Raw genomic sequence first — 72,089 nt, 5'->3', positions numbered from 1 at the left:
TAATACGTGATTACAGTTATCCATCCAGGGAAATTTTCACAGTTATATACATATACGTAGATTTATAGAAACAGAAACTATGAATTACAGCTAGAAGTACGTTCAAATAAAAAACGTGTATTTTAAATAGTATAGGTGCGAGTTATGATACAAATTTATATTTAACTTCTATCTTAGTTACAGTTTAAATTAACAGTTATGTTATTTGTGTAAAATTCATCTGCCACACACTGATGTTAACTTATTCCGTCTTACTGAGAGGTGTCTCGCCCCAAGAATCTTAAACATTTTAGGTAATCTAGGTAGCCAGGCGAAGCGAGCTCCGAGATAGTAGAGTTGTAGCTTCAGGATTACAGGGTATGTGTTTTTGTTGGGGGATTGGGGTTATGTTTGTTTAATGCTGGGGATTTCTGATGAATTTTTGGGAAGTATGTATATATATTTTGGAGACTTTAGCACTCTAGTATTGTATATGAAGTTTAAGTGTGTTATGTTTTCCGCTGTATAGATAGAATGTAAATATGAGCAAAAGTATCCCCGGTACTCCACCTTGGGTTCCGGTTAACTTTATTTTTATTATTATCATGGTATTAGAGACATAAAAAAAAATGGTAGAAATTTTCGGGTCGTTACACAGACTACCAACCTTATTCCTAGAATTGGAGAGACTGGTGTGGTGACTTGAACTTGTGACCTTGCTTGAGTCTAACAACCCTAGATTAGCTCTTAGATAATTATATCAATGACTAAATGTACAAACTAAAAGGGATAAAATTTAATTTTCATCTCATAATTTTTTAAAATTCCTTGGGAACATAATAATATGCATATTTAATATGTCCACAATTTTTTTTATTTAAGCATTTTTCAATATGTAAATTGGTGGTGGGATAAAGATTTCCAAAAATTCATAAAGACAAAAAGAAATTGGTATAAAACATGATAAAAATGTAGAAACATGGATAATTTTGAAAGGTATAAAGAGACGAGAATAGATGCAAAAAAATGACGTTAATGAAGTTAAACACGGATCATTTAATAGTTTGTATGATAGATTAGATAAAAAAAAAAGGAGGGAGGGGGGAAGAAATATATTTAAACTTGTTAAAGTTAGAGAAAGGAAGAGTAAAGATTTAGAAAATGTAAAATATGTAAAATGTCATTGTTAAAATGTTTATTATTGTTATTGTAATTTTTTAATATGTAAATAATTGATCTATTGTTGGTCAAGAGTCTATCCCTTCTCTCTTTATTTTTATTTTTTTAAAAGAGTCGGCATGCAAGTATTAAGGAGGGGAGGGTGGGTGAGAAAGTCCAAAAGCAAATAGAGTGAAAGAGATGTTGGGAGGGGGTTTTGGTTTGGACTTTGGGAATTTGGAATTTAGATTTTTCCAAACACGCCAAATCTTCACCAAAGCCACCACTGCTACAGCTGTCCCTCACTCGTGGAGGTGGAATGCACGAGTGCCTTGGCTTCCATAGTTGACCCTTTTTTCCTATTTCAATTTGGATATTCATATTATCCATGTTTCTTTCTTTTTTCCTATTTGGGGCCGTGGGGTGGCTTCGCATTTGACTGGTCAATCTATTACCACCACCCCAGCTGGTCGGTAGTCGTGCGCGGGGTGACCCAGTCGTGCCCAATTCGTTCTCCCCGCCCCGGCCTCTCCGGCGGCTCGTGCATACCACTCCCTACGCACGGCCGTGGAGGAAGTAAGCTTTTGTAGATCGGAAGAAATTAAAGTATATCATTCGAAGAATCGCCCAAAAAAAAAGTATTTAAGGGACAGGGAGAGAACAATTTGGATGCAAATAGTGAGAAAGCTAGAGAGATATGTACAGTGACAGAGCAGAGAGAATGTGAAAATGGATGGGAATGAAAATGGAAATGGAAGTTGCAATCAGATGGGAACAGCTGAGTTCAGAGCTGTTTATCGTAATCTCAAAAAGCAAATCTGGAAAATGCCATTTCAAGAACCCCCACTGTATCTTTACAAATGGCTGCTACCCATCAGTACTAGGCACCCAACCGAACGCATAATCCAAAAGAAATCCATGGACGAATTGAAGCCAAAAAAAATGTACCCATTCACCATCTCTCTCTCTCTCTCTCTCGCTCGCTCTCTCTCACACACACATAAGTCATAATGGGTAAGAGTGATGAAAACTCATCATCAAGTACTACCGGACATAGAGTGATTAACTCAGTTGAAAGCAAAACCCCCCCAACTCTAGCTTGGCATGCACCACCTTCCCAATCCCATAACATTTTTGGACCACAGAAGGGTGTGTGTGTGTGTGTGTATGAGGGAGAAAGAGAGAGAGGGACTGTTTCGTAAGGCGCGAGAGAAGACATGAAGATTGCTTGGGGCGCAGCCATCCAAGTGGGCAGGCATTTGCTTTGCTAATTGCTGTTAAGGCCCAAGTGTGGGTTTGGGTCAACTAGTCAACATTAATGTGCATTCCAGATAATATTGCTACCGACGACCTCTACCTCTACGAACCCCGGTTCTTAATTAATGCATTTTCAGTGTACGTACGTATTTGTAATACACACACACACACACACATTGTAAGAAAAGGAAAATCTGCTGAATGCTTCACTGAATTTCTCATTGATAATGTAAGTATATATACAAGAGAAAGGAATATAAAGAAGAACAAAATTGTTACAAGTTTGTTGTGTAAAAACTAGAATATGGAATAACATAAAACAAAAGAAATAACAGACTACAGAGCTCTAAATTCCTGCACACCAGGTGTTTGTGAAAATGTCTCTTTGTGTACCGATGGATTGTATAGCTTAACACGCCCCTTCGAGTCCGACGGTGTATCTACAACATTGAGACTCAACTTAAACCGAAGAAATTTGTTAGCAACTAGAGGTTTGGTTAAGATATCAACAATTTGATCTTTAGAGCTTATGAAAGAAACTTTAAGCGAGCTGGCAGCCACTCTATCTCAAACAAAATGAAAATCAATATCCATGTGTTTTGTTTGTGAGTGAAAAACAGAATTAGCTGAGAGGTACATCGCCCCTAGGTTATCACACCATAAATAGGAGCCTGAGAAAGTTTGAGGCCAAGTTCACACAACACTGTTTGTAACTAAATTAGTTCAGCTCCGGAAGAAGGTATGGACTTCTGCTCGGCTTCCTTTGAAGATCTAGCAACAGTCTATTGCTTTTTGGAGCTCCAAGCTAGAGATGAGGTGTTTGCCAAGATAAATGCAAAAGCTTCCCATGGAACGACGATCATCCGGACAACCCCCCCCCCCCCCCCGCCAATTGGCATCCGAGTAATCTTGGAGATTGAGACTTAATTTGGAGGCAAAAAATAGACCATAATTTATGGTGGCTTTCAAATATCTGAGTATGTGTTTCACAGCACTCCAGTGAGATGCTTTTGGGGAATGCATGAATTGACCAACCTTATTTACGGAAAAGGAGATGTCTGGTCATGTAACCGAGAGATATTGCAAGCCTCCCACAATGCTACGATATAGAGTAACATCCTCAAAAGTTAGGGTATCTAATTTGGATAATTTTAGGGAAACAGCCATTGATGAGGAAATTGGTTTGGCATGAAACATATTGCTATGAGAAGATGCTTGATATATTTTCTTTGAGATAAGACAAGACCATCAGTGGTGTAATCAACTTCAATACCCAAAAATAAAGATAGAAAACCAAGATCTTTTACTAGAAAGGCAAGTCCCAAATCATGAATGAAATCAGTAATGGCGGACTGTTTAGAGGACGTAATGACTATATCATCCACATATTTGAGCAATTACATATGCAAATCATTGCAATTGAAAATAAATAGAGACGAGTCAGCTAAATAGAGACGAGTCAGCTTTAGAAGCAATAAAACCGTAATCAAGGAGCCAGGAACTTAATTGAGCAAACCACGCCTGTGGTGCTTGCTTAAGCCCATAAATAGCTCTCTCAAGCTTTCAGACATGTGAAGGCCAAGAGGGATCCACAAAACCTTGAGTTTGCAACATATAAACATCATCAATGGGCATACCATGTAAGAATGCATTTTCAATGTCAATTTGATGCAAACACCAGCCACAAGAGACAACAATAGATAGAATAAGCCGAATGGTGGATGGTTTTACTACAGGGCCGAATGTGTCATGGAAATCAACACCTGGTTGTTGATGAAAACCTTTGGCAACAAGGCATGCCTTCCGCCTCTCAAAAGAACCATCAGCTAGGGTTTTGGTGCGAAAAACCCAACGACAACCTAGAATATTCATGTGAGGTACAGGCGGTACCAAAATCCATGCTTGATTCCGAATGAGGGCTTGATATTCTTTAGTCACAACCTCCTTCCATTTTGTGTGTTTGATAGCCTCGGAAAAACTTGAAGGATCATCCAGTACACCTGTAAAGACAGTGAGACAATTTCGAGTAAGGTATAGCATGGTTCCATCAATAAAATTCCGTGGACGATATGAATTGGTGTGAGATCAAGTAATGATAGGGGAATGAGGTGGAATAAGACACGGACTAGGATTAGGCAAACCAGGGGATGGAGAGGGTTCGGGAGAAGGGTCAGAGGAAGAGGATAATGTTGGTGAGGGGATTGGGTTGGAGATGGAGGGAGAGTGGGTTGGGTCGTGAATGATAGGAGATAGTGGTGCATGGGTGCTTGGATGTGGACCCAAGATAGAAGAGGGAAAAATTGGTAGAGAGGCCGACAAGGAGGTGGATGGATTAGAAAGTGGTTTGGGTGGAGTTTTGGATAGAGGCAATGAATGTTCATTGAATATGAAATCATGGGAAATGTACATGCGATTTGTTTTCAGATCAAGACACCTGTAGCCTTTATGTGCTAGACTGTAGCCTAAGAAAAGGCATGATGTGGACCGAAAATTCAACTTGTGAGAGGAATATGGTCTAAGATTAGGCCAACATTCACACCCAAAAATTTTAAGAAATTTGTAATCGGGTTCTTGATGATAGACTAGGAAGTAGGGAGACTTGTTCTTGAGGACTGGGGTGGGTAAGAGATTAATCAGGAAAATCGCAATTTCAAAAGCTTCAGGACAATATGAAAACGGAAGTGAAGAGTGAGCTAGGAGGGCAAGGCCCATTTCTACAATGTGGCAATGCTTTCTTTCTATGAGACCATTTTGCTGGTGAGTATGAGGACATGAAAATCTGTGAGAAATGCCAAGTTGTTTGCAAAAGGTGGTGAGAGGTTGAAATTCACGTCCCCCATTTGTTTGTAAGGTGATGAGCTTGGTATTAAAAAGTCGTTCAATGAATGGCAAAAAGGTAGTGAAAAATTTGGAAGACATCGAACTTTAACTTGATGGAAAAAACCAAGTGAAACGAGTAAAGGAGTCCACGAAAGAAAGATAATACTTATAGCCATTTCTTGAGACATGGTGGGTTGGACCCCATAAATCAACACATAACAGTTGTAAGGGCCTGGTATAATGGGTCTGTTTTAAGGAAAAAGGAAATTGGTGACATTTTTCTAGGTGACATGCATGCAAAACATTGGAAAACATAATCAATGGGAGATACTGGAAGACACTTGGACCGCAAGACATGAGAGACCAAGGTTAAAGAAGGGTGACCAAGCCTTCAATGCCATTGATCCATGGAGTTTCGTTTGCCAATATGTGTTGAAGGAGATAACGGAATGGTTGTAACCGATGGAAAAAGGTAAAGACCATTACGGGTTGGACCAGTGAGGAGGATTTTTCTGATTGCCTTGTCCTTCACATAGAAATGAGTGGAGTGAAATTCAAAATAACAGGAGTTATCAATACAAAATTGAAGAATAAACACTAAATTTTTGGTGATGGAAGGAACATGCAATATATTCTTGAGAAGGAAAGTAGAGGAGCTGCAGGAGAGGGAAGTATCACCAGAATTTTCTATTGGAAGTGCATTGCCATCACCTACCCGAATGGTCTCACCACTTGCATAAACCTCAAAAGATAAGTTCAATTTAGATAGATCATTCGTGAGATGATGAGTGGCGAAAGAATCAGGGTACCAAACTGATTCAAAAATTGGAGTTCGAGCAGTATAGTGTGCGGAGAAATTGATGGGAGCTTCAAAAAAATATGCGTGGTTGAAACGGTGTCGGCACTAAAGAGCAACATGGTCGGCCTTGTTGCAAACGTGACAGATGGGACGGTGAGCATTGTAATGCTGCGAGGAATGTGAGGGAGAGGAAGATCTGCCACCGCAAGTGTTATAGAAGAAGCGTCCCCTGCCACGACCTTGGCATCCTCCTCGAGTGGTTCCATGACCACACTGGTCGCGCGCAGAGGCGGTTAAATGGGCCGATGGTTCGAGAGAAGGGGGACTGGAACGGTTTGTAAGGGCAAGGAGAGACTTGTGAATAAGGAGCAGAGGATAGAGCTCATGGAATGAAGGAGGGGTGGGTTTGGTTGTGATGGAAGTGATGAATTGCTCGTACAAAGGGCCAAGCTTATTGAACAGATATGTGACAAGGTCTTTATCTGAGAATGGATTCCCAGTAGTAGCAATGGAATCAGCAAGGAGGCGAATTCGGCCAACATAGTCGGAGATGGACTGGTCACCTCGAGAGAAATTTGTGAGTTGAAGGCAGATTTTAAATTCTATGGCGTGAGCGTGAGATGAAAACATGGACGACAGAGATGTCCATAGCTAGTTTGCAGTGGTGGACAATAGTACATGGACTAAGATTGAGTCTGAAAGAGAGGAGAAGAGGATATTGAGAACAAGTTGATCAGTACTCTTCTAGAAGTGAAATTCTTGGTTGATTTTCGGGTTCGACTAGGAGGGATCAGGGAAAAATTTTGATAGAGGAGGGGACAAACTATCGACAAAGGAGAATAAATCTTGTCTTCTACAAGAGATAATTGTCAATGGAGAGTTTTGTTGTTACGATATGAGAGGAGGAAGCAGCAGACGAGTAAGGAGAAATAGAGGAGGACTGGTTTAATGCCATTGTTGTGGGATCGCAGGGACTGTTAGTCACGAGCTCTGATACCATGTAAGAAAAGGAAAATCTGCTGAATGCTTCTCTGAATTTCTCATTGATAATGTAAGTATATATATATACAAGAGAAAAGAATATAAAGAAGAATAAAAATGTTACAAGTTTGTTGTGTAAAACAGAAAATGGAATAACGGAAAACAAAAGAAATAACAGACTACAGAACTCTAAATTCCTGCACGCTAGGTGTTTGTGAAAATGTCTCTTTGTGCACTGATGGATTGTATATTTTAACATATATATATATATATATATATATATATATATATATATATTGAAAGATAAATTCTTATGTTTCATAGATAAAATTGATGCAAGATTTAAGTTTAAAAAAGTAGTGCATAAGTTAGACATATCCTCCATGCATAAAATTAAAAACAAATTAAAGGTGTCTGAGTATCTCGTGACCCCACCAGTAATCATATATCATGTAGTTTGATGAGCCAAGGACGTCAGGACACTCGACGTAACCAAAGAAAAAAAAAAACAAAAAAAAAAAAGAAAAATTAAAGGTGAGGTTGAGGGTGATCGAGTGGGTGAATGAAAGAGATAAACACTAGTAGCCGACCTTTGGGAAAAACAAAAATTTTTAATAGAGGACGAAAATGGAAACGTACTCTGAAAACACAAACCCTAGCTAACCGCGTAAGCTACAATTCACCAAAGCTAAGCAGCTGCCTTCTGGATCCATGTATGTAAGTATATGCATTGTGGTCCTTCCTTTCTCCATCACCACTTGCCATCCATTTCATCATATATATATTTATGTATATAAGAGAGAGAGTGTGTGTGTTTAAGTTTCTCTTATCTTGATTGGTTAATTTATTCATCCTGCATGCTTGGATGCATGCATGCCTTTTTCATATTTTATATGTATGGATGGATATATAAATTTATAAGAATATAATATAATACTTAAAGTAGGTAGACGTACCACTTGCATGTTTTTTAAAAAAAAAAGGTTAGAAATGTCGCTTTGCACTGACCAACTGTGTGCTTGCTGAAATCATATATTAATTTACAAAGTTCAACTTTTGTTTACTATATAATATAATATTATTATTACTGCAATAATATATATATATATATATATATATATATATATATAAAATTAATGCTACGAGCTAGAGCCCCATCCATCATTACATATATTTGCATGTAATCCCGTACGTCATCATCCAATCAAGAACCCGACTCAAGTTGGCCAGTTGATATCCCTCCATCTATAATCCCATATATAAAATTTTGGAAGAGCAAGCACTAGCTCGTAATGACTGCAACTCTCTCTCTCTCTCTCTCTCTCTCTCTCTCTCTCTCTCTCTCAATTACACAAACATTGACCCACATGTGAAATTACGATCTATCTATTATTTTTTTTTTATTATGAATTCTTACGTGCCATATATTCTTCCATCATGATCATGACTATTATTGTTACAACGTACCATACAGCTATCAATGTATAACTATAAATAACATTTTAGAAATCTGCCATAGTATGAATTCGGCTAGAATTTTATGATTGGTTGATTGTGTTAATTCAACGATTCTCGTTTTTTTCTTTTTCTTTTTTGAAGTTCTGTTTGAATTAAAGCTTTTGGTAGGTACGGTAAAGAATAGGAAAATGAGAAGGGAACTTATTTTTTATTGTACTTTTCATTTTATATCAAATACTACTAAAAATAAAAGTTTGTTCTAATGGGATTTAAAACTAAGAAAAATTAAACATGAACGGTGTATAAAACCAAATCATTGTTCATTGATTTAATATATTTTTTATTTTCTCTTTAAATTTTTTTGATGAACAAACATAAGAAATTGGGTATTTCTTTATATTTTTCTTTCCCTATTCTCATATTTCCAAGTTTCAAACGGGGCCTATATAAATTACAAAATGCTATTTTATTTTTTTCCTTTTTAAAAATTAACGCATGTGTCCAATTAGTGAGAAAATAATATTTTTCAACTTTAATATTGTACAAATGATGGAAAATTAGATATCCAAAAAAAAAAAAAAAACACTTTATGTATCATATTTTGAAAGACGATACATGGGGTTTTAGTTAGGTCGTAGAGGCTGCAAATTAATTATTTATAAGAAACTTAAAATTAGTTTGTTAACATATCTCCCTTATATATATCTCCCTAATTTACCCTTGTGTCTGCCTCCTTCCCCTATAAAAAGATAGCCTTGTACAGTTTTATATACACAAAAAGGAATAATAAAATTTTATTAATCTTAACATAGTATCAGAGCCTTCTAAACCTAATTTATTTTTCTTAACCCTCATTGCCGCCGCTCCCCGTTTCTAACTGCGCACAACATCCTCTGTTCGGCACACAACAGCCTCCGTTCCGTGTCATTTCACGCTCAGTCGTCCGGCGGTCTCTTTGTTTTCCAATCGTCTGGAGCTCCCTCAGTCACCATCTTCCTCCTCGCATGCTTGGTGTAAGTCATGACGTCGCGAATCACATTCTTGAGGACACCTCGAGCCCCCCCGTAAACCACCGGTCTCTTGCAGAGATCTTTAAGCTGCTTTTGGAAGAGACGACTTGCTTGAGTCGTCGTGCCATCACAGAGGGAAGGGGCAGGAGAGACTCTCTACTCTGACTTTGTAGGCGAGGAGAAGGCTGCATCGAGGACATGTGCTCAGTTGGCCGTCAGTTCTCGAGGACGGTCTTGAGGACGCCTCTCCCTCTGTAAATGACGTCGTGAAGCCACAACCGCTGCCGACGACGTCGAGCCCTGGCTTCCCCGTAAACTGCTCAATCGCAGGCTTCCACCCGCCTTCCCTTTATTCTCCGGAAGCAGACAGAGAGTAACCCATTCAGAAGTAGAGTTTTTGAATTCTGATACCAGATTGGATTGATACAGCCGTTCGGGAATTCATTATTAGCATTCGAGACTTGATTATTTTTTTATTGTGCTTCAATTTTTGACTATTGTCCATGCAACTTTTTTTTTTTTTTTTTTATACATGACCACCACTTGCAGGATATAGATAGCTCTCTTTGGCCGCGTTCTTTCTCTGGAGAAGCACTAGTTTTTTGGCATGGTATCTCCCAGATTCATCTCTCAAATTTCGTTAAGTTGCTCTTTGCTTTACATCGGCCAGTATTATCCTTTTTTTATTGCGTTTTTAACTGATGTTGCCCGCCCTATAGAGATTGTTTTGAATGGCTCCAACTACAATTCTTGGGCCCAACAAATGTCAGTTTTTTTTATTGGTCGGAGATTATGACATTTTGTCACTGGAACAAAACAAAAACCCACGAAAACTGACATGCAATCAACAAAAGAGTTTGATGAGGCTCTTGATGAATGGGAAAGTACTCACTGTAAGATCATTTCCTGGTTTATTAATACATCCGTTCCTACTATTCAGAGTCTACTTCCTAAATTTCGTAATGCCAAACTTGCTTGGGATTTTTTGGCCAAACGATACAACTATGGTAGTGATGTTGCTCTCGAGTTTCAGTTGGAAACTAGGCTTTCCCAAATGCGTTAGGAACCTGGACAATCTATTGGCGAGTTTCATGCTTAGGTTAGTGGCATTTGGGATCAGCTTTCTCAAGCTGACCCTGCTTTTTCTGATAAGCAGTCGATTAAGCTTTTTGCTGCATATCGGGATCGTCATTAGTTTATATACTTTATGATGCATATCTATGATGAATTTTAGAATACTCGAACTTCTTTGTTACATCGATCTCCTCTTCTTACACTTAAGGTTACTCTTGCGGAGCTCATTTTGAGGAGACACACCAACAAACTCATCGGGTTCATTCTACCGATATGGTCTTAGCTACTGCTTCGTCTAGTTCCTCTACTCCGGCTACTCCTGCTACAGCTGTTGCTTCTTCTAAACCACGTCGTTTCAATGACCAGTGCCATTATTGTAAAGGAGACGGTCGCCGTATTTCCGATTGTCCTAAGAAGAAAGCCAAGGATGCTCGGGATGCTCTCAAGGCTAAGGCCTCTTACTCTTCCAAGCCTGTTGCAACTATCTCCACCAGCTCCTCAATTTCTGCACCTCCTTTGTTGTCTCTTTCTGCAGCTCACCTTGAGACAATTATCACTCAGGTTCTATCCCGCACTTCTACTGCCTTATTAGTTTTCACAGGTACCTCTATACCTTGGTTTATTGATTCTGCAAGTTGTAATCATATGACCTCTGATTCCTCTTTAGTGACACATAAATAGTCTTTAAATCCTGTTCCCTTAATTTATACTATTGATGATTCACATATGTCTATTAATCATCTTGGTCATGTTTCTACTGCTACTTTTTCTGTACCTAACACATATGTTGTGCCTAACTTGTCTCTCAATCTCCTTTCTGTTGGTCGATTTGTTGAACGTGGTTTGATCTTAACCTTTTCTCACAAAGGTTGTGATGCGCAGGATCTGAAGACGGGCCAACTGGTTGGGACCGGGCGTAAAGTTGATCGCCTTTTTAAGCTCACATCTCTGCATTTGCCTTGTTCGTGTTCTCCTCAGTCTCTTTCTGCTGCAATGTCTTCTAGTGTCTAGCATTCTCGTCTCAGTCATACCTTGTTGCCTCATGTTCAGTATTTAGCTTCTAGTGGTTGCTTAGGAAATGTTAAATTTGAACATTTTGATTGTATGCCTTGACAACTTGGGAAACAGTAAACTTTACCTATTAATGAAAGTAATTCTTTGTCTTCTGCACCTTTTGATTTGGTTCATTCTGATATTTGGGGACCTGCTCTTGTCCTTACTAACGGTGGGTCTCATTACTTTGTTAATTTTATCGATGATTACTCTCGGTATACATGGAATTATCTTTTGCATGATCGCACTGGGTTACTTAATGCTTTTCATGACTTTAACTAGATGATTAAAACTTAGTCTAATCGCACCATTAAAGTTTTTCGGTCTGATAATGCCCTGGAATATACTTCTACCCCTTTCATTGAAGAACTTCGAGAGGCCGGCACCTTATCCCATCGATCCTATCCATCATAGTTAAAATTACAAATTAATAAGCTCGTTAATTAATTACATCTCACTAGCATGAAGAATTGTAAACGAGTGCCCGTGCTTTTCACATGGGATAGTTAAGATGAAGAGGATAGAAGAGTTGGGTACTGAGGAGGAAATTAAGTAAGGGAGAAAAGAAAGTGAAAAAAATAATCGTAAATTAAATTTTATAATGATTGCATTATTCTGAAACCTTTAATTTAGATATTTTTTTTTTAAAATTAAATTAAATTAAATTGTAACATGCTTGTATGGCTATCTTTCTAATTAAGTATTAACAATAATAATCATGCCCACTTTGGCTCCTTTTGGTTGGGGGAAATATTTTTAAAATAATAATAATTTTTTAATCATTGTTGTTGTGGTCAGTCGGATGATAATTTAATTTATCTCTAAAATGCTACGTTTAAAAGTATAGATTTCGAGTTTTATTAGCTAGATTTGAATTTGGATGGAATACAATTTAAAAAATTCAATACAATTTTATATTAATATACTTTTGTCCCCATATCCGTATAAATTCAGATCCAAAATCTTTTCAAAACATAGGATTAATGTTTAAGATTTTAAAGTACTCATTATTTTATACACTCCCACCATACAAATTTTCATTGGGAATCAAAATTTCAAATAAAATTTGCAATAAAAATATTTTCATTAAAATATTTGAAAAATAAATATACCCATCTCAAATATTTTTGCTGCAAAAAATTTGAAAAATAATTAGATATATTTTCAAATCGATATCATTGATATATTTTTATATTTTGAAATTTTATAGTAAATTAATATTATTATCTCAATGTATATCACAAGGCAATCATTCACCCAACCATCTTCATTTCATTATTTATCTATTTTTTTCACGATTATTATTGCAAAGGCATGCCGTTTTTTTCTTTTTTTCTTTTTTGTGGTTGGTGTGATTACAAATTAACAATAATCTCACAAGAGAAATAAACTAAAAATAAATAAGATATCTTCTTAAATTTCAATTTCTCACAAGTTCAAAATTTTACTTTCAGTATGATACCAACAATATATATCTAATATATCCTAAAAGAGACTTTGACATTAAATTCAACATCAACTTATGTAAGATCAAAAAATAAAAAGACAAAGGATTAATGGATGGAGGGGACTCACTCAATCACTGGTTGTGATTGAACTCAGTGAGGAATTGCACTTAATTGCAAACAACTCTTTCAAGTTCAATAAAATCTGAAAATTACATAGGAGAATTCAAAATACAAAATCTCTATACTCTCATTGGTTAATGTCTTTCTCTACATCACATATTATATTACACCCACACACATCTATATTTATAAAGCATCTGACGATAAGTGAAGAATATAATCAACAATAGTGGGCTGGTTGGTGAGGTTGTTGTCGACTCCAGTGCAAATTCAACAATAGTGGACCCGGATTGGTGGAGCTACCACCATCAAATTTTGTTGCCACTGTCCCATCGTCAAGTTTAATCTTCAACATCACCCCTTAAACTTGACTCTCCTTGTTTTGTCATTCTGAGTATTGTCTTCAATCTTGCAAAAATATCATGCCTGAGTGGCTTTATGAAAATGTCAACAATCTGATCATACGCTCTGCAGGATATCAGTTCCACTTCTTTTTTCTTGACATGCTCCCTGATAAAATGATACTGAGTATCAATATGTTGACTTCTTTCATGGTAAACTGGATTTTTCGCAAGTGCAATCGCTGATCGATTGTCGATGTAGATTTCTATGGGGTTATTTTGAAGAAATCCCAGATACTTCAGTACATTCCTGATCCATATACCATGACAAACAGTTGAGCTGGGAGTAACATACTTAGCCTCACATGATGACAACATTATGATATGTTGCTTCTTTGATGACCATGTAAACATTGTATCCCCCATGAAGAATGTGAATTCAGACATGTTTTTTTGTTTCATCAAGATCTCTTCCCCAATAGTTATCTGAATAGCTGATAAGTTTGCAATCACCTCTTGATGAATAGAACATACCATCGGTGATGATATCCTTGACATAACGGAGTATCCTCTTCACTGCATTCAGATGAGACTTGTAAAAACCCCAAAAAGAGATATAAAAGATTAATAGAATGATTCCAAAAAAAAATAAATAATTAAATAAATTAAAATTAAAAAAAATAATTAAAAAATATATATTAATTAATTAATTAATTAAACGAATTTAAAAAAGAAAAAGAAAAAAAATTAATTAATTAAAATTAATTTTTTTATAAAAAATATTATTATTATTATTAATTAAATATTATTATTATTATTATTATTATTATTATCCTCCTAAAGTTTCAACAAGCTTCAGGAGAAGATTCAAACTATTATTATTATTATTATTATTATTATTATTCTTCTTCTTCTTCTTCTTCTTTTCTTTTCTGTACAACTCTCTGAACTCTCTCTCTCTCCTCACGTTCTCTCTCCCTCTCTCCTCGATTTCGTGACGGATTTTCGCCTGAGCAAAAATCTGAAAATACCACTGGACTCCACTCACTGCTGCTGTCATTTCTACCGAAACAGATCGGTGGTAGGAGCGGCGTAAGCGTATTCCCTGGGGTAAGGAAATTTTCCATTTTTCTTTAATTTATTACAAAATATAAGTCCAATTGACGAATGAACACCACCACGAGAATCTAGGGATGATTCTCTATAAGTCTAGTGAGACAGAATTCTCGTGGGGGTGTCGGGCCAAAACCCCAAATTTGGGGTGCGGCGATTATTAAGGGACTTATTTTTAATTAATTAAAATTAATTTAGAAATGCTAAAATATTAAGCATCTGGGACTGAAGTAGGATTTATGAAATTTAGGGCCCAGGTGAGCGCCGCGGGTGTAGTTTTGGGACCCGCAGGTAAAATTTGGAAAATTAAGTAGGGATGTTAAATAATAGTTTAAATATTAATTTGAGGTATATAGAGCCTAGGGAAGGCTAGATGAGTATTATTTTGGAGAAATAGATTAATTAATCTGGGGAAAATGTAAATTTCAGGAGTTAAATTTCGGGCGCTAAGGGCGTAGGATTTGGGTCCTAAGGAATTTCTCAATAGCCAGGTAAGGGAATAAACTAAAGCAGTAATTTTTCATACAAATTATTATTGATTATGAGTAAATTTATTTTCAGAAAAGCATATGTTATATTGTGTATTACGAATGAAATGTACGATTGGGAAAATACTGCTATGATGATTAAAATGTATATGTATGTATGAGATGTAAGAAATTCACGATTTTAGAATATGAAGTATGGTTTTTTTTTTTTTTACAGCACATGTGTGGCATGAATATTGTTTTATGTGGAATGTATTATGATTTGAAAAATTTTACGAACGAAACATGTTTTCAGGTATTATGAAAAGATGAATTTTGTTGTGATGGTTTTGACGATTATATGATAAATGATGTATTTTCAGAATATATATACCTGAAACAATTTTGGCGTGATGCCATGTATTTATGTTATCGGCACGAGGCCGTATTTATGTTATTGGCGCGAGGCCATGTATTTATGTTATCGGCACGAGACCGTATTTATGTTATCGGCACGAGGCCGTATTTATGTTATTGGCGCGAGGCCATGTATTTATGTTTTCGGCACGAGGCCGTAATTACTATATTTTCGGCCTGAGGCCGTAATGATATTATATATATGATCATGTATTATATGTTATCACCACCAGGATGTTAGTTTAGTTCAATTCAGGGGCTCGGTACCGTAGCTATATGTGTAGATCAGATATCTAACTCAGATTAGTGCTAACCATCCCACGAGGGGATGGGAGATGGATAGTCGATGTGGCTTTCAGTAGAGTGTGGACGTCCACCTGGCAGTCCGAACCAGGGTGTGGCGGGCTCATCGTACTTACAGACATATTTGATTCGGCAGTGGTCGCCCAGCCATTGTCGGGTTCCGCCTTCGGACTGCACAACCCGTCATGGGGGGTAATACATGACACCAGTTAGCTATTCATCCTGGGTTTGTTTTAAGTACTACAGTTATAACATATGATTTTATGTATGTTATGATTTATTAATAGATGTGAAAGTATATGTTTACCCAGTACGATATGATGATGTTTATAGATTTATGAAATATACTATATACGTATAAATGTATTAAATATTCATATTGCCACACAGGTGTATTTAGTTTATTTTCTCTTACTGAGAAGTGTCTTACCCCCGAACATTAAATGATTTTCAGGAGCCTCTGAGAGACCGGCGGGTCAGGGCCGCCGTTAAGCTAGTGAAATTACCTTGTGAGAAGGGTAAGATTTTGTAATAGGGTCAGAGTTATTTTGTGTTTGACCCTAGAGATATTTTGATGTGTGTGAGGATGTATAGAAGTACAGTTTTATAATGTTATAGAAAGCTCTGATATTATGTTTTATGATTGGATGTTTAAGATTTTATGTTTACTACTGCTAGGTTTTCCACTGTGTTTGACAGGTGTCCCCGCTACCCACGGGTTCAGGTTGACCATTTTATTTATTATGTGATATTTTATATTAAGAAATTGAGGGACGTTACATTTGGTATCAGAGCCTAGGATACTAGGTTCTGTAGACTTTAGAGTGCAGCAGTAATAATACTAGAGTATAGGATAAGGGAATTTGAGGTCTAGTTTTGTGGTCTAGATGCACGACTTCCGTGGTGGTTTGTGTGATTTTCCTAGGGTGACGACTTCAGGAAATTCATTGTAAACTATCGTCGGGTTGGGTATCTAGGTTGCAGGATTAAACCTTGATTTAAGATCAAGAGTGACGAGTTAATTAGGAAAATATACCATATGAGTTGAGTGATATGTATAGAGATTGAGGTTTTGAGTTAAGTTACATGTTTTTTAGGATGGACCTTGGTGGCAATAGTGCCCATGCTAGTGGGAGTGAGGGTGCTGGACCCTCGGGCACTGCGGGTACTGATTCAGATGCTGTTTTACGCAGCGTAGCACAGCAAGTGATGGCAGAGATTGCTAGAAGTTCGAAGGGACAGGGTGGTCCGTCTAGAGGCCACAGTAGTTCGATAGAGAAGTTCATAAAGATGAATCCTCCAGCTTTCTCAGGGGGAACGGATCCTACAGTCGCTGAGAATTGGGTGCAGGAGATGGAGAAGATATTTGCAGTGCTGCAGTGTTCAGAGGAGCAGAGAGTGTTGTTTGCCACCTATAAATTGACTGGAGAGGCCGAGAGGTGGTGGTCAGCAGTGAGATTGTTAGAACAGAAGAGGATTATACCTGTAGAGATGACGTGGGAACGGTTTAAAGAAACATTCTTCGACAGGTATTTTCCAGCCTCTTATAGGGAGGCTAAGATTGCAGACTTCCTGAATCTGAAGCAGGGACAGCTATCGGTATAGCAGTATGCGGCGAGGTTTATTGAGCTATCCCGATTTGCCCCGTACATCATTCCGGATGAGGTGAAGAAGGTACGATAGTTTGAGAGAGGATTGAGGAGGGAAATTTACAAGCAGGTATCGATATTGAAGTCGCAGGACTTCACCAAATTGGTTAACTGAGCCATTATAGCAGAGATTGGTGAGCGATTAGAGGCTAAGGAGCAGAGGCAGAAGAAGAGATCCGTACCTTCTGGTTCCCAGCAGGGGGTTGGACGTGGTATGTGGAAGAGAGGTGGCTACTATAGAGACCAGAGACAAAAGACCGGGAATCGCGGTTTCCAGGGTGTGCAGCCATCTCCAGCTTGCCCATTTTGTGGGAAGAGACACCTGGGAGAGTGTCGTATTGGGCGAGGTGTCTGCTATAAGTGCAGGGAGCCAGGACATATGATGAGGGAGTGTCCAACACAGACTAGTACTGCTCCTAGACCTGCCCGAGGAGGTTATCAGGCGCCACTAGGAGGCCAGCAGAGGAATATGGCCCCAACCAGAGTTTTCGCTTTGACTCCAGGAGATGCTGAGGCGGCAGGAGATGTGGTGACAGGTACTATTTCAATACTGTCATTTAAAGCTACGATTTTGTTTGATTCTGGGGCGACGCATTCATTTATCGCCCGGGATTATGTTAAATTATGTGGGTTTAAACCTCAGCAATTAGAAATTAGTTTGTCTGTTGCTACGCCGACTGGGACCATGGGGGTATGTAAAGAGGTACTCAGGGACTGTCTAGTGGATATTCAGGGGAGGTCTTTGTTAGCTAATCTGGTGGTTTTAGACATGCATGGGTTTTGAGGTAATATTGGGCATGTATTGGCTAGCTACCTACTATGCTAGCATTGATTGCCATCAGAGAGTGGTAGTATTCAGACCTCTAGAGGGACAGGAGTACAGATTCGTGGGATCACGTGTGTGCACCCCACCTCAGTTATTATCTGCTATTTAGGCGTGTAGATTGCTATCAGAAGGCTGTCAGGGATATTTAGCCTATGTGAAGGCTGTATCAGAAGGGGAACTGAGGGTGAAGGATATCCCAATGGTGAGGGATTTTCCTGATGTATTTCTTGAGGATTTGCCGGGACTACCTCCTAATCGTGAGGTAGAGTTTGTTATTGATCTGGTTCTGAGGACAGCGCCGATTTCGAAGGCGCAGTATAGAATGGCACCGGCAAAGCTGAAAGAATTGAAAGAGAAGTTGCAGGAGTTGTTAGATAAGGGGTTCATTCGGCCCAGTGTCACCCTGGGGAGCACCGGTGTTGTTTGTGAGGAAGAAGGATGGCTTGATGAGATTGTGCGTCGATTATCGAGAAATAAAGAAAGTAACTATCAAAAATAAATACCCGCTCCCACGTATTGATGATTTGTTTGACCAGTTACAGGGGACATAGATCTTTTCGAAGATAGATTTACGCTTTGGGTACCATCAGGTGAAAGTCAGGGCGGAAGATGTTCCGAAGACGGCATTCAGAACACGGTATGATCACTATGAATTTCTAGTTATGCCGTTTCGGTTGACGAATGCTCTTGCAGTGTTTATGGATCTTATGAACAGGATTTTTCACCAGTACTTGGATCGGTTTGTGGTAGTATTTATTGATGATATACTGGTATATTCGAAGAGTCCAGAGGAGCATGAGGAGCATCTGAGTATAGTGTTGCAGGTATTGCGAGAGAAGAAGCTATATGCGAAGCTCAAGAAGTGTGAGTTCTGGCTGGAACAGGTTACCTTCCTTGGACACGTTATATCCAGGGGTGGTATTTCTATTGATCCGAGTAAAATTGAGGCTGTAATAGACTGGGTACAACCAAAGAATGTGCATGAGATCAGGAGTTTCCTAGGATTGGCTGGGTACTACCGTAGGTTTGTTGAGGGCTTCTCTCGATTGTCAGGCCCGTTGACCAAATTGACTAGGAAAGGAGCGAAATTTGAGTGGTCTGATGAATGTGAATAGAGCTTCCAGGAATTGAAGCAACGACTCATCACTGCGCTTGTATTGACAATTCCTTCAAGAGAAGAAGGGTTTGTGATTTACAGTGATGCGTCCCATAAAGGGCTTGGATGCGTGTTGATGCAGCGGGGGAGAGTGATAGCCTATGCCTCACGACAGTTGAAAGAATATGAGAAGAACTACCCTACCCATGATCTAGAGTTGGCGGCAGTTGTTTACGCGCTGAAGATTTGGAGGCACAATCTATATGGGGGTAGGTGTGAGATATTTACTGACCATAAGAGTTTAAAATATTTCTTCACGTAGAAGGAATTGAATATGAGGCAGAGGAGATGGCTAGAGCTAATAAAGGATTACGACTGCACTATTAGCTACCACCCGGGAAAGGCTAATGTGGTTGCTGATGCTTTAAGTCGGAAATCAGTGGAATCATCTGTATCTGCAATGGAGATTCAGCATCCGATTCAGATGGATCTGGAGAGGCTCGGTGTGGAGCTGGTAGAGGGTGATCACCAGGCGTTCATTGCTGACTTGGTTTTGCAGCCGACTATACAGGAGAGGATTAAAGCAGCTCATAGGAATGATGCAGAACTAGTAGAGCTTATGGGAAAGGTACAGGATGGTCAGGAAACAGAGTTCAGCATTTCAGATGATGGAGCCCTGAGGTTCCATACCAGGTTATGTGTTCCTGCCGATCCTGAGATCAAAAAAGTCATTCTGGAGGAAGCACATCGATCCCTATATACTGTACATCCGGGTAGCACTAAAATGTACAGGGATCTACGAGAGTCCTTCTGTGGAGCAACATGAAGAGGGAGATAGCTCAGTTTGTGGGTCAGTGTTTGACGTGCCAGCAAGTGAAGGTTGAGCATCAGAGACCGGCGGGATCGTTGCAGCCACTCCACATTCCTGAGTGGAAATAGGAGCATATAGCGATGGATTTCGTCTCAGGATTACCGCCAGCATTGCATGGACAGGATGCTATTTGGGTAGTGGTGGATCGATTGATGAAGACTGCCCACTTTTTGCCGATCAGAGTTAGCTACTCCATGGACAGATTGGCTGAGTTATACATCCAGGAGATAGTTAGACTCCACGGAGTCCCAATGTCCATAGTTTCAGATAAAGACCCACGGTTCGCATCTCGTTTTTGGAAGAGTCTGCAAGGGGCCATGGGTTCTCAGTTGTCATTCAGCACAGTTTTTCATCTTCAGACAGATGGACAGACAGAGAGAATGATACAGATTCTAGAGGATATGCTGCGAGCATGTGTGCTGGACTTTGGTGGTCGTTGGATACAGTATTTGCCACTAGTTGAGTTTGCGTATAATAACAGCTACCAGGCTAACATTGGGATGGCACCATATGAGGCACTGTATGACAGGAGGTGCCGATCCCCGTTGTACTGGGATGAGGTTGGAGAGAGACAGGTATTGGGGCTAGAGCTGATACAGCAAACTCAGGATAAAGTCAGACTCATTAGAGACAAGATCGGGACAGCGCAGAGCCGGCAGAAGAGTTATGCTGATACTCATCGGCGAGAATTGGAGTTTGACACAGGAGATCACGTGTTCCTGAAGGTGGCACCGCTGAAGGGTGTTATGAGGTTCGGGAGGAAGGGTATGCTGAGCCCTAGGTATATTAGACCATTCGAGATTCTTGAGAGAGTGGGTCCAGTTGCCTATCGTTTGGCATTACCACCGGTCCTATCTAGGAGCCATGACGTATTCCACGTTTCTATGCTGAGGAAATACGTCCCAGACCCCTCCCATGTGATTAGATATAAAGCATTGGAGTTGGGCGATACTTTAGTTTATTAGGAAGTGCCAGTGTAGATTCTTGACTGGAAGGAACAGGAGCTACACACGAAGAAGATTCCACTGGTAAAAGTTCTGTGGTGCAACCATGCCATTGAGGAGGCTTCTTGGGAACTAGAAGATCAGATGCGCCAAAAATATCCGCACTTATTCAGTGGAGTTTAGAGCTGAGCCAGTCATGTGAATGGAATAGTATTGTAGTTTTTATTTGTATAGTGTAACGTAAGATAGATAGAGTTTTTAGTTTTTAAATGTGAATGGTTTTAGGAGAATTTTGAATAGTTGTAATCTCCCAGAGCCCTTGTTGTAACCACGGTATTCCTCCGCCATAAGTGAGGGTAATCAATAAAAATAAGAAGTGTTTTCGCTAAGGAAGGGAAACAGAGGAAATGACAAATTTCGAGGACGAAATTTTTATAAGGATGGGAGAATGTAAAAACCCCAAAAAGAGATATAAAAGATTAATAGAATGATTCCAAAAAAAAATAAAAATAAAAATAAAAAAATAAATTAAAATTAAAAACATTAATTAAAAAATATATATTAATTAATTAATTAATTAAACGAATTTAAAAAGAAAAAGAAAAAAAATTAATTAATTAAAATTAATTTTTTTATAAAAAAATATTATTATTAATATTAATTAATTATTATTATTATTATTATTATTATTATTATTATTATTATTATTATTATTATTATTATTATTATTATATTTATCCTCCTGAAGTTTCAACAAGCTTCAGGAGAAGATTCAAACAATTATTATTATTATTATTATTCTTCTTCTTCTTCTTCTTCTTCTTTTCTTTTCTTTTCTCTACAACTCTCTGAACTCTCTCTCTCTCTCCCCACGATCTCTCTCCCTCTCTCCTCGATTTCGTGACGGATTTTCGCCCGATCAAAAATCCAAAAATACCACTGGACTCCACTCACTGCTGCTGTCATTTCTACCGAAGCGGATCGGTGGTAGGAGCGGCGTAAGCGTATTCCCTAGGGTAAGGTATTTTTCCCTTTTTCTTTAATTTCTTGCAAAATATAAATCCAATTGACGAATGAACACCACCACGAGAATCTAGGGATGATTCTCTATAAGTCTAGTGAGACAGAATTCTCGTGAGGGTGTCGGGCCAAAACCCTAAATTTGGGGTGCGGCGATTATTAAGGGACTTATTTTTAATTAATTAACATTAATTTAGAAATGTTAAAATATTAAGCATCTGGGACTGAAGTAGGATTTCTGAAATTTAGGGCCCGGGTGAGCGCCGCCGGTGTAGTTTTGGGACCCGCAGGCAAAATTTGAAAAATTAAGTAGGGATGTTAAATAATAGTTTAAATATTAATTTGAGGTATATAGAGCCTAGGGAAGGCTAGATGAGTATTATTTTGGAGAAATAGATTAATTAATCTGGGGAAAATGTAAATTTCAGGAGTTGAATTTCGGGCGCTAAGGGCGTAGGATTTGGGTCCTAATGAATTTCTCAATAGTCAGGTAAGGGAATAAACTAAAGCAGTAATTTTTCATACAAATTATTATTGATTATGAGTAAATTTATTTTCAGAAAAGCATATGTTATATTGTGTATTACGAATGAAATGTACGATTGGAAAAATACTGTTATGATGATTAAAATGTATATGTATGTATGAGATGTAAGAAATTCACGATTTTAGAATATGAAGTATGGGTTTTTTTTTTTTACAGCACATGTGTGGCATGAATATTGTTTTACGTGGAATGTATTATGATTTGAAAAATTTTACGAACGAAACATGTTTTCAGGTATTATGAAAAGATGAATTTTGTTGTGATGGTTTTGACGATTATATGATAAATGATGTATTTTCAGAATATATATACCTGAAACAATTTTGGCGTGAGGCCATATATTTATGTTATCGGCACGAGGCCGTATTTATGTTATCGGCGCGAGGCCATGTATTTATGTTATCGGCACGAGACCGTATTTATGTTATCGGCATGAGGCTGTATTTATGTTATTGGCGCGAGGCCATGTATTTATGTTTTCGGCATGAGGCCGTAATTACTATATTTTTGGCATGAGGCCGTAATGATGTTATATATATGATCATGTATTATATGTTATCACCACCAGGATGTTAGTTTAGTTCAATTCAGGGGCTCGGTATCGTAGCTATATGTGTAGATCAGATATCTACCTCAGATTAGTGCTAACCATCCCACGAGGGGATGGGAGATGGATAGTCGATGTGGCTTTCAGTAGAGTGTGGACGTCCACCTGGCAGTCCGAACCAGGGTGTGGCGGGCTCATCGTACTTACAGACATATTTGATTCGGCAGTGGTCGGCCAACCATTGTCGGGTTCCGCCTTCGTACTGCACAACCCGTCATGGGGGGTAATATATGAAACCAGTTAGCTATTCATCCTGGGTTTGTTTTAAGTACTACAGTTATAACATATGATTTTATGTATGTTATGATTTATTAATAGATGTGAAAGTATATTTTTACCCAGTACGATATGATGATGTTTATAGATTTATGAAATATACTATATACGTATAAATGCATTAAATATTCATGTTGTCACACAGCTATATTTAGTTTATTTTCCCTTACTGAAAAGTGTCTCACCCCCGAAGATTAAATGATTTTCAGGAGCCCCTGAGAGACCGGCGGGTCAGGGCCGCCATTGAGCTAGTGAGATTACCCTGTGAGAAGGGTAAGATTTTGTAATAGGGTCAGAGTTATTTTGTGTTTGACCCTAGAGATATTTTGATGTGTATGAGGATGTATAGAAGTACAGTTTTATAATGTTATAGAAAGCTCTGGTATTATGTTTTATGATTGGATGTTTGAGATTTTATGTTTACTGCTACTAGGTTTTCCGCTGTGTTTAACAGGTCTCCCCGCTACCCACAGGTTCGGGTTGACCATTTTATTTATTATGTGATATTTTATGTTAAGAAATTGAGGGACGTTACAAGACTGGTCAGGATTCTCTATGTACCTGCTGATAAGTTCAACTCCATACGGTATATTTGGTTTGGTGCACGTCAAATACCTCAAGCTTCTAACCAAACTCTTAAAATATGTGGAGTCAACATCTCCTTGCTCATTCTTTCTCAGCTCCAATCTCATTTCAACCGGAGTTGTCACATGATTGCATTTGTTCATCTCAAACTTCTTCAGTACTTCTTTTGCATAATGGCTCTAGGAGATGAAGATTCTATTCTCGCTTTGCACAACTTCTATGCCAAGAAAATGAGTCATCTGACCAATATCCGTCATTTCGAATTCTTTGACCATGCTCCTTTTGAAAGCGGCAAACATCGCCAAATTGTTGTCGGTGAAAATTAGATTATCAACATATAGGCAGGCAAATAGCATGCTTCCATCTGTCTCCATCTTCATGTATAGTGCATGCTCGTAGGGACACTTCTCAAATCCATTCTTCTGGAAATAGTCATCAATCCTCATGTTCCACGCACGAGGTGACTGCTTCAAACCATAGAGTGCTTTCTTCAATTTGTACACTCTATCTTATTTTCCCTTCTTCACATATCAAGGTGATTGATCAATATAAATCTCTTCTTCTAGAAAACCATTCAGAAATGCTAATTTTACGTCCAGCTGGTAAATCTTCCATCCATTTTGTGTTAATAGTGAAATTAGTAATCTGATGGTTTCAAGCCTGACAACCGGGGCAAATATTTCTCCATAATCAATCCCTTCTTTCTGCTTTTAGCCCTTGGCGACAAGTCTTACTTTGTATCTCTGGACTTCTCTTTGAGCGTTCTCCTAAATAAAGATCCTTTCTTGTTAAAACAAGGAAGGCAGTCTGCACATGTTTTGTCTGGTACCTTAGAACGTATTGATTTATTTGAAACTAACTTTTATGCAGGTAACAAGACTGATTCATTGTGGCGACTCAAATTTGGAGAGTCGCCAATTCAATTTATAAATTTGCACGCACCAGATGAAATTCCTCTAGAGCCTCCACCAAACAAATTGTGATGTTTTTCTTTCCTTTCTTTTCATTTTGTTTTACCTTATTTTATTTTTAGTTAATTTTTAGGTACATTTTTCCTTAATTTCAGTTTTTCTTTTCCCTTACTTCTCCACCTAGGTACGCTCTACTTCCCTCATTATCATCTCTTCCGTCTCCCCTATGCTTTCACATTAAGGACAATGTCTCATTTTAGTTGGGGAGAGAGAATTTACGTGTGCAATTGTGTGCTTCCATGTGATAGAATTTCAATGTGAAAATTGAATGTGATGTTTGCATGTTGGTTAGGTCCACCTTTTGGGAAATACTGGTATTGAGCTCAGAGCATGCTAAATTCCTTATTTGTGACCGTTACATGCCAATTTTTTTTTCCAACTTTTTTTCTTTTTCTTTTTGAGGATATGAAACATGTAGGATGTAGTGCAATCAAAGTTTGAATCAAAAGAGAATTTTATCTATTTCACTTAGTTTCAACCAAGGAAAGGATGTTGAAAGTCTTGCTTCATACACTACACAGATTAGAAGACTTAGAAAGACTACCTTAGATCATTTCTGATTGATATACACTTCATTTGTTTGGGACTTTAATGAACCATATCCTAATGGCTTAAAAAAAAGAGAAAAAAGGTTTGAAACAAATGAAATTAAGAAAAGAGTCGGGGATCAATTGCAAGAAGAAAAAGAGAGAGAGAAAAAAAAAACATCAAAAAGAGGGGAAAAAATTGTGTATTGGAAAGAGCTACCTATTATCAAGGTCCTAAGTAAACAAAAAAAGTAGGTACCTTTTAAAGTGTAGTAGCATGAAAGTCACTTTTGTACATTCATGCACTGGAAATGACTACCTACTACCGGGGTCCTAACTAATCAAGAAAGTGGGTGCCTTTAAAGTGTAATAATGTGAAAGCTGCCAATATAATGGTTTTGAATTAGAGTAAGATCATGCAGTTGTCTCAGATTAATTAGTGTGTTTGAAACCGTTAATGTCTATTGGTAGTCAACCTTGGAATTCTAGCATTATTCTCATGCACATGAGCTTTGTATAGTCTGTTACCTTGGTTGTTTTACTAAATGGTGTATAAATCTCTCAATTGATGCGTAACTTAGATTAATTTGTTTCCTGTGTTCCTAAACTCATTAAGCATATTTCATAGCATGTGATTTTCATAAGTATTTGGATTATGCTTGCTTTTCCCCTGGTTTGATTGCATTCACATTATTTGCTAGAGACTAGTAAAACGTTAGTTAGGGGGTGTGATTACGTGTCAAAGTTGTGTAGTTAAGTATTTAAATGCATTAACTAAGTGTTATTATTTTAATTAAATACTTAATTATGTATACTATTTTAATCATTGAGCTCGTTTGATAATTTCAAGATAATTATCCTAATTTTATCGCAAATTTACGAAGGTCTATGTTTATTATTGTTGTAGGCTAAATGAAGCTGGGAGTGGACCATGCACGCATGCAAAATGCACTTCGTGAGCCGTGTGCATGCGTGAATGAGCCGAGTGTCGTGTATTTAAAATTTACATGCATGAAGCCATGTATATGAAGTGCAAGCCGGGCGATTGAGCAAATTAAATAAAAGCTAGCCGTGTGTTTGCTGGAGACCGGCCGAAAGGAACCAAAGGAGATCCGTGTGAAGCATGCATGAAGATGGGCCTGGGGTTCCGTGCGTAACTGGGAAAGAAAGAAAAGGGAGATGGGCTTAAAGTTAGAAAAAGGAGTTGGGCTTTTTGGGGGCTTCCGTGCGTGAGTGGGCTGAGATGCTGTGTGTGTGCGTGAGGGCCATGGTCGTGTATATGCTAGATCAAAATTGAAATTGCAAAAGAAGAAGGGACCAGGCTTTTGAGATGCTGGCACGTGAAGAGGGCAGAAGGCGCTGGAGCCAAATTGAAAAAAAAAAAATGCAAGAAAAGTTTTTGTGTCTGCACGATTGGGGGGGGGGGGCAAAAGGAGATATAAAAAAAAAAATATAGAAGGTTACTTTTAAAAAGGGAGGTATTAGTTAAGTTTTTTTAAAACTTTTAAGGAGAGTAGGGTTACTTTTCTTTGGGGGGCAACTGCAAAAGACAAGGCAGCAGGGGGTTCTTGGAAGAGGCAGTGCCACACAGCAGCTCCACATTCGGCCTCCTCAGCTCCTCCTCCATTACATACGGCTACACTACTCTTCTCTCTCTCTCTCTCTCTCTCTCTCTCTCTCTCTCTCTCTCTCTCTCTCTCTCTCTCTCTCTCTATTCTCTTCTCTTCTCTCTCTCTCTTGCATTTAAACACTTTTTAAAATTATTATTAATTTCAGTTGTGTTTCATTTAAAGTATTGGAAGTTTTAATTTCTGTTGGATTATCGTATTAAATTTAGTTTTGTTCGTTTCTTTTTTTTTAATATCATTGTTTTAATCTCTCTCTCTCTCTCTCTCTCTCTCTCTCTCTCTCTCTCTCTCTCTAGCATTTAAATTCTTGTTTGAGCATTATTATTGTTAATTTCAGTTGCCTTTTCCTTATTTAAAGTTTCTGTTAGGATTTAAATATTTTCTTTGGGTATTTTTATTATTAAAGTTAGTGTTTTTTATTTAGTTAGAATTTATTCTTATTTGGGTTTATGCTTAAAGTTAGTATTTTTATTTAGTTGAATGATTGTAGGATGTGTTTCTTTCATTATTCTGGAATTGAATCTAGCATTCATTTAAGTTATTTTATGCATGTTAAATCTTTAGTGAAGTTTTAAGTTCCATTGCAAAATCTCAAACATCTCAGGAAACCGAATTTGAATCGTGTTTAGTAAAAAAAAATTTTCCTAATTTCTTTTGGGATTACACAAAATTTGGAATTAAATCGCATTCCCTAAGGAGACCATCTGGTCCTTGGGCTAATTATTACACGACTGAACTCATATACTTGGGATAGCTTCCAAGTTGCTCATTTTTAAAGTGAGTCAAAGACACAACAACAAAATGCCGAGATTCCTCAAGCGGAGGAACCTGTGGAGCAAATTATCGCATCACCGCCTCCTACTCCAGCTCTAAAGCTTAGGAGATCTTCTTGGCAGCGTGTACCAAATAAGAGGTATATAAATTATTTACTTCTTACAGATGGAAGAGAACTCAAATGCTATGACGAAACATATCAGGCGGGAGATTCAAGCAAGTGGGAACCTGCAATGAAAGACGAGATGAAGTCCCTCAACTCCAACAAAATGTGAGAACTAGTTAAGTTGCCTAAAGGTAAGAAGGTTCTTCAAAGCCAATGGGTGTACAGGATCAAAGAGGAGCATGATGGATCCAAGAGGTACAAAGCTCGATTGGTATTCAAAGGTTTCGAGCAGAAGGAAGGAATTGACTACACTGACATCTTTTCACCATTTGTGAAGTTAACAACCATCAGTTCAGTCATGAGCATTGATGCCTCGGAGGGCCTACATCTCAAACAGATGAATGTGAAGACGGCATTTCTTCACAATGATCTTGATGAGGATAGTTACATGCAACAACTTGAAGGATTCTCAGTAAAAAGTAAAGAGGATCTTGTTTGCAAATTGAAAAGAGCTTGTACAGTCTTAAACAAGTTCCTAGGCAATGGTACAGAAAATTTGATAGCTTTATGCACAGGAAAGATTTTCAGAAGTGCAATGTCGACCACTATTGCTACTTCAAGAGGTATCTGTCTAGTTATATCATTCTATTGTTATATGTTGATGACATGTTAGTTGTAGGACCAGATATAGAAGAGATCAAGAAATTGATGTAGCAAATGTTAGAGGAGTTTGACATGAAGAACTTGGGTTCAATCAAGTAGATACTTGGGATGCGAATCTCCAAAGATAAGCAACAGCGAATGTTGCGATTATCTAAGTTGAAGTATATTAGCTGTGTTTTACAGAGATTCAATATGAGCAGCACCAAACCAATAAAGACACTATTGGCTGATCACTTCCGTCTCTCCAAGGATTAGGCTCCCCAAATAGATGAAGAGAAGGACTTCATGACTAAGGTACCTTACGCCTCAGCGATTGGAAGCCTTATGTATGTCATGGTTGGTACTAGACCAGACATTGGTCAAGTAGTGGGAGCTATCAGCAGGTTTATGTCAAATCCAAGGAAGAGTCATTGGAAAGCAGTGAAGTGGATTTTAAGATATCTACATGGCACTATTGATACGTGCCTATGTTTCAGCAAATGAGACTTGAAAATTCAAGGGTATGTTGATGCCTATTTTGCTGGTAAAATTGATCATCGCAGAAGCACCACCGAATATGTGTTAACTGTTGGCACAAAAGTTGTTAGTTGGATGTCGCAAATATAGAAGATTGTTGTCCTATCCACTATAGAAGCTGAGTATTTAGCTATGACATAAGCCAGTAAGGAGATAATTTGACTTCAAGGTTTGTTGAAAGAGCTCGAAATAAAACAGGAGAGGAATGTTTTGCATAGCGACAGCCAAAATGCGATACATCTGGCAAAGAACTCTACATTTCATTCCAGAACCAAACACACTGGATTACGTTATCATTTCGTCAGATCTCTGTTGGAGGATGGAGTGTTGACACTGGAAAAAATCCAAGGTAGTAGGAATCTAATAGATATGTTAACAAAGGTGATGACTACAGAGAAGCTGAAGTTGTGCTCAACTTCAGTTGGTCTTCATGCTTGAGGACAAATTTGAGCACATCATTATCTATATACTGGTTGAGATAGTATCTCTGTCTCCAAGTGGAAGATTGTTAAGCTGAAATGGAAATGGAGAAAATGGAAACGAATTAAATGGAAATGAAATATTAAATGGCCTTGAAAAGGATGAGTTGTAGATGAAAATGAGCCGTGGCGGAGATAGCTTTCATGCGCTAAAATGATAATGCCCACGTGCTAAAATAATCCATTAAATATCCCAATTACTGACTTCCTTTCCTATCCATTCAATATAATTATATAATGAAGCAATTGTACGTGAATGTGAATATTGTGAAGTGAATGAGTGAGGAGTGTGAGAGTGCTGAAGGTGAGAGAGAGAGAGAGAGAGGGAGAGAGAGAGAGAGAGAGAGAGAGGAGAGCGAGAGAGAGAGAGAGAGAGAGAGAGAGAGAGAGAGAAAGAGAGAAGTGTGAGAAGAGTTTAGTTGAGTACGTGTCTCCTCCTTTTGTTTTTCTCCCAGGTTATAGTATATTTGGTGTGCTCCATGGACGTAGATCAAATTAGACCGAACCACATAAATTTGGTGTTCTTATTTTATGTACTTGTTTTGCTTGTGTGTGTGATTATTGTTCCTAGATTGATTACACACCGAAACTGCGTAATTGGACATTTAACCTGGGTTTTACGGTTTATATTTTTAATTAAATGTCCAAAATTGTCCAATATTTTAATAAAATGCCAAAATCATCATTCTTGAACTTTATTGCACTATTTATGAGAATTTAGTAATTTTTTGTCGCAGAAAAATTCCCGGGAACCAAAATCGACACCTGTTCGTATTTCGTGCATAACTTTTCGTCCGAGCTCCGATTGAGATGATTCAAATTTCTGGAGAAAGAGGAAATGATCATCTACAACTTTTGTGTTTTGAGTTTTGTGAGATACAGGCTCCAAAAGAGCAGAATTTGGGACGAACAGAGAACAAATAAAATGAAAAAAATTAAAAAAATATATACTTGAATGGATAGTTGATGTGACCCGGCCATGCATAGCCGGGTCGGGTTGGCTAATCTAGGTATTGTTCAACTTTTGCCCCCTTTATAATCTTCTTCCCCGTACAACTGCAAGAAAAATTAATTTTTTTCTTTTGCTCTCTTCCTCTGTTCTTCTTCTTCTTCTTCTTCTTCTTCTTCTTTAATCTTTTCCTGTCTTGTTTCTCTTTTCAGCCTCTCTCCTTTCTTTCCTTCTTCTCCTCTCTTCTTCCTCTTCTTGCTTTGTTTCTCTCTTTAGTTAGTTATCTCCATCTTTGTCTCCTTCTTTTCTTTTCCCCTCTCTGCTGCTCCCTCTCCGTCCTCCACTGCTGCTACCCGTGAACATCCCAGCAACACAGCAGAACTTCTACGGCACAGCAACTTCTCCGGCACAGCAACTTCTCTCTATTTTCAACTCCGTCCAGCCCTCTGCAGCAGCCAGCCAAGCACTCTACTGCTGCCATAGCAGCAGCCCCTGTTCCAGCAGCCTCTCCACGGCCAACTCCTGCAACTCAGCCCCCGTCAAAGGGTATCCAGCTGCTGCACTCGAACAAGCCTCCATACAACCACCAAGCTCTTCTCCTCCATCCATTACTTACAGATTTGTTGCTGCACAGCCCACGGCCTGCCATGGCCTTCTATCTCCTCTGCTCTCTCTTTCTCTCTAACTCTCTCTTCTTATTTCTTTCTTTTATGTATGTTAATTGTTATTTTTTTTACCTACAGAATTTTATTGGATAACTTAGTTAATTAGTTTTGTTCTCTCCATCTTTCTTCCTCTTACTCTATTTTTTTTATTTGTTATTTAATTAGATGCTCATATTGATATAAGTTAGTTTTTAGTATTTATTTTTTTTATTGAAGTTATTTCTTTACTCAATTGAAGTTTGGGTTGATTCCAAAATAAAAAAATAAAAATAAAAATAAAAAAAAATGTTATTGTTTCGAAGTTTTCCCAAAAATCACATCTCTTTATTGAAGCTTGATTAGTTTAGGTTTTTATTAAAGTTTGTGTTTTGTTTTGTTTTGTTTTTCTCGTGTTTTGTTTTCGTTTAAATCGTTAAAAGTTTAATTTTACTTCAAGGTCTTGGTTCGCGTTAAAGTCCCGATTTTTAGTGTATGTTTGTGTTTGATTAAGTTTCCATTCCCGCGTGCTTTAATTCCATGATTAATGTTACCATTTTTAATGAGCGCGTGTTTCAATGTTTCCTTAGGTAGATTAGAGTTTCTATTCCTACGTACTCTTTAAATTGAAGCATGCTAGCTTTAAGACTTTAATTTAAGTTTTTGTTTAAATCTCTAAAATCTTAAAAACCCGAATCTGAACTGAGTTCAGTGCAATTTAATTTCGATTGGACGAACGTAAATTCTGAGATTAAAACGCATTCCCTGAGGAGACGATCTAGCCCTTGGGCTTAATATTACACGACAGAACTCCTATACTTGGGATAACTTCCGAGCTGCTCATTTTTTCGAGTGAGTCATAGATCCTTATGGACCACAGAGTAACAATAGCCACTTTGTCAACAGTTCTACAACCTTGTGACTTCCTGAATTCCATAGGGAAGAAAGCCTCAACCAATATGGGAGAGCCAATAGCACAAGCCTAGAAATAAATCTACTTAGAGGAGGTTATCACTGCAAAAAGAAATAGATCAAATTTGAAGAGAAAACTTATTAGAGACACTGATGAAATCATCAAGGGCAGAGTAAGGAAAAATTCCTATAGTAAAGACTTCCTTTTCCAAGTATATATAGAGAATAAAAGAATAGGAAAGGGGCTATTTATAGGAGAAAAAGAGGTGGCACAGACCACAAGGCATCATGAGATATCAATCATACAGGGAAAATCTACCTAGAAAATGAGCACTACTCAACAAAAAATTGGGCCTAAAAATGTCCATCTAATGAGAATCGCTTACGAGACAACAAGAGAGCAACACTTGTGACGCCCCGATTTTCATACAATTTTTTTTTTATAATAAATAAATAATCATGTCATAAATCCACAACATCCACAAATCAGTCACGTCAACAATCCTACTACCATTCATACAACCCGACCCGCATTGGGTACCGAGTAAAAAGTATTTTATTATATTCAACCTAACAGCGGAAGACAATATACATATATCAGTCAGAATACAATACCCAGAGTATCAACATACATACAAATATTCACACTACCTTCCCATACTAAAAATTACTATTCAACTCTAGGAGAATTACATCTCCCCTAGTCCAAAAACTTACCCTGTGTATCAGGGTCTCAGCTCCCTACTATCACGGAGCTCTATCACCCGGCCGGTCTCTATTCCCTAAAAAATTTAGATAAATTGGGTGAGACACATCTCAGTAAGAAGGAATAAATTATTTACAGTGTATGGCCAAATGAGTACAATTATAATACACTTTACTTTTCAAATCACCATTTCATCTGAAAAAATACACTGATATTCACATACACATAATCATATAGATATACAACACAAGCTTTTATAAGCTTTAAAATCATTTATCAAATTCAATGATTTCCAACACATATTTACCCGCGAAGTTCCTGAGAATAGGGAAGATTACCCGCCTATACAGGTAGCTTCCCTCTGCCCTAACATGTTATGCAGCCGGGTATGGCCACATCTGATACCTATTAGGACACTCACCTTACTCAGTAAGCCCTCAGGCGGAGAGTTTCACTTCGCCTTAATTATTTATATATTAACTCACACTGTTCCATTTCTCAATTTTATCATTCTTTATTTCTCAATTTCCATTCTTTCTTTCATTCCTCATTTTAGCCAATTTTATCATTTTTTTCACTTTTCATTTACACTTTACTTTCCGGCTCATGAGTATCCTCGGTATCAAATACCAACATCGCGTCTGTAACTCATGGCCACCCTGAGGATCTTTCTATACACGCCATGCTTCCCCCCATGGTCAAGGTTGTGCGGCCCAAAGGCTAGATCTAACCGCGGTTGGCCGACTCGATTAGATCAAATATCATATCACATATCGTGTCTGTTGTACGACTGGCCAGCCTAATACCCTGATCCGAACTCAGGGGGCCCAACAACCCTACACAATGGCACAGTCGACTGTCACGCCACACGCTTCAAGAGTCCGTGTGGTTGCACTAACACCACTCGCAACGGTACCGTGCTGAATATCATAACCATCCAACAGGGTTTACCACCACATACCCGCAATCATTATGCGATATTGACATTTCATCAATTATATTCCAGTATATCACAATTCAGTTCAATATGAATATTCTCATCATTTTCTGTGCACATTTCATCATCTCATAATATCATATATCATATTTCATGTATTTTTCACATTTTCCCAAAATACTCATTTCTCATGCAAATAATTTCCACTCACAAATAAATACCACATTTCATTATTTTTCAATATCAATAATTCACAAAATCCCATTTTCCAGGCAAAACATTTCTACTCATATAATAATACCATATTACATTATTTTTCACTAATCACATAAGTAATTCTCATCTCAATATTTTCTTAAAAATTACTTATCGTTATATTTTACACTCTAAAATACCACAATTTAACATCACTCAAATGCCACACAGTTTATCTGATATTTATATCATAATAATTTTTTGACAAAATATCATATGCTCATTTTTATATATTAATTCAAATAATAATTCTAAAAATACTGCTATAATTTATTCCCCTTACCTAGCTTACTAAGAGTCTCGCTAGAATCCAAAATTTCACGCCCTTGGCGCCCAAAATTTAACTCCTGCAATTTACATTTTCCCCAAATTAATTAATCTATTTCTCCAAAATAATACCCATCTAGCCTTTCTTAGGCCCCATATACCTCAAATTAATATTTAAACTATTATTTAAAACACCCACTTAATTTTCTAAATTTTTCCTATGGGTCCTAAAATTACACCTGCGGTGCTCACTCGAGCCCTAAATTCCAAAAATCCTACTTCAACCCAAAATGCTCAATATTTTAGCATTTCTAAATTAATGCTAATTAATTAAAAATAAACCCCTTAATAACTCCCGCACCCCAAATTTGAGGTTTTGGCCCAACACCCCCACGAGAATTCCGTCCCACTAAACTTGTAGAGAATCATCCCTAAATTCTCGTGATGGTGTCCGTTCGTCAATTGAGCTTACATTTTGCAAGAAATTAAAGAAAAATGGGAAAATGGCTTACCCCAGGGAATATGCCTACACCGCTCCTACCACCGATCCGCTCCGGTAGAAATGACGGCAGCGGCGAATGGAGTCCAGTGGTATCTTCGGATTTTCGATCGGGCGAAAATCCGCCACGAAATCGAGGAGAGAGAAAGAGAGAGAGAGAGAGAGAGAGAGAGAGAGAGAGAGAGAGAGAGAGAGAGAGAGAGAGAGAGCGTGAGGAGAGAGAAGGATAATTCAGAGGCTGCGCAGCGGAGAATAAAGAAAAGAAAAGAAAGAAGAAAAAGAAGAAGAAGAAGAAGAAGAGAATCAAATTAAAATTAAATCTCCTGAAGCTTCTAGCAAGCTTCAAGCTTCAAAGGCGGATAATAATAATAATAATAATATATTTAATTAATATAATAATAATATATTTTATTAATAAAAATAAAAATAAATTTTAATTAAATTTTTTTTCTTTTTCTTTTAAATCCGATTAATTAATTAGTTAATTAATTAAAATTTTAATTATTTATTTATTTATTTATTTATTTATTTATTTATTTATTTTTTTGGAAATCAATCCACTAATTTTTTTATATCTCTGTTTTAGGGTTTTTACAACACTACTCGTAAAAAAATTGGTCCATCTGATTAGCACCGCTCATGAGACAAAAAATGTCTATTTGATGAGCATTTCTCATTAGGCAATAAGAAATAAACACTACTTGGCAAAGTATTGGCTATTCTAATAAGCACCGCTCATGAGGTCTAAAATGTTCATCCAATGTACACCACTTATAAAGCAACAATATATGGGCACTGCTCGACAAAAAAATTGGCTCTTCTGATGAGCACCACTCATAAGGCCCAAAAATGTCCATATAATGAGCACTGGTCATGAGGTAACAATGGATGGGCATTGTTCGAGAAAAAAATTGTCGATCTGATGAGCACTACTCATAAGGTAACAAAATTAGATCATCTGATGAGCACCACTTATGAGGCATGAAGATGTTCATTTGATGAATTAATCCAAATCTCATGATAATAAAAGGACTTGTAGTAAATGCAATATACTCTCAAGCCAAAAAAGGTAACTCTAAGGGGAAAACTTATATAACCTAAAAGAAACCCTCGTATTTAACTCAGCATAACTTATGTAGGAGCAAAAAATGAAAAGACGTCACGAAATTAATAGAAAAAAGGTAACTTCTGTTAGTTAAAGCAGAGGGTCACCATACCAATCTTCACTCCCTAATAACATATCTGAAATATAACTCTTGCGATCCATTAGTAGGGAGAACAATAAGCAAATATCCTAAATGCCTATAAAAAGGACCCCATAAGGAAGGTAAGACATCTCATTCTCACTCACTCCTTTACTATTACGATCATATAATCCTTTCAAATTCCCTGAATTTAGCATCGAAGTGGTCACCCGGAGTACACCTCGGATCCTTCAAGCTGTTTTTCATTCATTCTTAGTAGGCGATCAAAGTCGCTATTAATCCAAATTTTTCCAAACAAATTTTGGCAGCAACAAAGTCATTCCAAGATTAAAACTTTTAAATAAGTAAAATTTTAGTAAGATGAAATGAAATCTTTTTTTTTTTTTTTAAATGAAGAAAGGATAAACTGTTAAGTACTTAAATTTCGCCCCACTATTATGAATTCGAGTTAGTGCCATTTTAATTATTTCTCAAACACACGTGTGTATTAAATAAAATTTATCAATGGTTTTTTAACATGATTTTACGTTGAAAAATATTTTGAAAACCTAAAGGATCAATGAACTTCCACATTTTTTATTTTTTTGTTTTTAATCTTTCAAAGAATCATAAAAATAAAAAATAAAAATAAAAGTTGGCTCATTTTTTAATTTTTTAATTTTTTTTCAGTAGGTAAAAAAAATAAAGAATTTGTCTAAATGTGTAAAATATTTTTTATTTTTTATTTTAAAATTTTAAAATAATTACAAAAATACAACTTTTTTTCCAATTTTTCAAAAATTATATAAGATAGTATTTGAGATCATGGATTTTGGAGTTTACATTTGGATTTGTATGGATTTAGAACAAGTTCAATGCATAATTCATACAAAATGAATTCCAAGACCTAAATTTCAAGCTCTCATACATAATGTAAGTGTCAAAAATCTAAAAATAATATTTTTAAAAAAAAGATATTTTCCAATTTCCAACTTCTCTATATAAATTTAAAAAATTGGAAAACAAAGTGATATTTTTATTATTTAAAAAATTAGAAATGAAAAACTACTATTTGCACAAGCAAATAATGTCAAAATTTTATTTTTAATGATGTTTATTTAGTTCTTGCAAATGTTGTAAAAATTTAATAAAAAAAAAAATTAGCTAACTTGGTTATGATTTTTTTTAAAATTAAAATTAAAAAAATTTCTTTCCATAACTAAACAAACCATAAGCCTTCAAGAAATAAATAGAGAACAAAAATATTAGCATTAACATGTTTTGATGGCTAATTGATGTAGCAAGTGGACAAAGCTAAGACTAAACATGCAAATGAATGAAGCCATTCACAAGCCACCCAACAGCAGACTCAAAAAAGTCACTAAAATTCATTCATTCATTAAGATAAACAAATCAAACTCAAGCTAAACTAATTAAGCTGAACTAGAAGATACTTATCTTCCTAAGTTCGTGAGTTGACTCATTTTGACCTATCTTGTTTACAAGTTCAAATAATAGGCTTATTTAATAGGTTTCATAAGTTCGCGAAGTCATTTGTGTCCTTCAAAATTTGACTTGTATATTGGTTCATGCTCACTTATTAACCCACCTTAAACTGAGATAAATTTACACACACACATTCATGTATTAAAAACTACTCTCTCAAATCATTATTAGTCACATAATTTTATGGACCTTTTAATCTTCCTTATGACAAGATAATAGAAGAAACTTAATCTTCCAGTCTTATATGATTTAATTGTTTAAAAGAACAATTGCAACCGAGAATCCGCTTCTCCATCTATACTAAAATTTTGTTGTCCTCGCAAAAATTTGGAACAAGTTTATCTTTTTAAAGACACCAAATCATCTTTTCCACAATATGGAATTGAAGTACACTTTTGGAGTTGGCAGAACTATTAAAAAATTAAGTAAAAGAATTATTGACAACAGTTTAAATAGTTTCAACTAGAGAGTCAAAATATAAAATGTTCAAAAATATATTTAATTCAAACATTAGACTTGAATGTGCTAATTCATATATTAGACTTGAATATGTTGATTTAAAATTTGTTTCAATCTAGACATTCAAATCTAATATTTGAAATCTATTGATGCGAACCCATCGAGCCCCCTCTCTCTCTCTGATACGAGAACACTAATGTTCACAACTCAGACAGCACATCTTATGCATACATAAATTTGTTCATATCAACCATTTTGATTGTTTTTCTACCGCACACAATTCCAAATTCAAGCTGCCAAATCTATGCACCAAAACACAAGTGTCTTAACTATCAGTTTTCCAGGAGCTACCATTCTAATCAAGCTTTTAAGCAGCCATATTAACCCACTCACAACGTCTAAAGTATCTATTTGTTAAAATCAGGAGAGAGCAGAAAGACAATTGCATGGCCAATTATCTAAGTGAAATACAACATCAACACCAAATGTTAATTACTCAAAGCAGTAGAACAACCTGCAGCCTCCAACTCCAAAAGAAACCCTAATTTAGGAGGATAGTTGTACACACCAAATGCCAACACATTTGACGATAGGGTGAAGACCAAGTCATTTTTCTGGGAGAAAACATATGGAGGAAGATGGATATCAATGATGTTCCGGGCAAAATGTCGATTGTACACAAACTCAGCACAAACAGTCCTCTAATTCAGCTAACCACACCACTTTCCAAGAAAATCGGTTTCTGGAACAGCCAACTTCTGAACTCGAGCAAAACCAAGTGAATTATTACATGATAGTGCAACGGCTTCGCTCCTCTTGCGACTGCACTGTGGCCTGTTGGTACCTGTTCGACTCGGAGGGGTTGTATGTAAACTCTGAAGTATCAAGCCCATACTGGTTTACATGCAGTAAAAACACAAAAACAAAGTCTTAGAAAGAGCTCAGCAAATAATACTCTCACAAGATAAATGAGAGGGTCTCCATTTAGCAATCTATAGGTCTGTAATTAGCAACTTGGCAACCAGAGAAGGCCACCATATCACAAGCACCATTACAGGAGTTTACATCAACAACAAATTCATAGACCATCAATCAACCATCATGCAATTCATGCTGTTTTCTATTTGCAAGCCACGAGACTCCAACAACTAGGAAAAACCTTAACCTAAACAAAGTCGGTGTGTGCCTATGTGAAAGGCTTTAACTTTCCCAACATCCTCATAGGGAACTCTGTAATTTGAGTTGGCACCCACAGCAAGGGTACTGTGGAACATTCTGTTTACCCATCAACCCTATCCGCTCACCCTTCTGTATATTTGCTATTTGGCATATACCACACACAAACCCTTGGCATGAACTTTGATGAAGGGTTAAATTAGCTCTACCACACCACTTATCCGATGGGCTCAGCTTCAACCAAAAAGACAGGCTAATTACGTGGAAGTGCTAACCCAACTTATAAACCCCAAGTACTCCCACCTACATTTCATATGGGACTCCGTAACACTTGCCATCTAAATGGAAGTCATTGTCACAGTGAGGATGATAGCTTTCGTTAGGCACCAGGAAAAAGGGGATTTTACAAGCTAGTCAGAAAAGAACTATAAAGGCCATAAATAACTGTAACAAAATTTGGCAACAAATTCAATAAAATAAAATCAAAATACAAATGGAACTTGAGAGAGACATTTATATCAGAAAAAATGAAACTTACACGGCCATTTTGTAATTCAAAATATTCACAAATAATGCAGGGATTCTTCACCATTCAGTAAAATAATGAAGAATTAGCTAGTTAATGACTGATACGTGAGAGAGAGAGACATTTATAATAGAAAAAAATGAAATTTGTACAGCCATTATGTAATTCAAAATGTTCACAAATAATGCAGGAATTCTTCACTGTTCAGTAAAATAATGAAGAATTAGCTAGTTAATGACTGATACGTGCTCAGAACAGGTTACTTCATGAAAATCTCACACGGGGGATTTAAAATTCCTCATAGAAATATAGAACAAATTTTCAAAATTGTTCATAATGATTTTGATGCCAATAGAACATATTTCTGAAGGATCTGCACTACAAAATGAAGAGCTTCACATGTTTTCTAGTATATAAAGCAAACATTCTACAGGTGTAGATTGTACCTTTTCCCTCATACGTGTACTCCAAGCATCATTTCTGCTTGGACGCTGATCAAGGGTGCCAGCAACAGGCACACCCGTTGGAGGGGGTGGCCTGGTAATCAGTGGTTGCCGGATTTGGCTCGCATTAATGATCTCATCATCACTGTCATAATCTAATGGTCTGTTTGCTGCCCTTACCGAAAGAGCTAACAAAAACAGCAGAGCCTGCATATCACAGAGAATTGATAAATTAAGAGAAAAAAAGTGGGGAAGTGGCATTATGACATCACAAGGTCATCCCTGGTGTTTCCTATAGCTACATCAATAGGTAAACTGCACTGTCTTGTTTCTAGAAGAACAAATAACTTTCTCAAGAGCCCTGAAAAATATGATCTCAAGTAAACGCATCACAAAACAAATGTACAGCAATTGTTACCAAAAACATTATCTAGAATTTTAAATCCATAATCTTTAAGGGACAATGCATGGCAAATGAATATAGAAACTAAAAAACTATTAGCACAAAATCATCCATTTTGAATTAAACAAATGTATTTCTGATCAACCTAAGCTGCCCATAAGCGACCATCAAAGAATAAGGAATTCTTCTTCAAAACAGGCTTATGGACACCCATGGCATATGGTCTCATGACTAAACTAAAGGAGATAAATTGTTTCTAAAGCCTGTGGAGATCCATTCAAGGTGTCAAAAGCAATGTTGTCATTATTTATCAAGCCCGGGGTTTTGGTTTTCTGACAAGATGAAATTTGCAGTGCCAGATCAATACTTTTTAATATCTCATTTTCTATGATTCCTTTTATACAAAAAAAATAGATTTTATTTCCACTCCAAAAAAAAAAAGGAAAAAAGCTCTTGTAATTGCACTCAGGGAACATTAACTTGACACAACACACATCATTGAAGCACAAAAATACCCACAAAAAATATATTTCATTTCAATTTCCAAACCAATGAAAAAGAAAAGAACTGATCGTTTCACCATTTTCCTTATTGAAACCTTACCAACTTTAAGTGCTCTCTCTCTCTCTCTCTCTCTCCCACATGCGTGCACACAAAGCGCACACAACTCACTGCCAGCCCCAGGAAAACAGAAAGCAAGAAAGAATGACCCACATCCACATGTTCACAAAGCAATCATCAGTTCTAAAGATGCTGGCAGACAGTATTCAAACCTTTTCTTCAGGACCCCCTCTCTCTCATCAACATGGAGAATCCAACTCCAAATGAAGTTTGCTACTAAAATCTCTCACATAAAAAATTTGCTCAAGAACCATCTAGTAATTAATCATAAGTCACATTGTCATAACAAGTCCATTTGTCAAAGATGAAGCCAACCATGCCTACTCCCGCAATACCTTCTATTTTATCACCAAGCCATAGCATTCCCTCCACTAAATCTGCTCCTAGATTTCAACACAGAATAATATTATACTCATAGAAACAAAATATAATACATTGCAGTTACCTCTAAAACAACAGCTGCCAAGGCAGCCCATTTGATAACCTTCCAGTGCTCCTTCAGAAAATCATAAATCATATCAAAATCTCCAGTCTTATCTTTTGGGATTTCCTGAAGGCCATGAACATAATTAATTAGATAACCAAATACGCCATCTAGAAACTCAAAATACCAATTAACTAAACACTCGCCTCTTTCCAGCTTTTGTCAAAGAAAATGAAAGCAGCACATCCCAGTTCCACCAAGATCAACAAGATCACCAGAACTGAATACTATGTACACTTGAGGAAAGCAATTCTCATAATAAAAGCAAAAAACAAAACAAAAGCATACAGATGTTGTCAATCATGATTTTACAAAGATAATGGTATGCCATATCAAAATTGTCAAACAATAGGAAGTCCAACCGATGTCCTAATATTATTTGGGATAAAGGAAAATTAGGATACACAAGACAGGCAGCATCCATTTCGTGTCACTGCTCCAATACAACCAAAACATGATATCACAAAGAGGATCACTCCGATCCCAATAAATGCATAAATGAACCTGCAAAACAATGTGTACAGTGTAAAACATTAGCTAACAGACTGCAAAATAACAATAACCATTATTTAAAAAAAACAGACACACACACAATACACACAAACGCAGCCATGAGTTCCTTAATCTCCACACACAACAGAATAACAAGTTCCATGACACAATATATAAAAAGACAGAAGTTCATCCAAGCAACTGAAACTAGGAATCTCGCATACCTTAAAAACTAATCTTTTAACAAAATCAATATAGAAAATACCTACATGAATATGCATATATTTGTCAAAATAATTTGAAAACATTAATTAGTGCCCTATCTCTGTATTCAGCCAGAGTAACTGGACAGGCCTTTTGAGGAGGTTAAGGATGCAGTATTTGTCATGAACAGTGAGAAAGCTCCTGCATCAGATGGGTTCAATTTTTCCATTTTTCTTTTTCATCATTGGTAGGATGTGATTAAAGCTGATGATGAAGGTGTTTCTACTACGGTCCATGTTTTCCAGCCCATTAATCTGGTCTAAGGGATACTATTTCTTGTTCTCAATCTGCTTTTGCTGGAGAGAGAAATTTTGGATGCTCTGCTTAAGGCCAATGAAATTGTAGCAGACACTAAGAGAAATAAGAATAAAGGTCTAGAGTTTAAAATAATATTTAAGAAGGCCAATAATAGGGTGAGTTGGAATTTTTTTTATAGAGTTTTGGCGCGAGGTGGAGAGGACAGATTAGGAGTTAATGTTCTACAACTACTTTTTCTGTTATTATCAATGCAGAACCCAAGATTTCGTTTTCCAGCTTCTAGAGGGTGAGACAAGGGTATCTGTTATATCCCTTCTCTTCAATTTTGGCTGCAAATGTTTTGAGTAGGATGATTGAGAGGGATGTCAATACAGGTTATGTTAGGGACATGGTTTTAAAAACGGTGGTGGTTAGCTAAAAGTAAAAGTTTTGGCCTCCGTGAACTCATTTTTTCCATAAGCAAACTTGTTGAAAACAAACAGTTCCACATGTTTTGAACCCCAAATCCTATATATTGATTCTTTAAATAATTTTTAGTAAATTTTAATCAATCTAGATATAACAAATACAACAATTATTGTGATTTCTTTAGTTGCTATTGAAGGAAAAGCATGCGTTTGCTACTTTTCAAAACTTTCATTATTAGAAGTGAAATTTAAACTAAGAAATCATAAATATAACGAAATATAAAATAGAGAATGTTCATTTTACAAACAAGAGAATAAATGCATAGCAATAGAACATATTTCAGTGTCCAAATTACGTGTAAGAATAATACATAACATAAAATTGAAGCAGCTTACAATACACAAATATGAATGCTATTTTAATGAGATACAGTTAGGTTTATTTGAATGCTAATTATTAAAGAAATACATACTAATTATCATAATAAATAAACTAATAGATGAATTAAAAAAAATACTAATTTAAAAGGAAACTAACAACTTAAATTGAGTTTCTAAGCTTTAATATAGGGAATGAGAATCAAAAAACTGCAAAAGAGGGACTAAAAGCCTATTTCAGCCATTCGCAACCAGTCTATTGTTGTAGATTTGTAGCGGCTTGTAGCAACCCATAACAACAGTTATGCAACTATAACCAACCATATTGGCTGATACAATTGTAAATTGTGAATTGGGGACTACCAAGATATTCTAAGAAGCCAGTGACAGTGTTATGTAATGGCCAAAATGATTGTTACACAACTTTTTTTAAAACCATGGTTCAAGGTATTGCAGTCAAAAGGGACGTTATGGTTTTTTCACATCCGCAGTTCACTGATGATACTATGGTAGCTCTTCCTTTTGTACATTTCTTACTATTATAAAGGTTTTTGACTAGTTTCATGACTTTTAACCTGGGTAAGTTTGGTTTATATGCCGTTAGTTTGAGCTTAGAGGTGACTTCTAGTTCTTCCACACTTATGGTAGGTGAGTTGTGCCTATGACTAGGGCTGCAAAAGCTCAGGCTTTGGCTAGAGCTTGGCTCAAATCGTGCTCCAAAGGTGAGGCTCAAGCTCGGGCTTGGCCCGAGCTAGGCTTGGTTCTGAAAGAAACAGAAAACCAAAGCCCAAAATCGGAATGTATCACTTGAATAAAAATCAAATAATTTTAAATTTTAAATGGATTCAAGCCCATTAATGGGGGGTTAAGGAGATTACCCCAGCAGGCTCGCAAGGAAGCAGGCCCACAAGGGACAGTTGGATGCCATTGTGATTTGTGGATGGGAGGAATTTTCTCCAAGGCATAGCTTTTATAAGCAAGGTGTCAAGTGGAAGTGCAATGATGTATGCAGCTGAGGCATCCTAACAGACCGGTAGACTTGAACCTTGTTCTTACATGACCCGATCAATTTGATTAGGCACTCGCCATTCTCCTCGACTACATGTCCCAATAAAATGGTAAATCATATAAAATTAATGAATTCATAGTAAAATTCCTATATTCTTATATGATGTATTTTATACAAATTTTTTGATAGAGGGATCAAATGGTATAGTTCATTTGTTGGTAGCTTATAGGATTATAAGAATAAAGGGGGCTGATCCTCTATATTGAACTTCTAATGTGGAACAATTGTTAGCTCCCGAGAATGCAGCTCTTTAAACTCTGGCCTCTCTCTCCCACTAAGTCTAACTTTCAGTTTCCATTTTCCAAATCCCACATCGAAAGATGGACATCTTATGGGTCTCCCTTCTTTCTATATAAAAATAGTTCCCTTTCTCTCATGTGATTAATTGATTATTATATTTATTCATCATTTCATTTATCATTTTTATGATTTGTGAAGGAAAATAATAGTTAAATTAATAATTTAAATAAATAAATATTCTCTAAATACAAAATTTTAAATTTGAGCTTATTACCGAGCCTAATCGAGCCTGCTCACGAGCTAAAACAAGTTGAGCCCGTTTCAGCTCGTTTATTAAACCAGACTGCAAGTTAGGCTCAGGAATCATTCATTTAGATAATAAAGAAGCCCGAAAAGCTCTTACTGAGCCGAGCTCCTAAGCCACTCATGAGTGGCTTAGTTCCTTTGCAACCCTACCTATGACTAATGTACAAGTTCCCTTGGAGAGTAATCCTCGCCCAATGAGATTTTGGAATCTTGTGGTTGCTAAGGTTTCAAAGCATCTAAGTTAGTGTAAGGGTGCTCTTTTGTTCCCCTTGAGGAAGAAAAAGACAAGGGGTGGGGGGGTTGTATTTTACTTAATCCAAACTTGTTTTTCATCGATTCCACTTCATTTTCCATCTGTTTATGAATCCAGTTGAAGTTTCGGGTATGTTGGATAGGGCTATTAGGGGATTTTTGTTGGTTAGGAATGGGTAAGAGGATCAATCATCTCATGAGGTAGGAGTTATAGGGAGGTTTAAGAGTGAGTTGGACTTGAATTTGGGTAATTTGGTGTCTAAAAGATTGCTTTTAGTGCCTAAATGGTTATGGCATAATTGGCATTTTCCTTTGGAAACTAATTCTCTTTGAAATAAGATAATCAAGTGTAAATTTGGCTTACACGCAAATTGGTGGAAAGATAATATTGGAGTTAAAGAGCTTTTCATGAAAACCCATGGAAATTCATTCCACATGCATTTCCTTGATGTCCAGTTAGTAATTCAATTTCATCAAGACTTATCTAGTTAACACTAGAGTTCAAACTATGTTTGTTTCATGGCCATTGAATTTTTTAATGACAAAATGCAGATAAGTAATACAGTCAAGTTGAGTAAAATAGAACTAAAATTAACTTGAAAGAAACAAGCAGCTACAAGCTCAAGCAAATTCTACATTAATATAGTAAAATAACAATTGCTTTTATGTACAGCAACTTTATATTTAATACAACAATTATTTCTAGATAGAAATGCAAAGCAGCCCCGTCATGAATTCTAAATATAGAAGATACTATATTAACCTCTACTTTCAAAGCTAATTGGAGCAAACTATTTTCCCTGATGTTTAGTATGCTAAAATAGAATGGAATGGGAGTAGAATAAAATAAAAATTTATATGGTGAATATAAAATTACAAAAGACTAATTCCATTCTAGCATACCAAACAAATCATAAATTCCCCCTAAAAAAATTTTCAATGAACAATGAAAGGTGATATTCAAATTTTCACTAATTAATCATGGAATGAAACTTATTTTCCACGCGATCAAACTACGGGAAAGATTGATGACTGGAAATTAAGATATGAAACAATAGTGTAAAAAAAAATTGATTCCAACACAAAAGATCCGAAACAAAAGCTATTTCTTACTTAGGCAGTTGATTTTATGAAATGAATCGTTTCCTCATGGTACTTTTTGCTAGAGGAAAATAATATAATATAAATAGAAACAAATGAAGGATTAACATCCACAGAAAATTCATTGCACATAAAGAAGCAATGTCAATCTGATTTTCAATTTTTCTTCTCAAAAAATAAAAGTTACATAAAGGCAAATAAAAAACACAACAAAATGATAGTCAAAGAAGGATACAACTAACTTCATGTTCATTCCCTTCACGTAGGGAAATTAACATAAACCTGCAACTAAGGGATATTTGGTTCACATGATTTTCATTCCCATGTTTGTTTTGGAAGTAGAAGGCAACGTGGCAATTATCCCACATTCCCAAGTGTGAGGACTGAATATTTCACGCCTTTGTGAAAGGACCATGAGGTGCTAGCTAAAGCCCTCTTGTTTAACTAGCTAGCCTAGCGTTTACCACAATTCACCAACAACCACTTTCATTGTCATTCAAGAAAATATAAGCGGAAGCAATAAGCAACTTATGAAAGAAGTGGCACCTAAGCAATAAACATTGAAGCAACATAATTCATTATCAACACCTCAGTTAACAATGTGTGTCTAGCAAGGGAGGCAAGTAGGCTAAACACGTTGACAATAGCTAGTGAGTTTTACGAGTTGATGAACATTCACCCTCCCCTAAAGAGTTTTCTATGCTATTCTCACTCTGGCACTAGGAGACATCAATATAACCAAGGAGTCATACTCCCTTTTTTAGCCTAGGGAAAAACCATATCTAAAAAATAACCCTACATTTGTATTTGTATAATGGAAACCCATCCCAAACGCACGAGACAAGCGGTCACACATAAGCATAATGCCCTAAACAAGCTCACTCATGACGCTCCCCCCACTTCTGCGGTCAACGTCCTCATAGACTTTGACGCTAGGTGCACTTCAATTTTGTCCACGAACAGTTGCATATCTTCCTCAAAAACCCAGTTGATTTCTTCGTTGCCAAGGCCTTTCCACTTCACTGATAACTCCCAATGCTTTTTCCTTAAGGATGTGAACTCTCTATCTGGCAGGATGTCTTCAACTTCTCTTCTGTCAAGTTGCACTGTCTTCAATTCTGCTCTAATTGACCAACTTCTGCTTGGATTTTCGTTGTCAGCGTTGAACAGCTTGAGGCAGCTGACGTGAAACACAGGACGCACTTTCATCCAAGCCAAAGGATCAATTTTGTAAGAGGCCTTCCAAACTTTGGCCAAGATGGGGACTGGTCCTTCATATTTACGAAGTAGTCTCCTATCTCGTCCCCGTAGTGACCTGATCTATTCAGGATTGAGCTTAAAAAGCACCAAGTCACCTACATTGAAGTGTTGCAGTCTTCTCCCCTGATTTGCCCACTTCTTCATATGCTTAGAAGCTTTCTCCAGGTTGGCCCGGGCAATCTCTGCATTATGCCTCCATTCTTTAGTGAAGATGTATGCTCTAAAACTCTTTCCTTTGTATGGCTCATCGACTGTGTGAGGTAATAGTAGCCGCTGGCCTGTAACAAGCTCAAAAGGTCTCTTGTTGGTTGTTGAACTCTTTTGGGCATTGAAACAGAATTGAGCCACATCAAGTAGTTGCACCCAATTCTTCTGACTGGCATTGACAAAACGGCACAAGTACTCTTCTAGTAGCCTGTTGAATCTCTCCGTCTGTGCATCTGTCTGGGGATGGTAGCTCAAAGAGATGTCAAGTTGTGAACTGAGGATTTTGAAAAGTTTTGTCTAGAAGTTGCCAGTGAATCTTGAGTCTCGGTCACTAACAATATCTTGGGGAACACCCTAATACTTCACAATATTCTTAAGGAATAGTTATGTCATCACCTCTGCCGAACAATACTTTGGTGTGGGTATAAACGTACCATACTTCGAAAACTTGTCTATAACCATAAGTGTAGACCCTACATCTCCCACTCTAGGTTCATTGGTGATGAAGTCCAGTGAGACACTTTGCTCCAGTCTTGATGGTACTGGTAGGGGCTCCACCAGCCTTGCAATCTTCTTTTGCTCCAACTTGTCTTGTTGGCATGTGAAACAAGTCTGAGTATAATCAACCACATCATCACGCATGTGCGGCCAAAAATACCTCTGCTTCAATAATGCCAAAGTGAGCCTCCATCCTAGATGTCCGACCCACATGGTATCATGACACTCTCTCAACAGGGTCTAAGTCAGATCTCTAGCTCGTGGTACAAAGAGCCGACTACCATGGGTCATAAGCAATCCGTCAACTTCAGTTGTGTGAAGAAGTGGCTAACACCTGAGTTATCTGGTTTCACCACAAACCTTGACCTAAGTAAGTAATGTCGCCATATGCGGAGACAATGTATCACCACTAGCATCTCCTTCTCCTAAGTTGTGTGCTTCCATTGCACTTCACTAAGCTTACGACTCTCGTACGCAATAGGATCTCCCTCTTGTAACAATAATCCTCCAAGGGCGTAGTCCGATGCATCTGTTTGCACCTCAAAGGGTTTCACGATGTCTGGAAGAGCAAGTACCTAATCTCTCATCATGGCATCCTTCAAGTCATCAAAGGCTCCCTGGCACTTATCTGTCCAGTTCCACCCCTAACACTTCTTTAGTAGCTTTGTCATAGGAGTAATTCTCCTCAAGTACCCCTCTACTAGCTTCCTCTAATAGTTGGCAAGACTAAGAAAGGAACGCAACTCCTTCACTGTTGTTGGAATCTTCAATTCTTGAATCACTCTCACCTTCTCCATATTCATCCTTATATGACCTTGTTCAATCACATGACCAAGGAATTTAATGCTTTGCTGAGCGAAAGAACACTTCTCTTTCTTCACATATAGACTGTTCTCCTTCAGCCTGTTGAACACCTTCCGTAGATGCTCTTTATGCTCCTCCAGAGTGGAACTGTAGACAACAATATCATCCAAGTACACCACCACGACAAACTTGTCAAGATACTCATGAGATACTTGGTTCTTCAAGGTACAAAATGTTGCAGGCACATTCGTCAACCTAAATCGCATCACCAAGAATTCATATGCCCCATACCACATCAGACAAGTTGTCTTCGACTAATCTCCATCAGGAATTCACACCTGATAGTAGCCCAACCTCAAGTTGAGTTTAGTGAAGTACTTGGCATGACTCAGCTGATCAAACAGATCAGCAAACAACGGAATATGATACTTGTTGCGCATTGTCACCTTGTTGAGCACATGGTAGTCTACACACATTTGCATGCTCCCATCATGTTTCCTTTTAAACAACACCGGTGCTCCGAATGGTGCTTTGGAAGGGCGAATATATCCCACTTCCAACAAATCAAGTTGTTGTCTCAATTGTACTAACTCTGGAGGGGCCATTCGATATGGCCCCTTAGCAGGTGATTCCACTCCTGACAACAACTCAATCTCATGCTCAACACTCCGTCGTGGAGGCAATTTATGAGGCAGCTTATCCGGCATCACCTCTTTGTACTCATCCAACACTGCTTGGATGGTCATAGGCACCAGCTCCTGGCCTAGTTCTTCCTCTACCACCACTGTGGCTAAGTATGTCTGCTCTCTACTTCTCAATCCCTTTTTGAGTTGCATGGCTGAAAGGAATTTCTCATCGCCTCCTTTCTTTGCAACAACTTGCACCATGAAAGGGTAACCTCCCATCAGACACAGGAAACCAACATAAGGCATCAGCACTACCTTAGTCTCCCTCAGAAATTCCATTCCCAAAATGACTTCGAAGTCATCCAATGGCACCACTGTGAAATTCACATGACCTGCCCACTGCCTAAGCTTCTCAGACACTTGCTTGGCTACTCCCAAAGCAGGCTGGGCTATAGAATTCACCGCTTTCATGCGTCTTGAACCCTCCTCCAAGGATAAGTTGAGTCTCCCTGCTTCTGCCTGTGAAACAAAATTATGGGTAGCCCCGATATCCACCATAGCATGGTACTCTTCCCATTGATCCTCAAGACCACAAACATCAATCCTTTCGCATGTGTAACTTTCGGTGCTTTCGCTTGCTTTTCCAATGCGTTCACTAGCCGCATTGCACCCATCCTTGGAGTATCCTCGTCTTCCCCATCACTTTCCACTACCCGCTCCACAGTGGAAGCTTGCAAGGCATTGAGTGATGCCTTGTGAGGGCACTCAACAACTCTATGAGGCCTCGACACAAGTAGCATGAAATTCTACCCTTTCCAGTGGGTGTGTTGAACCCTCGAGGCGATGAAGCTTCTTTTGAAGTTGACGCCTTATAGTCGGCTCCCCCACTTTTGGGTTTGCCCTTCTTGAAAGACTTTCCGTTATTTCCACCTCCGCTATTCTCTTTGGACGAAGCGATATTATCATCAGTGTAATCAGTTAAGCATTCCGCAGCAGCTTGTGCGATAGACAAGTCCTAAACTCTTTGCCTATGAAGTTTTGTTTTTACCCACGGTTTCAACCCCTCAAGAAAATAGAACAACTTGTCCTTTTCCGACACGTCCCTGATATCCAACATCAAAGTAGAAAATTGTTTCACATATTCCCTAATTGACCAAGTATGCTTGAGGTCTCTCAGCTTCTTCCTAACATTCTACTCAACATTCTCATGAAAGAATTAAGCCTTGAGCTTTCTCTTCAAGTATGCCCAACAAGCCACTACACGGTGTCCATTTTTAGTTTCATTGTACTTAGTACGCCACCACAGTTTGGCATCACCAACAAAGTACAAAGTCACAGTATCCACTATCACCTGATTTAAGTATTTTACATGATGGAAATTCATCCCCAACGCACGAGAGAAGGTGTCAGAGGCAAACATAATGCCCTAAACAAGCTCAGCTCGTGACATAATGAAAGTAATGGAGGCTACGAATAATTCTAGGCAATCAGATTTTGCTTGAAGATTTAAAATTAAGGATTTTATGTTAGTTTGGGGATATTTTTATATTTTAGCTTTTTCAAAAAATTTCTTTTGAGGGCAGTTTATGATTTTTATTATTTGGAGTAAATTTGATTTAATAGTTTTTATATAGAAAAAAAAAAGATTTCATTAAATAAAAAAAAAATGTATAAAAAAAAGAATAAGACATCCTCCTATGGAAAAAGAAAACAAAAAACGGAAAAAAAATACAATCAAAATAAAACAGCCTTCTAGTATCACTGTACAAAACATACCCTGTTAAAATAGCTAGCTATGAAGGAACAGAGAGAAGCCAAACACTGAATCCTTACGCACAACGAAGGATAAGTGGTCTTCCTCCCAGAAAAAATGTAGTTTGCTTTCCAACCAAACTCTCCAGGAAATTGAAAAGATCAAAAAGTGCATGAGACCAAACCATCTCCACTCTACCCAAAGCCAATAAATGAAATATTGAATAAATCCTCCACCAAGCTTGTACATAACCAATTCTCTCCAAATAAAGCAAACAAATTATTCTGAATCCTCCAAGACAAAGCACAATGCAAAAAACGACGAATGCAAATTCCAAGCTACAAAAAAGCAACATATAAACATCCCGAGAGAATGCCTTCAAAGATCTCCTACTCTACAACAGATTATTGGTGTTAACTCTATTAAGAACAACCAACTAAATAACAGCCATCATGGTGCAGGGGCAGCGTCAAGGATCTGCAGCCATGGGAGAATTTAAAATAAATTGAAGAAAGGGAGGGAGGGGAAGAAAGGATAGAGGAGATGGAAGGGGGAAACTCACGTTCACTTCTTAAATTCAAAAATTCAACAATAACTACTTACAACATGGCTTTCACACACTATTTATAAGAAAGCCTCTACACATGAATTTACACACGTACCCCTAAAACTACATTACATTACAAACATAACCGTAGAATACACAAATACTACAAACAAGCCCCCAACGTACATAATCCTAATACAAGCAAACTACACACACATACTTAAACAGCTAACCAACTAAGCACATTTGGGTTTCAGACCCAATAAACCATTGACCCTATTATTCGACATAGGCCTCCAAATTGGGTTGAAATTATCAATCCAAATATCCGCTACATGTCCTACATCAATCCCCTCCTTCTAAAAAGAACTCACGAGAGGTCCTTGCGGAAAGAACTTGTTGGGGAAAGCACCATGGAGCCCATCACCATGAATACAATCATCTCATTTCATAAGAAAGGAACCAACAATATGCTTCAACTTGGTGAGTGGGAAAATTCGTGATGGCATCAACTTATACTTCTTGATGTCAACTAGAGAGGGAATAAGAATTCTTATATCCATCATGCTTCACCCTCCTAACAAATAACCATGGTCAGCCCAAAAGGATATGGCAAATTTTGAGAGGAAGGATATCACATTGTACTATCTCCACGATGGAACCAATCTTCAAGGTAAGTAAGCAACAATCATAGACCTTCAAGTTGGTATTATTCACCCAAGCAATTTTGTATGGTTCGTGATAAGGCTCAACTTTCAAATTTAACTTCTTCACAACTTCCTCAGAAACTAGATTTGTGCAACCATCAAGATTAATAACCAAAGTACAAAGTTACTTTTGGCATATCTCTTGAGTTTGAAAGATGTTAAGATGTTGGTATGCCTCCAATCTTTTTTTTTTTGTCAACCTTTTGAGGGAAGAGAGCAATGTCAAAACACTAAACAAGTCTTCACATTGCCATCATCATCAAAGTCACTTAGGATTTCTATTTCAGCTTCAACTACTTGAATGCCATCATCATCATCAATAGCCATGGCTTGGTTAGGGCATTCTGAAACTTGATGAGCAAAACCTTAACACTTGAAAGCATTTAAGTGATAGTTGGCTCTTAAAAGTTGTTCCAAAATCCTCAAGAGTCTTCCAAGGGGTACTAGTTTGAATTCCTTTACCCAATTGCTCAACTATCTTCTCTCACACAACTCCACCAGTATCCTTCTCAAATTGAAGGCTTGATGTAGCTTTAGGAGGATTACGTTGCCTATCCTCTTCAATCTGAGTGGCAACCTATATTGCATCCCCAAATGTAGTGAGACGACATGCAGCAAGTTTGGAGGCAGTAGCTGGCTTCTACCCTTTTGAGTACAAAGCAATCATCACATACTCTTTCCATTCTATATTAGCATGAGTAGCCAAATGATAGAATCTACTAGTTTACTCCATCACTGTCTTTTCTTCTTGCTTCAATTCAAAGAGTTGGAGATGAACACGCTGCTGATAGTTGGGAGGCAAAAATTGCTCCTGCAGGGCTTGCTTCATCTCATCCCATGTTGTAATCTAACCAAATCCCCTTCTTCTAAAGATCTCCCTTTGTTCAACCCACCAAATTCGAGCAGTTCCCTTCAAATTTGATTCCCTTCAAATTTGATTCAGCCAAGAACAACTTTCCAGCCTCATTCAAGTCATACCATCGGAAATAGAACTCAAAAGAATACACCCAATCATCAAATTCATCAGGAGAACCATCGCCATTAAAATCTAAGACTTCTATTTTAATTCCCTTACTCAAATGATTATTTCAGCCTTCAAACAACTCAAAAGTACGAGGGACATCAGCTATTCCACCACCCTGTCTGGTATGAAATTCCATGGGCCTTTTACCTAAGGCTGCAATTTTGGTTGTTAGCCTATTCAAAGCATTCGACTGCAAATTTGGTCGTTAGCCTATTCAGAGCATTGGTAATAGTCTCCAAGGAATTTTCCATGTTTTGCACCCTGTTGAATAACAATTCCACCTTTGCAGACAATTCAAAATTTGTCACCATGTTACAATTATATATCACCAAGGACTCTTAATCAATTTGCGAACAAACCTCCATTAGTCATGCAACCTGCAAACTTAACTCAATTATTTAAGAACAATCTCAAATCACCTTTAATCTTGAGTATCACGCAAAAAATGAAATGAACTCACTCAGAAAACTCGTAAATGCAGCAATAGAACCTAATTTGTAATGCTGGCAAAAGCCAATTTTTAGCGTTTTGTTCTGATTTATCGCACTTGCAAAATATTGTATGCACAATCAAAATGTCTCCTTGCAAATCAAAATACCGTGGAGAAAATGCAAAATATTGTGGCTGGGCAATTTCTTGCAAAACTGGAAACAGGACGAAAGTTTGGCACACGCTCTCAGTCTCACTAGTAATTGCCCGTGTGGGAACGTGCGCCACCAGTGGGGCCCCTCTGCAATGAAAATTTGACTACTAGTAGATCAAGGGCTGATGAGTCAAGTGTTGGTGGCAGGGTCCTAAGAAAATTACCAGGGTTAGGGATTCAAGAGAACTGAAGACTGGAATTCTTTTGGCCAGCGCATGGGGCTCCTCTGTGGTTGGGCAGCGAACAAAATTCTGGAGCTAGGGTTTTGGCGGGTTCAGATTTCAAAGGGATGGGTAGTGTTGCACAATGGTGTCTGGAAAGTGGTGTTTGAACAAATGGGGACACACTAGAATTTCATAAAGAAGTTCAGGCCATTTTCTCTTCTTTTTTTTTTAACTGAAATTTCAGGGCAGAGAAGAATCAAAGAGAAAATGAAGGAAGAGAAACAATGAGAAGAACAAGACAAGAAAGAAGAATAAGGGAAAAGAAGAAAGAAGAAGCAGCAAGTTACAGAACTGTCAAGAGAATGAAGAAGAGAAGAAGAGGGGGAAGAAGAAGAGTGAAAGGGAAAGATGGGGATGGGGTAATTGAAATGGAAGAACAAAATCATGGTTGGGCTCTTATACCAAATGATGCAGGGGCAGCACAAGGGATTGCAGCCATAGGAGAATTTAGAAGAATTTGAAGAGAGAAAGGGGAAGAGAGGAGAGAGGAGATAAATGGGGGAAACTCATGTTCACTTATCAAATTCAAATTCAAATTCAACAACTGCATACAACATGGCTTTCACACACTATTTGTAAGAAAGCCACTAAACACATGAAATTACACATACCCTTATGCTACATTACATCACAAACATACCCCTTGGAATACACAGTACAACAAACAAACCCCCGACATTCATAATCCTAATACAAGTAAACTACAAACACATACTTAAAAGCCTAACTCACTAAGCACATTTGGGTTTCGAACATAATAAACTATTGACCCTATTCTTCAACATATGCCTGCAAAATCCAAATTGGGTCGAAATGATCCATCTCGCTTCTCATCCTACATCACATCTTTAGAGGGGACTTTTTCCCTGATAGTATGACAAAGAGAAAAGAACTTTTAAGTTCTATTCAAAGGATGAAAGAGAGATTTAGAAGAAGAGACTCCTAAAAGAATCCAAAAGCCAAACCCATCCATCTCTAAAAAAGAAGAAAGAACTGCTGTTGTTTGCTGCTGCTCCTTCAAAGTTGCACTGGACAAGAAGTTCATCATCAGAAAGGAGACTTTCTTCATCAAATCTCTTCACCTCACCTGAAATCCTTTCCGCTGTTGCCAAACCCTCCTTATCGCAGCCAATCATCCCCCAGAGCTGCATTTCCCCATCGCAGCACCTCCCAATCATGACAATCCCAGCCATGCTATAGAAGCTCCACTGCTCCACTAGCCCAACAAAATAATAGTGACCAGAGCAAAGAGGTATTGACTGCTGCCTTGAGACATCCTGGAATGTGACAATGAAAACCAAAGCTAAATTGAATCGCATCGGGAGAAATTGGGGCTTTCCTTGATATTTTGAAGAAACTGAAAGAGAAGCAGCATTTGTACAATCAGAAACTCATTTTGATGCGAGATTTTGAAGAAATTAAGCGAAGCTACATCTGTACTGTGAGCAAGTCACTGGTTTCTTAGACTGTTAGCATAAGACTTAAAAAAAAAAAATGAAGTGAAAGTGCTTCGGCTGAGTGGGAATTTAGATGTTTTCAGTGATACTTTCAAAACTCAGGAGATAAATTGGTACTACCAGCATCACTTCAGGTTTCTGCCATGATATTTTGGAGTACTTAGCAAGAAATTGACTGTTTCCTACGTGAAATTGGGTAACTTCTGAGAAATTACCAGAAATAGATGACCTAGATGTCAAGTTTGGTCTGAATGCCCTTTCCATAGGGTTTGCTTTCATTATATAGAAGAAATTTAAATAGTTGGTGCCATATTTTCAGGCATATTTTTAGCACCTAAATGCCGCCAGAATTTCAGACACCTGCTGCCAGAATTTCAGGAACATGCTGGCAGAATTTCAGGCACATGTTCAGTGCCAACATGCTGCCTGGTTTTCAGCCTTATTTACAGCCAAATCTTTTGCTATACACAATATAAATATAAAATAAAATATTTCAACTAAGTTATTTACATCCTAAACAAATTCTGCTAACATACAGCACATGTAGCTGTCAATTCTGCTAACATCCCCCCTCAAATTGATGTTGGGCGATCGAGAAGCATCAATTTGTCAAGAAGGAACTGATGGCGAGGATGAGAGAGAGCCTTGGTGAAAACATCAGCAGTTTGGTGTTCAGTGGAAATGTGTGGAAGAGTAATCTCCTAACGAGCAAAGGCTTCACGAAGGGAATCGCAATCCACCTCAATATGTCTGGTGCACTCATGAAAAACGGGTTTCGCGGCAATCTGAATAGCACCACTGGTATTATCAGCATGAAGAGGAGTAGGAGTAAGCTACAGAACACAAAGTTCTCCTAACAACCCTCAAAGCCATAATATTTCAGAACAGGCAGACGACATAGCCCGATATTCAGATTCGGTGGATGACTTCGAAACACGAGCCTGCTTCTTACTCTTCCAAGAAATGAGGGCATCACCAAGAAACATACAACAACCCGTAACAGAACGACGAGTATCCGCACATCCAGCCCAGTTGGCATCACTAAAACCCATCAACTATAAAGAATACCCTAAAGAGAAGAACAAGCCGCAACCAGATGTCCCTTTGAGATATCGAAGAAGATGACGGACAGCAGCCAAATGTGATTGGCACGGAGCCTGCATAAACTGACTGACCTACTGAACAGCAAACGAGATATCGGGTTGAATAATAGTTAAATAATTTAAACTGCCCACCAGCTGCCGATACATCAAAGGATCAGATAAGGGATCACCATCCGCCTGATGCATCTTTAAATTGACCTCCATAGGTGTAAGAACAGGATTACAGTCTTGAAGGCCGGCTAAAGACAAAAGTTCTTGGGTATACTTCTGCTAATGTAAAAGTGTGCCATTCGGACAATGTTGAACCTCAAGTCCAAGAAAATACTGCAGTGGACCAAAATCTTTCAAATGAAACGAAGATTTGAGATGCTGTAGGAGCTGCTCAATTAGCTGGAGATTAGATCCTGTAATCACAATATCATCAACATGCACAAGAAATATAACGATCCCAAGGGCATTCTTGCGAAAGGATAGAGAGGAGTAGTACGAAACTTCTCAAACCATACAGAGCCTGCTTCAAGCGACAAACATCAATAGAAGAGGAAGGAAACAAACCAAGAGGAGGAGACATAAATATTTCTTCCTTTAGATCACCATGAAAAAATGCATTCTTCACATCCATCTGGCGAAGCAACCATCCTTTCAAAATAGCAATGGCCATAACAGTATAGACAGTAGTCATTTTGGCCACGGGAGCGAATGTTTCCTCATAATCAAGCCCATACTCCTGCCTATTCCCAAGTGCCACTAGACGAGTTTTATGTCTTTCGATAGAACCATCAGCACATAGCTTGATGGTGTAGACCCATTTGTGCCCAATAGGCTTAACTCCAGCAAGACAAGGGACAATGTCCCAAGTGTGATTGTCCTGAAGAGCCTGAAGTTCATCCTACATAGCTTGCCGCCAACACTCATGAGCAGAAGCCTGAGAATAAGACTTAGGCACAGAAGTAGTATTAAGAGTAGCTTGAAGAGCAGAACAAGAAAAACCATACCAATCTGGGGGTTGGGAAACCCTAGTAAACCGGCGGGGCGCATGCAAGATGGGATCAGGTGGCGGTTCAAAAGAAAGGAGAGGCAGTGGACGACGTCGTTGATACACAATACCTGGCTTAAAACGAGAAGCAATACTAGACACGTCATCAAAAGGAGGAAGCGAAATAGAGGAAGAAACATGATTAGTACGAGACGGAAAAAAATATTGATGTTCAAAAAAAATCACATTGTGAAAAATACGAAGCTTGTTAGCATCTACATCATAACACACAAACCCTATATGAGAATTACTATAGCCAAGAAAAGCACATTGAACAGATTGAGCGGCAAGCTTGTGACATTCAATGGGAGGTAAGTGAACAAAACAAATGCAACCAAAAACATGTAGAGAATTGTAATCAGGAGGAACACCAAACAAACGAGAATATGGAGAATTAAGATCCAAGGTAGGAGAAGGCAAACGATTAATCAAATATACAGCCATAGAAGGAACAAAAGATTCAAGCATCAATGTATGCACAACATCTAAAATGTGACAATTCTTACGCTCGGCAACGCCATTCTGTGGAGGGGTGGAAGGACACGAATGTTGATAGAGAATACCCTTCTATTGGAGAAAAGATTGAAAAAGGATGAGACATGTATCTGCCCCCAGAATATGAGCATAAGATCTTATTACAGGTAGAAAATTGGGTTTCTACATGAGCAACAAAAGTTTGAAAAGGTTGAGAACACATCAGCTTTAGAACGAAGAAAATAGACCCACGTGAAACGACTATAATTGTCAACAAATGTCACAAAATATTTGTATGGAGCATTAGAAATAACACGACTCATCCCGCGAACATAAGAATGAATAATTTCAAAACACATAGAAGCATGACTACCATGTGCAGGGAAAGGCAAAGTCTTACTTTTACCAAGACGACAAGTAGCACAGTCAAAAGATACAAGAGAAGAAGAATAGGAATCTTTGTTGCCCAAGAAACCATGTTTCAAAAAATGAGCCAAGACAACAGAATTAGGATGACCCAATTTCTTATGCCAGACTTCATTATTATTGGCAATAGTTGTACAAGCAAGAGAAACAGTTAGGAATAGAAAACTGTAAATGAAATAAACGTCCCACTTTAGGCCCCTTCGCGATCAACATCCCCAACACCTGATCCTACACAAGACAACCACCACGAGAAAAATGAACATCAAAGTTATTATCCACCAATTCTCCAACAGAAAGCAAATTGGTAGACAATCCATGAGAGACAAAAACATCGCAAAATGAAGAGCCCAAATTACCAACAGCAGTAATTGGCAGTATTGCCATCAGCAATCTGAATATTTTGCGTGCCTTTATACTTACGAACATCATGGAGACCCGTCATATTACCGGTCATATGATTAGAAGCACCCAAATCAACAATTCAAGAAGTTGACTTAGTGGTCGTACCATGCAGGCCTAAGGCCGTAAAAGCAAACACAATCATCTATTGGACCATTGCTGGTGTGAAAACAGACAAATCAGAGCTTACAGTGGGTGGCGCAGAGGAAGAATAAGAGGACCGAAGAGCAGCCTGAAAAGCTTGGGATTGGCGATGTTAAGGCCGCACTCGACAATCTTTGATGAAATGGCCTACTTTCTTGCAATAGTTACAAATTTTCGTAGGACAGTTACAAGCAATATGACCAAACTCCTTGCATCTGAAACACTACAACTTGTTCCCCCCTCTCCCTTGCACTGCATATGCTACATTCACAGCCACAAAAAATACCTTCTTAGAAGTCATACCCATCTGAGGGGATAACCGCTGTTGTTCACGCAACAAATCTCTCAAACAAATATCCAAAGAAGAAACCGGATTATGGTTCAATAAATTGGCGCGAATGGGCTCAAATTCAGATCAAAGTTTCATCAAAAACTGATCGCGTTGACTCTCAACATGAACCGCTTGAAGAGCAACGAGCGTCGTAGGAGAACCTTAGCATGAACAATAGCAGAATATTCGCTCCAAATATTAATAAAACTAGAATAAAATTGTTCAATAGGTAAATTACCTTGACTATAATTACTAATTTCCAACTCCAATGGGAACTTCCGAGCACTATGATCTTGGTCGTAAATACGATGGAGATAATCCCACATAGCCTAAGCCGGAGTAAAACAACGAAGATTGGTCACAAGGTGAGACTCAACTGTCCCCAACAACCAAAAGATCACCTTAGCATCCTTGACCTCCCATTTAGGGGTGAGCATAATTCGGTGAAAACCGAATTAACCGAATTAACCGGCCGAAATTGATTGGTTCGGTTCGGGTCAAAAAGTCAGTTTGGTCGGTTCGGTTAAAATTTTATGAACTCTCGGTTAATCGGGTTCGGTTCAGTTAACGGTTAAAAAAACGTCGGTTAACCGATTAACCGAAATTTTAATATACTTTATTATATATTAATAATAAGGTGGGGCGGGCCGGCGGGGTGGGCAGGCGACTCGGGCTTGGCCCGCTTGGCCGCTTGGGGTTTGGGGCCTGGGCCTGGTGGGAAAAAAAGGCTCCGTGCAGGCCGTGCGGCGCCTTCTAGGCCTCCGGCCTTCGCTCATTTCACTCCGTGATCCGTCCACTCCACAGTCCACCACACTCACAGAATCACTTTCCACACTCCACAGATACACACACAGACTCACGTCACTCACACTCTCACAGTCACAGACTCACAGTGGGGAATCGGGGATTTGGGGATTAGAGTTGGGGTTTATCATCGCGAAGCTCTGTTCCTCAGTTTCTCTGTGGTCTGCCCGACTCTGCCGAGTGCCGACTGCCGAGTGCTGATCTGCCCCGCAGGCCGCAGCTCTCCTCTCCTGCCTCTCCATCGGAGTCATCGAACCACATTTGAAGCCTCCCGTCTCGGTCCTCAAAGTCACTCCTCAGCATGACAGCGTCTCGGACTCTCAGTCTCAGCCACCACCCACCGATTTTCTCCCAAATTATACTCGTCATTATTATTATTATTATTATTATATTTTATTGTTGTTTTTCTTGTTTTGGGTTCTTTGTTCTATGGTAAAATATCATTTTTATTAATAAAATTAATAAATAAGGTATTTAATTAAGTTGGATTTGGTTTTTTTATTTTTTTGTATAATTATCAATTTTAAATAAAATCAGTTAACCGAATTACCCGTTCGGGTAATTCGGTCGGTTCCGGTTCGGTTTGCACGACCAATTCGGTCGGTTCGGTTAACACTTTTGTTTAACCGAATTTTTCGGTTAATTCGGTTAATTACCCGAATTTGGCCGAACCGACCGTTTGCTCACCCCTACTCCCATTGTGCAAATTCCTTTTCATTAACAGGAACTTGAGCAGAACTATCAATATGATTTGATAATTCGTTCACTTTCAAGAACATTTTAAATTGGAATTCCCACGTAGGGAAATTACTTCCAGTAAATCGAACAATAGTCTTTTCAATAGACATGATGAAAGGCACGAAAAAAATAAATAAATAAATAAGCCCAAGCAATCAACCAAATAAACGGCAAGCCTGCCCTGTGTAAGAAAAATGACAGCAGAGGAAGAAACACAGCACCTTCATCGATCACACCAAGAGGAGTCAAAGCTGCTGACCACCACAGAAACTGCTGACAGCCACAAAGCTGCCCAGCCACCACGAAAAAAAGAAAAACACTGAGATGAGTATCCCGCAACCAAGTACAGCGTGCGCAACTGAAAAAAAAAACTCTCGCAGCCTACAACAAAACTCAAAACCACCAACGTGGAGACCACAAAGAAGACCGACTCCCACGATGAGAATCGCACCAAGTGATTACGACCAAAACGGCGGAATCAGAAGAGGGACTCTGATACCATGTCAATTTGGTCTGAATGCCTTTTCCATAGGGTTTGATTTCATTATATAGAAGAAATTTACATAATTGGTGCCATATTTTCAGGCAGATTTTCAGCACCTAAATGCTGCCAAAATTTCAGGAACATGTTCAGTGCCAAAATGCTGCCTGGTTTTCAGCCTTATTTACAGCCAAATCTTCTGCTATATACAATTTAAATATAAATATAAACTAAAATATTTCAACAAAGTTAGTTACATCCTAAACAAATTCTGCTAACATACAGCGCATGTAGCTGTCAATTCTGCTAACACTAGAGTCATGCATGTAGGCTAGGTTGGTAAGGTTACATGGACATAGGTATGTGCTCGTGCTCCCTTGAATATTAATTTTATGTTTCTTACCTAATTGGTAAGCTTGTGGATTTGCACTAGGTCCAATGTCTTTCCATCCTTGCTCTCATAAAAATAAAAAATAAAAATAAAACATTGCCTTGCTCCTTAGCATCAAATCCTGATTTTATTTCTTTTTTCACCCCTTACCATTTTCATTCATTCCAAGGGGAAAAAAAATTGAGCCACTGTGACATTTGGTTATCAAGTAGCTCACAATAACAAGAACCTGTGTCCCTTCGAATTTGATGGTAGTTCAAACCCTCACTATTTTTCTTAGATTGGTTGGCCAACATAGAAAACTATTTTGACTTGTACCAATTTTCTGACTGCAAAGACATCCACTTAGTAAACCTAGACTTATGGGATTAGCAAAAGAATAATGGCAAAACATTGAAACAGACATATAGGATATTTTGGAGAATCTACCACTTCGTCTGAAATGAAATATTTTTTGAGACATAAATATGTCCCCAGTTCTTATTAGAGAGAACTAGTAGACCGATTGTATACCATTGTTACTAGTGTGTCTAAATATTTTTCTAAACTTAAAGGATATTATGTTTAGGTGTGATATAGATGAAAGCACAAAGATTGTTACTGTGTTCAAGAAAGGGTTAAAACAAGAAATTAAAAGTCAAATTCCACCCAAAAACTCCTATTGTGTTGTTTGAGGTTTATCACTTGCCTTTGGAAGTTGAGAGATTCCCAAATTTCCAATCACAAGAACATCAACTCTCGCATTAGTGAGTTTCATCAAAATAGAGCAAGTTCCACATAGTCAAAAGACAGCCATAAACTTGTCCAAAATATTGAGATGACTCAACTTGTTGAAGATAATTACCCCAGTAGTTCAAGTCCTTATATGAATTATTTCAACATTGAATATCATGATCATGTTAATGATTTGCATATTATTAGTGCACATTTTCCAAACCCTTCAACTAATTCCTTTCGAGCAGTAAGCCATCATTTTTTCCAATATAAGACTATAAACTCATCTTTAGTGACCTTGGACATAGTTGATGTTACCACGACCTTGACCTGTTGCTAGACTTGGATGCTAAGACTTGCAATGAAGTTCAAGATGAGTTGCCAATTCTATAGGCTAGAATGCTTGTCATTGACTCAATTTCTGAACTACTATTGGCCATTCTTAACCCAATGAATGAGCAACAACTTGGTTGCTCTATTCAAGATTCCTTAGTTGCGGAACCTGTAATTAGGAATCGCCTTGATATGATTTCTTCTCCATCCATTGAATATGTGTTACCATCACCCACTTCTTCTCTCCACACATTCTTTAACCAAATCTAGTGAAACATTCCTATCATTTTCTAATATGGACCAAATGCATGCATAGTAGTTAATAGCGCGCCTAGGTGGGAGGCGCAGTGAGGTGACCAGGCTAGTGCTTCATTCTTCCTTGGGCGAGGAGACCTTCAAAAGGCACAGATAGGCGCACTGCACCACACTAATTCTCCAAGCACAGTAAGTCACACCTTGAAATTTTTGAAACTATTAAGAAATAAACGTAGCTAGAACCAGCCCCTAGCCCTCTTCCAGCAATCCAGCCTTCGACAGTTCGACTCACACCACCCCTAGCCCTTCGTCTTCAACCCTTCGAAGCAGCACGAAACCAGCAGGAGCCCTTCATCTTCAACCCTTTGAAGTTCGAACCAGCACAAGGCTTTCGTCTTTGAGCCTTCGAACTAGTAGGAGCCCTTTGTCTTTGAGGTTCGAGCCTTCGTGAGCCGTCAGGCTGCTTCGATTTTCAAACTAGTATGTCTTCTTCTTCTTCTTCTTTAAGACAAAAATAAATCATTGGGTTGAACTATTCTTTTGGTGTCAAGGGAATAGCTATGAATAGTCATCAAATCCCACAATGCATTACAGAATGGGACTTAATATGGGACATACAATGCATTACAGAAATATGATCATTACCTTCCCTTTTCCAGCAATCCAGCCTTCAACAGTTCGACTCGCACCAGCCCTAGCCCTTCGTCTTCAACCCTTCAAAGCAGCACGAAACCAACAGGGGCCCTTCATCTTCGACCCTTTGAAATTCAAACCAGCACGAGGCTTTCATCTTCGAGCCTTCGAACCAGTAGGAGCCCTTCATATTCGAGGTTCGAGCCTTCGTGAGCCGTCAGGCTGCTTCGATTTTCAAACTAGTATGTCGTCTTCTTCTTCTTCTTCTTCTTCTTTAGGACAAAAATAAATCATTGGGTCAAACTATTCTTTTGGTGTCAAGGTAATAGCTATGAATAGTCATCGAATCCCACAATGCATTACAGAATGGGATTTATTACGGGATATACAATGCATTACAGACTTCTTCTTCTTCTTCAATGCATTACAGACGTATGATCATTACCTTCTTCTTGTTCTGCTTCTGCTTCTTTTTCAGTTCTTCTTCTTCAGTTTTTCTTCTTTTTCAGCTCTTCTTCAGTTCTGCCGCCTCCTGCCTGCTACTTCTTATAATATTAACTTGCATTAAGCCTCTAAGTTAAAATTATATAATGTGTAATTAATTATGTAGTCTAATGCAAGTTTATACCTCATAATTAATATATAACATTTTTTACTGAATTTAGTTGTCATTTGTAATTTGTTTGGAAATGCATCATACAAACTATACATTTTTTTGAAATATATTAATATATAACATTTTTTATTGAATCTAGCAGCTGTTTTATTGTACTCTTTTCTTTTGATATTGAAGATGCTTTTGGGCCTTTGGCCTAGCAATTTCATTTCATTTCTACTTTGAAGTTTGAACTCTTGCATGCGTAATTACTTACGTTGAACTATGTTTGTTTCACTAGGAACTTGGTACTTGGTTATCATAATAACTATTGAATATGTTGGCACTTCAAATTCTAATATAACTATTGATGTATTTTTTATATCAGTTACCCACCAAATAGGCATTGTACACAATTTTAATGGTTGTGCACCTCACCTTAGTGAGGCGCGAGCTCCAAGTACCCTCTCCACCTCAGTGCGCCTTGTGCCTTTGACTACTACGAATGCATGTTCACTTGATGGCCTACTAGAGAGTGAATATTAAATTAATTTATTGTTTGGAAGACTCATTAGAGCCTTCTATGCTTTGCAGGTGGCTTCAATAGATCAGCTAGTGCTTCTCAATTTCAAGCTTTTATGTCATTGTCATCAATGCGGTCAAACGCAAATCAAAATATCAACGTATTGAAGCTTTTTAGTAAGACTTTAGTTAGAGAACCTCTTTGCTACCCTTCTATGGTGTTTGAGAATGCTTTACACCAGTTCTTATTTTGCTGCTTTATTGAAGTTGTTCCAAATTGTCAAGTTGTTACTGCTGTAACATTGTAAAACCCGAGGTTGAGTTTTTCCTCTAACAACAGTTTAATTAAGGATAGCTTCTAGATAATTCTAGGCGACCAGATTTCGTTTGAAATTATAAAAATCAGGGATTTTTTTTGGGGATATATTTGTCTATTTTAGTAAGGTTATTTTATGATTTTTTATTGCTTTGGTGTTATTTTGTAATTTTTAATAATTATCTAGTTTTTTTTTACTTTTGGTTGCCTATATATATAGGCCTATGATGTAAGAATAAGCAGCTTATGATGATTAATTGGGTTTCACATCAACTCCTCTCACACAGCAGCCTCTCTCTCTCTCACTCTCTCTCTCTCTCATCTATCCTCTCTCCCTTTTTGCATTTTCTTCTTCCTCCTCTTTTCTTTTTCATCCTCCTTCCTTCTTTCTTCTCCTTCTTCCCTTCTCCTATGTCTGATTCTCTCTTTGTTCTGTTCTATTTTATTTTCTGTCTCTACTCTGTTCTGTCATGCAATTGTTTCTCTCCTCTTCTCCCTTATACTTTCTTCTTCTTCTCTTCTTCTCTCTATTTCTTCCCCTCAATTATCACTCTATTTCTCTCTGTTTTTGTCCTCCATTAGAAGGATTCCCACAAAACATAGGAATCCCATTCACATTCCCGTCCTATTTCTGGGACTCAATTACCCGGCTATCTTTTCCGGTTAGACATTAATGCCCCCCATCAGATAGTATTATACACTATTATTACAATTATAATGATAAATTATTAAATATTAAAAATAGGAAGAACTGAAACAATAAAGTATACTACCATTATATTATTATATAATAATATAACAGAAAATTATATTATAATTACTGTACTATTATAATATCAACCAACACATGCCAAATGCATCTATTTTTTTCATAATCACTAAAGATAGCATATATTAAAGGGCATCAAGGGGATGTCAACCCGACGCCATAGGAAATCACCCTGAAGGGAGTCACAAAAATTGAAAATTACATTGAATTCATTCCCCACTATGCCAATTATTGACCCCGATTAACCACTGCTCTTTGCTGAATTGTAGCATTGAGATTGAATTTTTGAAAACTTTTATGTTCCTTTCTTTCCAAACAGACCAGAAAATTGCAAACACAATGAGAGACAAAGCCTTCCTCTTTTCCTTTTTTGTCCAGATCCCACTCCAAGCCTAAAGCTCCTCTCCAAGAGATTTAGCGTCAAACCACTGTTGTTCAATAAGAGTCAAAAGCCAAATTCCAGATATTTCTAGTCCAAGGGCACTATTTAAGACATGCTAGATACATCTAATTGTTGAGACCATGCATCCCCCACTATTTTAATTGTTGGATTTTCAGAAATATTTAAGTTTTTTTTTTGTTTATTTAAATTGGTTGAAATTTTTAGAACATGGATTTAGTTTGGTACCTATTATTAGTATGTTTTTTGCAAAAAATATGATTTTTTATTTATATATTATTCCATACACAGGTGAAGGATATGGTAATCTTTTTACAGCGGCAGGACTACTATGTTGAACCAAATGCCTACATGTGCACCATGTGTACATTTTTCAAAATCTTACAATGCAAACCAAACAAAAATATTTCCAGAAGGCAAGCATCCTACTCTCAAGAATCGATTCCTAGGGATGTCAATTGAGAGAAATATTTTTTATCCTGTGAAGTGCCAACCAACAGCACCTAAAGGCTATAATTCCAAAATATAAACCAAATGTCACACTATTTTTCATAGCAATATTAAGCTGAACTCCAACATAGATACAAATTGTTGATATTTATAGTAATATAGATCTGCTGATACTTTTCAAGTGATCTCACTAGCACAATAACAAGACAAACAAATTTGAACAAAGAGATGTAAAATTCATATTATCAACTAAAAAAAATACAACAAACTATCCAAAACTCTACACATTTTTTAAAACATTACAAAAATAATAAAAACACGAAAACAAACTTACCAAGCTTTTGGCAACTTGTCCAGAATATTTGTTGACAAAGATAATGCCATAAGCATTGGCCGGCCTAGCTGAGTCGAACTACCAGTATCACCTTCCGGCAAGATCGTAAGCCTTTCACCAGACGATTTCATGAATTCTACCAACAAATAGATTCCATATCCCACCATGGCCAGACCCACGAGGGTCAACAAAAAGTTGAGAAGCTTCAAGGGACACTCCAAGCAGCCCCGGCAAACCATCCTGGACAAACCCTCCGATAGCTTCAACCAAGATCCAAAGGGTGTCTTCTATTTCATCAAACTCGCAGACTTCCTTAAACAAACCCTACATTTACCCCAAAAAATCACTACCCCAAACACTAACTTCTCCACAATTATGATTGAGATTCGAGCAGGAGATTGTAATCGGCTATGATGCCGAAAAAACGTACGAAAATAGAATAACAAAATGAAGAACCAGACCCCAAAAAATAACCAAACCCCACCCCTCTCTGAGAACTTAAAATCATTTCATTTCTTTTTGTTCGTGTAATTTCCCCAGCTACCAAACCACCAATAAGGAAATGTTAGAAAAATAAAAGGTAAATCTGAACGCACTTGAATGCAATAGGGATTCCAATCAGCCGTGATCATCCAAGTACGAAGCAAAAAACAGAAATTCAAAACTGGGTTTCCGATTATTGAAAAATCTTTCCGGGAATAGTTCCCCACAAATAGATGAACATAAATTACATAACATAAAATAAAATTATTTAAAAAATTCAGCTGAAATCAAAGAACATACAGGCGCTAGGGATGATTGGAGGCTTCAAAAGGCAAGCCTCGAAGCGTTTGATTCCGAAGCAATGGAGACCGATGAGTGAGAGGGAGTAGGTTAGAGAGAGAGAGAGAGGACAAAAGGTGTAGCCTTTTCGCCAATCGCCTGGTACAGCCAGTTGGCGAATGGCAATTGATATGAGCGCCTCATGTCTGGATCTTGCAGCGCCCTCCAGCTGAAATGACGTATTAGCCAGCTGGACAAGCTTCGTTTGGAGGGTCAAAATGGGGAAGACTGGTGTTTCGTTAAGCGAATGTGTGTTGTCAGAAGATAGCGGCGCCCAGATCGTTCTGCACAGCATCTTTGGACCGTGAGCTTGAAACGACTGCGTTTAGTTGTCATTTTATTTGTTTGGTGCGACTGTTTGTTTAGCATGATTTTTTTTTTTTTTTTTTGCTTCGGTTGTTAAGAAATGTATTACCATTGCGCTTAAGTTATTTTTTTCTATTTTATAATTGTTTTTCAACTATTTTACCACCTTAACTCCATATTGTGAATTAAATTATTTATTTTATACATAATTTTCTAATTAAAATTAAAATATAATTAATGACCAAATAAATTTAACATATACTTAAAATAAAAAAGTTCATCAAATTTTTAAATTTAAAAAAAATAAATTTCTTTCAAAAAAATATTTTTACTATTTTAAAATTGTTATATGATAATAAAATAAAGTAGTCGTAATATTTTATTTTTATTATAACACTTTTAATTTATGTTTTTTGTATTTTATATTTTAATAATGTTTTAATTATTATTGATTTAGGATATAAATAAGTGTTGAATCTGCAAAATTTTAAGTTTTCTTTTTAATTTATATGTTAATATTATTTCATTTTGTATTTGATTTGCATAATAAATTTTCAAAAAGCACTACAATTATGGTCAAAAAAACTTGCCATCTTCATGAATTCAATCTTTCTCTTTGTTACTCTTTTAAAATTAAAAATTATTTAATAGTTTTATCGACCTTATCTTTTAAAATTCAAATTCAAGAAATGTCAATTGATCTTCTACTCAATTAGCTCTGCTCTTAGTGTTAATTGCAGTTTTTAAGATAAATCATTCTCAGGATTGTCTTAGATTTTTTTTTTTTTTTTTTTTTTGTAATATCAAATGTCTATTTTAGTAATGTAAAAAATTATTGAGTTGGGTATTACAAATGTAGCCACTAATTTATAGTCACCTTTCGATTCTCTTGAAACTCGTTTATCATTAAAAAAATATCAATTATTAGTCCCTTATTTGGAAATAAATATTTCAAAATCATCAAATAAAATATTTATAAAGCTCGATTACAAATGAGTTTGGTGCCTGTGTGTGAAGCCATATGTTTGCCCCTTGACCTATTTTCCTTTTTTATCTTTCTTTCTCTCTTTTGGCTTTTCAAAAAAGCAACTCATTTTTTTTTTTATCACAAGAACTAAAATAGAGACTATGGTCATGACAACATCATGGAAGATTAGTCATACGCATTTTCCTATCTCTTTACTTTCTCATAACTCCTACAAACTTATTTCTATTTTTTCTTTTTCTTTTTTTTATATGAAAGGGGCAAAAGAGCGTGTCGAATAGTGAAATCACTTTCTTTTTTTTAATCAAAAGAACTAAGATAAAGATTGATCATGGTAATATAAGGATTAGTAATATGTTTTCTCTTTTCTTTCTTTACTTTCTTGCAGCGCCTGCAAACTTTTTATCATTTTTTCTTTTTCTTTTTTATATGAAGATGCAAAAGACCATAATGATGATGGTCAAATTGTGACACTCACAAATTCCGAAGAGAAGGTAGTGGTATATAATTTTATTGAAAATTTTAATTGTGAGGGGCTTCACACACTAAAAAGTAAAGCAGAAAATAAGTGACTTAAATACATGATTGGGTTCAAGATCTAAGCGTTTGAACTTTTTAGTCAAATTAGTCACTTTCTAAATCTAATAAGTGGTATACATAAAAAAAAATTAATAAAAAAAAGAAATAAATAAATATGGCTAAAAAACGTTCATAAATAAGGAAGGGGGAGACCCCTTACTTTAAGTCATTTAGAATCACACTAGTGCTTACATCTTCAAACGCAACGACATAATTAGTAAAATGAAATAGAAGATGGGCTCAACCTTTAGCTAGATATACCACCCCAAACAATACTATTACTATGAACTTCTCTCATTCTTATCATGGATGAAATTATAAATTCAACCCACTATGATAAACTTCTCTCATTCTTATCATCGATCTACAACGGAGGTATGTACGTAAATGCATTTTTTGAAACATCAAAAGATATATATATCTCAAAGAATAAAGTCTATGCAATTTACATTTTATGGGGGTAAAATTAGTACTTAATTAATTTATTCTAAATTAAACTACGTCATTAAGGTCTATGTTGGGGTTAATGCTTGTTGTACGTGATAAGGAGCATATCTCACTATAGCAGGTTATCCAAGTGCAAAGCATGTGGGCGAGCAAACCAGCTTCGGGTAGGTTTGCTATGCGGCATATGGAGGAACATATCTACCCCTAGGTTAGCAACATACAAGGCATGTGGGTGAGCAAATCTAATCATGAGCAAGGTACGTTGACAAGTAGACCTACCATAAGTAGGCTAGCCACATGGAAGGCACGTGGATGAATAGACCTATCGAGCATATCTGCTATGTACAAGGCACGTGGTTAAGCAGAATTTTCCTAAATAGGTTTACCACATGAACAAGCAAACCTCTCTAAGCAGGTTTGCTGCATGTAGGATGAAGGGAAAGCATACATGTTCTTAGCAAGGTAGTTAAGTTACTCACAAGGCTAAACAAATAGGAGACACCCATTAACCAACAAGACAATTTAGGGATACCGTGCTTGGGTGGCCTGTTGTTTGGTTGCCAATGTATTGGTGACTAAATGAAAAACAAGGAAGATGAATCAAACCATTGGTTCCCTTACCTACCATTTTATTTATGAAAAAGGAGTCATCGCTTCATTTTATTTTTAAAAAGTTAAAACAAAAGAAATTTTTTTAAAAAAAAAATGGTCTGAAAGTATTGTTATGAATAAGGAATATAGACCTTTAAACCTTTTTTTGAATAATATTCAAAAGTCTAGCACCCTAAAACACCCATTTTAGGAATAGTAATCATACTAACCTTATGTGAGTGTGTGTTTTCTCCCATTTTGAAGTTACTTTTTTAAGAAAAATGTTAAAAAAACAAGAAAAAAAATCAACTTGCAACACGTGTTAGTCAATTGCTTACAAAGA

At 37.4% G+C, this 72,089-nt stretch overlaps 1 protein-coding gene across 2 annotated transcripts; it reads right to left on the bottom strand.

Moving 5' to 3' along the window:
* Positions 1-38,626: 38,626 nt before the first annotated feature.
* Positions 38,627-69,045, bottom strand: LOC131163884 (tobamovirus multiplication protein 2A). 2 transcript variants are annotated; one of them, XM_058120692.1, is made up of 7 exons: positions 68,800-69,045; positions 68,017-68,556; positions 42,256-42,355; positions 41,998-42,078; positions 41,813-41,917; positions 40,347-40,550; positions 38,627-39,092 (listed from the first exon to the last, which is right to left on the bottom strand). In XM_058120692.1, the coding sequence occupies exons 2-7, from the start codon at positions 68,253-68,255 to the stop codon at positions 38,985-38,987; spliced, it is 837 nt and encodes a 278-aa protein (XP_057976675.1). In that variant the 5' UTR covers positions 68,256-68,556; positions 68,800-69,045; the 3' UTR covers positions 38,627-38,984. The 2 variants fall into 2 exon arrangements, with proteins under 2 accessions (XP_057976675.1, XP_057976674.1); XM_058120691.1 differs by having other exon boundaries at positions 68,017-68,340.
* Between the last annotated feature and the right edge of the window lie 3,044 nt (positions 69,046-72,089).

This window comes from Malania oleifera, chromosome 9 (genome assembly GCF_029873635.1).
Source record: "Malania oleifera isolate guangnan ecotype guangnan chromosome 9, ASM2987363v1, whole genome shotgun sequence".
In the NCBI taxonomy this organism is placed as follows: domain Eukaryota; kingdom Viridiplantae; phylum Streptophyta; class Magnoliopsida; order Santalales; family Ximeniaceae; genus Malania; species Malania oleifera.
Note: the sequence above shows the minus strand (reverse complement) of the source record. Positions and strands in the feature narration are given on the sequence as shown.

Bases quoted from the DNA above. Each gene is read 5' to 3' on its own strand.
- LOC131163884 (XM_058120692.1), bottom strand. From the start codon at position 68,255: ATGGTTTGCCGGGGCTGCTTGGAGTGTCCCTTGAAGCTTCTCAACTTT. The intron at 42,079-42,255 runs GTATCCTAATTT...AAGTGTACATAG, and splicing joins ATGGATGCTGCCTGTCTTGT to TATTCAGTTCTGGTGATCTT. The intron at 39,093-40,346 runs GTACAATCTACA...CATGTAAACCAG, and splicing joins GTACACGTATGAGGGAAAAG to TATGGGCTTGATACTTCAGA.